At 47.1% G+C, this 70,270-nt stretch overlaps 5 protein-coding genes and 1 pseudogene across 8 annotated transcripts; 4 read left to right on the top strand and 2 right to left on the bottom strand.

Moving 5' to 3' along the window:
* Positions 1-6,169: 6,169 nt before the first annotated feature.
* LOC120705538 lies at positions 6,170-8,690 on the top strand. Of its 3 annotated transcripts, none has more exons than XM_039989928.1 (6): positions 6,170-6,404; positions 6,818-7,021; positions 7,153-7,267; positions 7,882-7,946; positions 8,026-8,112; positions 8,187-8,690. In XM_039989928.1, the coding sequence occupies exons 2-6, from the start codon at positions 6,887-6,889 to the stop codon at positions 8,421-8,423; spliced, it is 639 nt and encodes a 212-aa protein (XP_039845862.1). In that variant the 5' UTR covers positions 6,170-6,404; positions 6,818-6,886; the 3' UTR covers positions 8,424-8,690. The 3 variants fall into 3 exon arrangements, with proteins under 3 accessions (XP_039845862.1, XP_039845863.1, XP_039845861.1); XM_039989929.1 differs by having other exon boundaries at positions 6,853-7,021; XM_039989927.1 differs by having other exon boundaries at positions 6,176-6,404; positions 6,809-7,021.
* A 665-nt stretch (positions 8,691-9,355) lies between these two features.
* On the bottom strand, positions 9,356-13,128 carry LOC120705539 (mitochondrial carrier protein MTM1-like). Of its 2 annotated transcripts, none has more exons than XM_039989930.1 (10): positions 12,666-13,128; positions 12,406-12,447; positions 11,968-12,096; positions 11,823-11,882; positions 11,462-11,632; positions 11,101-11,200; positions 10,799-10,890; positions 10,530-10,679; positions 10,312-10,370; positions 9,356-9,864 (listed from the first exon to the last, which is right to left on the bottom strand). In XM_039989930.1, exons 1-10 carry the CDS (start codon positions 12,810-12,812, stop codon positions 9,732-9,734), a joined length of 1,083 nt encoding a protein of 360 aa, XP_039845864.1. In that variant the 5' UTR covers positions 12,813-13,128; the 3' UTR covers positions 9,356-9,731. The 2 variants fall into 2 exon arrangements, with proteins under 2 accessions (XP_039845864.1, XP_039845865.1); XM_039989931.1 differs by having other exon boundaries at positions 12,272-12,447; positions 12,666-12,772.
* A 7,970-nt stretch (positions 13,129-21,098) lies between these two features.
* On the top strand, positions 21,099-24,603 carry LOC120705540 (plastid division protein PDV1-like). Its single transcript, XM_039989932.1, has 2 exons — positions 21,099-21,542; positions 23,862-24,603. Exons 1-2 carry the CDS (start codon positions 21,252-21,254, stop codon positions 24,351-24,353), a joined length of 783 nt encoding a protein of 260 aa, XP_039845866.1. The 5' UTR covers positions 21,099-21,251; the 3' UTR covers positions 24,354-24,603.
* Positions 24,604-36,776: 12,173 nt separating this feature from the next.
* LOC120709402 lies at positions 36,777-38,844 on the top strand (annotated as a pseudogene).
* Positions 38,845-41,655: 2,811 nt separating this feature from the next.
* LOC120705542 (pathogenesis-related genes transcriptional activator PTI6-like) lies at positions 41,656-43,418 on the bottom strand. Its single transcript, XM_039989933.1, has one exon. It carries the CDS (start codon positions 43,135-43,137, stop codon positions 42,025-42,027), a length of 1,113 nt encoding a protein of 370 aa, XP_039845867.1. The 5' UTR covers positions 43,138-43,418; the 3' UTR covers positions 41,656-42,024.
* An 18,144-nt stretch (positions 43,419-61,562) lies between these two features.
* LOC120709403 lies at positions 61,563-63,686 on the top strand. The gene is made up of 2 exons (XM_039995040.1): positions 61,563-61,710; positions 62,869-63,686. Exons 1-2 carry the CDS (start codon positions 61,563-61,565, stop codon positions 63,684-63,686), a joined length of 966 nt encoding a protein of 321 aa, XP_039850974.1.
* The last annotated feature ends 6,584 nt before the right edge of the window (positions 63,687-70,270 follow it).

Consider the following 70,270-nt stretch of genomic DNA (forward strand, 5'->3'; position numbering starts at 1 on the left):
TCCCCCAATATAATTAAACCAAGCAAAGTTTGTGCCCGGCCGGTTGAATAATCAGATCTTTTGTTTATGTGCCAAATTAATAAAAGTAACTATTCGATTGGGCAGCACAAAAGCTTTGATTTATTTACATGTCAAAAATTATATTTACACTGGGTGCTTGTTGATTATATATACAATCAGTACAAACAATTAATAAAACGAATACATCCATTTATTAGGAGAAAAGCAGGCTACTTTGTCGATCGGCCCTTACTTGAAGCTTTGACCTATGTCCTACGGGGTGGTTAATGAAACTAGATTTATTCGTTTACTTTGGGAGATGTGGTTGATGACTCTTTCCCTTTTATTGCTTTTTTTTGCGCTAAATAATGTGCACACAGGTGGAACTTTACAAACTGAGCAATAATTAAAAAATGGACCAGTGTGGGAGGGAATAAATTAGAAAGCCCACTGCAATAGATTTCCATTCTCAAGTTAATTATTCCAGTGTTCATTACATGATGCAAACGCCTAATGATAAGTTTGTAAACCGTAAAAAGGCTATAAAACCTACTATACCATGCATCATCCACGCCTAATTAACGATAGGCTTTTGCATGGACTGCAGGACCAAAGCCAAAATAGTAAGAATCAGTACAGAGAACATTCCTCAAATTGCATCGTACTTAACAATGTCATCATGAGGTTATTAGATTCTTGCTTCCCTCACAAGTACCCTAATAAGATGCATAGTGTGGTGGGCGGCCGTACGTGTAATTAACCATGCACTATTATCTTGTGCTAAATTAAACCAGGAAAAGGAATTTGCAATGAGTGAGTAGTTAGGTGTAGGAGCATGCATGCCTCCATGGCCCCAACCATCCGAAATAAAACACGCAGCGCATCTACATGGAATGGCGGCAAATAGGAACGGAGATCGACGATCCTCTCACATTCTATATATATGTGCTTCTTTTATGCTCGTAATCATATCGATCGACAGTGTAGATTATATATGTATGATGTTGCCCTGACATTATTGTTCTCCGATCCTGCCCGAGATCAGATCACTACAGAGATTAGCTATTAAGGAGCACACTTGCTAATTAGTACGTACTCCTTCCGTTTCAAATTATATAATTTGTTTGATTTTTTACCTCAGATTTGACCACTCGTCTTATTCAAAAAAATTTGAGCAAATATAGTTAAATTTAAGTCATTCTTGAAGAACTTGTGTGAATAAATCAAACCACAACAAAAAACGTGATATTTTGCATAAATTTTTGAATAAGATGAGTGGTCAAAAATAGAGTTAAAACATCAAACGAATTATAATTTAGAATAGAGGGAGCAATGCGTAAGATACATGCAGAAGACCCTGCTGGCTGCCTTGATTCGTGCTGCCAACAATTCGACATGATCACTACGCTAGGAAAAAGTAGTGCTGAGTGCTGACAAAAAAAGAATAGCTGTGAGCTACCGCCACACACCTACAGGCAGCACAGTAGGACGTCCCCGGAGCTGCTCGCCGGCGGCGAGCAATCTGCCAGTTCAATTCCTCCCGGCTCCGATCCATCTATATCTGGCTGCATCATGTTGTTGATGAATTTCAACTTTTCGATGCACAAGAGATAGAAATGTTTTAAATTTGACATACCTGCAGTGGTATCTGCAGAATTATAGTATGGATATGTATCTTGCTCGTACAGATAAAGTAATAAACCCTGCATGGCTGTAACCATCAGACTTGATGATGCTTAATTTATATTTTGTGGACACAGTATGAAGCTTCCATCATGCTGATAGCGAAGCGAATTTCGACTGATAAACTTTTATAACCATACCTTCCAACATCGGAGAAAATGCCCATGATCTTGCACATCATTTAGCCCACTATAGCTACTTCCATCCATACATCAGAGACCTTTATTTATGTGTATGTGTGTATCTCAGAGAGGCCTATCCTGTTAATTTCTGAAAGATCGAGTTGAGCATGGGAAGAGGCCCCATACATGCTTGAGCTTAGCCTTTCTGAATAATCTACTACGGGCAGCTAGGCCTTGTGTATAATATATAGTGCTCCTGCTGCGCACCATATTTTCTTGGTGCGGAGTTTGGCGAAAAGTTTACGCGGCACAGTCAGGAGAAAAACAATTATGCCATTAATTCTGACATAATTAAGTACGTACCGATCTTGTTCGTGTGCACCTGCATGACAAAAAGCGCAATTAAGCTGCACTTGTCAACATGTACTCCTACTATATTAGCATCATACTCTTAATTTCCATTTGTGGAGAATCACACATGGAAGTGTAACACAAAGCTACAAAAGTAGCAAGGTGCAAGCACCTAGCTAGGCACCTTTTAAGCTTTTAACCCAGCTCCAGCTCAAGGATGTTTTTATAAGGCTTAGGCATTGTACTTGTAGTATGTCTCTAGCTATATATATGTGGTAGCTAATTACACTAAAAGTGGCCTAGAACCCTAGCTAGTTAGCTAGACCCTATATATATTCCAAAGATAGTGTAACATGCATGGGAGAATGAAAGTGATTAAGATAAGAGCTAGGGTACTAGCTGATTAATTGGCAACTTTGGCACCAGAGGAGAACTTCCAAAAGTAGTAAATAAAAGAAGACAATTTGCAATTGATTTAGGGCTTTGGCCTACCAAATTGAGTTAGTGCAAGTAGGGGTGGTAATGGGCCATGGCCCTAGTTGCCTCTTCACAGCCCAATAAAGCTCTTAAAATTTTTAGTTTAAAATTACATAAGATTAGAATCCGGCCCTTTTAGGACCCGGCCCTTAGATTTTCTAATTCAAAATGTTGGGCCTTTTACCATCCCTAAGTGCAATTGTAGCACAAAAAGAAATGCGGATTTGTAGGCAATCAAATATATGCCCTCCGAGGAATCAACAACGAGGATAGTGGAGATTAAGTTGTGTACCTACATAACCACCAACTGACACGGTGACACCACTGATTACATGGACACAAATGGGAGGCTTTTAGATTGAAAAGATTGTCTTTTGTTGAATAATAATAATATTCCAAGAGAATTCTCTCTCAACAAAAAGACGTATAAATATCGTGCAAATAACGCATGGCAACCAACACCCGTCGATTTTCATGGATGGATGGCGATACTTGTGACCTCTCTTCAGTATAAGAAAATGAATTATTGAGATTTCAGTAGTTGCCCACTCACTAAAGCTAAAGCTTTTATGTCCTTTATTTATTTATTTATTTATTTGAATCAGGAGCTAAGGTCGTTCTTCTCCTCCTCCTCCTTCCCTCTTCTTTTCTTTTTTTCTCCTTTGATTGAAAAAAAAAGAATGCAGTGGCCCAGAAGCTTTTATGCAGCGGACTCTTCTTGGGCCGGGTGGGGCGGCTCATTTGCGTGCTGCCAATTCCCATTGGGTATCCTACCCTTATCCAAATCCATACCCGTTGTATTTGGGTAGGGTATAGGTTATCCATCTCAACTTGAATATGTGTAGAATATATATGGGTAATACCCATTTTACCCACGTACCCGTTAGTTAGTTCTTTTCTATTCTCTTATTCTCTTATATTCCGTAGCTTCACTCTTGACATGGGGCCAACGTGTACGTGTAGCTACACTGTTTTGCACAGAGTAGCTGCCAGTTATACTAAGTCATCTCCAATAAATTTTAATCAATTTTGATAAAATTTTATAATGTGAACGCGAGATTTTTTTTAGGGTCCGGCTCTTGACGTGGGGCTCACGTGTAGGTCTAGCCACATTGCTTTGCACAGAGTAGCTGTCGGTCATTTTGAGTCATTTCTAACAAATTTTAGTTGATTTTGATAAAATGTTATAATGTGAACGCGAGGTTTTATTTTTAGGGTCCAGCTCTTGATGTGGAGCCCACATGTAGGTCTAGCCACACTGCTTTGCACAGAGTAGCTGCAGATCATACTGAGTCATATCCAATAAATTTCAGTCAATTTCGATAAAATTTTATAGTGTGAACGCGAGGTTTTATTTTTAGGGTCCGACTCTTGATGTGAGATCTCATTACAACCAATAGGCTTATTGTCTACCCATTGGATTATTCATATATGTCGGTGCCCTGACCCGGCGGTCCGGACCCAACCAGTGATGCTGCTGCGTGTTCCTCGTCCCAGATGTTAATGCAAGAGGCAATATAGTAACACACGGGTTTATCCTGGTTCCGGCCGTGGGGCCGTACGTCCAGCAAAGGGGTGTGCGAGAGCACTGTACTATCTTGCACCGGGGGTGCCAGTAGTAGGGGGTACAAGCAAGGCGAGAGAGGGAGGGAAGCTCCCAAGTCTCCGCTAGAGGAGGAGTTGATTGAGACGAGTGCCAATATCGGGGTTCAGAGGAGCGTATGTACTTTTCTAGTAGTGTGAAGCGTTCTGTTCTACCGAATGGGCCGACCCCCTTTAAGGGAAAGCCTGCCTCCTCCTTTTATAGACACAAGGAGGGACGGTGCACATGCACAGGGGATCGTGGAAGTCGTCATCTTCTCCCCGAATCGCGGGGGTGCAGTGGTCGAGCACTGTGGGAAGTACACTGTGGGGTATGACACCGGGCGTGGCTGTCGTCCTGGGCATCGTCCTTGGTCTTGCGGAGATCGCAACGGCGTCCTGGCGGCTCCAACGGGTGGCGTGGCGGCGTTCCGAAGGTCCTGCAGGCCAGGGTCTTGTCCTGGTCAAGGCCGGAGCCGCTTCCGAGGGTCGTGCCCATGCTGTTCGGGGGCTCCGCGGAAGGGAAAGTACGAAGGAGGCATGGGGAGTTGGAAGCATAGTAGCTGGAGTAGTGCCGAGCACGTCTTGCACTGCGTCGCAGGTTCCCACAGTGTCGCCACAGCGCCGGGGAGCAGTGACCGGAGTTGGCGGACAGGACTCCGGTCACTGCCACTGTGGGGAATGGCGGCCTGACGTCGTCTGACTCGAGCGCTGTGGAGGAGTGGTTGGCATTTAATGCCTTCGTACGGCGGGCGGGTGAGCGGAAGAGCCGTTTGTCCTTTCTGCCGAGGGGTGGCCTTGCCCAGCGGCATAAGAGCACGCCTCAATCACTCGCACTTAATACGGGTGGGTGAGGGAGCTTCCAGCGAAAGGTTTGTGCCCGCGCCCGCGTCCGCATGACACGTGGCGGTTCCGGACCCATCTGCGGGAGTTCGGATGGCATGTGGAGGTCCCGGACCCATCTGCGGGGGTCCGAATGGCATGTGGAGGTCCCGGACCCATCTGCGGGGTTTCGGGTCCGTGGCCATAGGTGATGAGTATTTCCACCTCTGGGACTCGTGGTGACACCGGACCCGTCCCCAAGCGGGAAGCGGGTCCGGGACCGTTGGTCCGGTGAGATGGAGTCGGACCCCAGGGGTCCAGCTGCTCAGCTCCTTAGGGCGTAGACGATCCGCTTTCTCGAGGGCAGGCTCGCTTCCCTCGAGCGAGGCGGAAACGATCCGCCTTCTCGAGGGCAGGCTCGCTTCCCTCGAGCGAGGCGGAAACGATCCGCCTTCTCGAGGGCAGTCTCGCTTCCCTCGAGCGAGGCGGAAACGATCCGCCTTCTCGAGGGCAGACTTGCTACCCTCGAGCGAGGCGGAGGCGCAGGGCGCGGTCGAGGGCTTCGGCGGGGGAGCCCTCGAGCGAGGCGGAGATCACCCCGCGGGTTCGAGTGGGGTGCGGACGGGCCGCACTGAGTACGTGGGCCGCGTGTTGGGTTTCTTCGAGTCATTTCCTTTCTTCCAGCTTGGAAGGAGGCTGTAGGGCTTCGTGGGCCCGGTTGCCCAGCATGTGTTTGCGTTTTTAGGCTGATTTTAGTCCCCTGATTAGGGTGTTCCTAATCATAGTACCCGACAATATCCATTAGATAATTATCCACTCATTTGGGTATGGATAAATTGGGGATGGGTAACTTGTGGGTGTGGGTATGGGTATGGGTATGGGTAACCCACCCCCTACCCAACGGCAACGTAGCCTGCCATCTGACGGCCCACCAATTCAACCCCCTAACAGCCCAAAAGAAGCCCATCATCCCAACTCGTCACACCTCTAGGCATATACGGGCCATCTTTTATTCCCATCACGGGCTCACGGCCCGAGTCGTCAGCTGGCCTCCCGGCCCACACTCCATCACGGGCTCTGGGTGGGCCTGCCCGAGCACTCGCCGCCTTTCCTCTGCCCGAGGCCCCGAGCGGCTGCCCACCTCTCGGCTCTACCCTCGACTCGCTGCGTGCGCCTCAACCCTAGGTGGCGACTAGCGAGCGGGCGAGCAGCTGGGGCGGCCGCGCGAGGGGTCGAGGGTGGCAGTTGGCGACCCGCGGCCATCTCTCCTAGACCGGACGGGCAGGCGGCAGCACATCTGCGTCTGGAGGCTGGTGCGGTCAGGCGGAGGCTCCTGTAGGCTCGTTCCAGACTGCGTGCAAGCACAAGGTCAGTTAATCAGATTGGATTCCCAATCCGGCGAGATGGTCCCCCCATTTTTCGCTCGAATTGAACAGATTAGGTTATCAGACTATTTACGCCCATTTTGTAGATTTGAATGACTCGATGAAGTGGTTCAAATTTTGAAGTCGTTTCAGTTTCTTGCTCATACACCTTCTCAGCTATGAAAATCATCAAGACAGAGTTGAGAAACATGATGAGGGATGATTGATTGAATCACCGGATGATATGCTATATTGAGCGAGATGTTTTTTTTTTGCTAGCGTTTGTGGTACAATTAGACTTGGAATTGAGGATATACTCTAAATCTTGCAATTCAAATACTTTTAGACTATCGCTATAATAATTATCGGTGTGTGCACTAGTTTGACTGCTTTTAGCGCTTTGATTAGTGGCCCTAGGCGTGAGATTCCGCCAGCTCCACCACTGATTGCAGGAGTGAATAGGGGGAACAGGAGGAGGACGAGAGAATGGTGAAGGGGAGGCTGAAGCCGACGCCAGTCAACGCCCCGGCCGAGGTGGTCTTCGACCCATCGGCCTCCAGCGCCCGGAAGCCCCGGCGCCCCGGGGCGCCGTCCGCCAGCAACGAGTGGCGCAGCTTCATGGTTTGTCTCTCGTGCCTTCTCTCTGAAATATCCTTGTTTTATTGGTTCTGGTTCTGCAATTCCTCCACGTTGACTGTAGGAACATAGCAATTTCTGTTTCAGGCATCCTAATATTCACTTCTCCTCTTTAGGGATCGAGTCTCTCGGATATGTATCGGAAGCCAGTTTTGGAGAAATCTGCGGACACATCTGATGATGAGCCTGACATTGATATTGAGAAGCTGTTGAAAGATGTTGAGCTCTTTGGTAATTACTTGTTTATACCACACACAGAAATTGTCATGTGTTTCTTACTCATATCTTATTTATACCATCCTGTCATCTAATGTTTGGATACCAATAGCATGCCTTCCCAACTATGTTAGGTTACGGTGACAAGAATTTGTAAACCAAACTGTTGCATTGCTCAAGGAAACCCTGAAGCAGCAAACCAGTGCATCTAAATTAATTTGCCGTCTATTTTTCTCAAACCTAGGTTGGGTGAGTCTAGCAGCTTATTCTGGAGTTGGCACTGAACTACAGTCTTTTGTTGAACAATATGATTGTTTGTGTCATATGTGCCTGTAAACTAAAAAAATTGCTGCATCAGTGCATCTTGTTACTCCTATTATCTGGTTTTGAAGGACTCCAACTTGTTCATGCAATTCTTTTCAATTTTGAGTCCTGGTGTAGTGGCACCAGATTTGATGTTCCTTTTCATTCTGGAGGAAAGAAGATAATGCCGTTTCTTGTTTTGATTTCAGTTTAGTTTATCTCTATATACTTGTTCCATGTATTGTTTTATATCTTCCATAAATACTTAAATTTAGATCTCAAGGATTTACTGATGTACAATCATTCTTTTGATGCTTCATTTTTAGGCGCATCTTCATTTAAGGAGCGGAAGAAAATCGAGAACCGTAAAGTGGTCGAATTGGGTGGAAAGGTAATCTCTTTTTCTTTACGTCTAGGCATTTTGGCTGGAAACTTTTTCATTATCTGTGTGTTTATGTTATCCGTAATAGGCCATTAAGAAACACCGCACACCATTAAGTGTAGCGAAGCCAGCTCTTAAGAATCAGAAGAAAAGAGAGTTGAAGAAAATTGAAGAGGTATTCCACTGCTTATCTGTTGCACTTTTTATTTAGGACGTACACAAGTAGTGAACCTTGAGAGTTCTATGCAGGAAAAGCTACTTGGGATTTTTAGGAAGCGAGACAAGAATAGCAAAGTTCAGAAGACCAGACCAGAGGACCGAGTTCTCAGGGCCACGGAAGGACACTTCAAGAATGGTATACTCGACGTGAAGCATCTTCTGTCAGCACCAAAACCATCAGGCAGGGATGCGCCGGAGCCAAAGATGAGAAAGGGCAAGCACAAGGGGAAGGGAAAACAGAAGGGAGGCAGGAGAAAGAGGCATTGAGGAAAACACTTTTGTGACCAGTTTTGTATTAAGATAGATGAATGAAACTTTAGATGACACCTTGTAATCGTTCTGGCATTAAGATATTTGTACCTTGTTTTGCTGGAATCTTGGAAGCAATATTTAAACCGATGTAATCCTCGAGGCTACAATTCGTCAAAGTCGCGTTTGCTTCTGCTTTTTATCCTTGTGCCCGTGTACCTGATACCTGATGTCTGGAAACTGTTATTTTGGGTTACTACAATTTGCTTATCTGGCTGCCATGTACCTAGGACTGTATATTTGTGTTGCCATGTTTATACGATGATACTGTCCATTGAAAAGAATGTTTAGTCAGCAATGCTGACGGAAGACACCATACATTATTTAGTTAACTCAGGCTGATAGTCGTCAGTGTTTCTGTATATAGCATCGTTCCCAACTCTTACAGCTTGGATCTGAAACAAGGGAACTCCTCCACACTGAAAAATAAATCAAGGACATGGCAGGAATGAGTACTTTTTTTTCTATTTAGTTGTGATCATAGGAGTATGTCCTTGTATGCCGTACTTTATTTATACTATAGGACTTGCCCAGCGTTGTAAGAATCAAAATAGGTTGCACTCTGAAACCCGAGGATCAAGGATTAACAGCTCTTTCCCCCAAGTTTCCAAAGTTTTTTTTTTAGGAAAAAAGTTTACAAAGCTTAAGAAGAACATCTTTAGCCGACTAGCATTTTCTGCTGGAGCTGAATTGATTCAGTAGTGTAGTGTCGGTCTTGCGTTGTGGACTTGGACAGTACTACACGGGCATCGTTGATCAACTGCACTTGCGTTCGTGGTTGTATACTTGTATTGTATGCGAGGACGCAGATTGGTGTGCGGATCTGAGGATTTTGAAGCCCTATCATTAATTAACAAATAACAATCTGATCGATTCACTGTACTCATATATTGGAGTCGCATTTTGATTGGCCGTGCTGATCGTGAAATGTGCTGAACCACATGGCAATGGGTACATATATGACCTGATTGCCCTATGGCACGACCTGATGTTTATGAAGAAACAGTTCTAGTGTAAATTGATATACAGGTGGAGTGGCATGTACTAATAAACTGGGAAACATTTTGGGCATTCTGCCCCTTTATTTGGAGGGCAACATTCCTATCTCTTCTTCCTGAGAAAGGAAATCAGGCAATCGTAAAACAGACTCGAGTCTTTAACGGAGTACAAGGTGCGATCAAGTTCCCGTGTAGGTGAAGAAAAGAATCGTATGTCAAAAGCTTCAGCTGGTGTGCAGGTCTAAGCACGGCGACCTCTTGAAGTTCATCATAGCTCTGCACGTTTTCTGTGCAAGATGTGCTTCACAACCTCATAAGAGGAGACGACAATGCCCACCGAAGGCGCTGCGCGTCCCATACGTGGGCCTGCACCCCTGAACAGACCGTTGATACCTTCCTTCCTGCAACAAGTGTCAGTACTAAAGTGTTATTTGCACTTGATTGTAAAGAAATCATGCACCAGGCTGGAGTTTTACAATGATGACAATGACACAAAGGATTTCGACATATTCAGCTCTGTACCATAAAAAATAATACAGAGGCAGTAACAGTAGCGGCTTGCGTCCCACAATTGGGACTTTCTAATGTGATTTGACAACCAAGATCGTAGTCATCAATTTTCTATTATAAACAGACTCTTGTTCATCTTATACAGTGAATGAACCCAAGTGAAGCTTGCTTTGGAATTGGAACACGGACATACAACGGTTTTCCCTTTGAGTAAGGACTGGCACAGATGCAAAATCTTTGCTTTTGTACCACAAACCAGAACCAGCCAAGATGAGGCCAACATATATAGGTGACAATTGAATATGTATCACTGCTAAAAGAGAAGGTTAGATGAGTACCTCCAAACCTCAAGCAATATGCGCCTTGTGTTCATGTTTAATAACCTTTCAGGATCCTTCTGTCAGGAGAAAGCAGAATTCAGGGAGTCATTAGTTTTTTTTCGACGAACAGGGAGTCATTAGTTATTGTCACTACCTGATTCAAAGTCCAAGAAAAACTTAAGGTTGGATCTTTTCCAGAAAAAGTAAAAGAAACTAGCTTAAAGCCCCACACTTGCCTCTATTTGTCTGCGTGTCTTGGCAACATCAAGAGGGCAGGTAGCACCAGCGGAAATAACCCCAGCAATAAAGCCTGCAGAAAAGTTTGCCCCCAATATAACTGCCGCATTGCTTTTTTCACCAACTAATCCTGTCAAGTGTCTTCTAGTCTGTCCAAGAAGCATTTGGAAGATGAAAAAACAAGGTTGTCTCAACAGGTCTTATTAAATTGAAACTTCCTTTTAAGCCAAAGTATGACATAGAAAGCATCACTTAAGCAGTATCTTACTGGTTCAAGAACTGTCCAACATATAGCTGAGAAGGGGACATCACGTGCTAGTTGTGCTCCTAGACCAGTCCATAGGAGGTGGTATCCCCGAACTATTTTCAATTTTCAAGTACAAATTTTAGTATTCAGAACAAAATGAGAACATAATTCTGCAATTCCAAGATTCATGTCATTTGTTCGAACATTGCAGATAATGGTTCAGAAGTTGTAAAAAATTGTTTAAGTGTCTTGAAATCTATGACAATATAAAATTATGATTTGTCAATTGCAAGCTAAAAAGAGTGAAGTAGCATAGTACATACAGTTTTCAGGGCTACTGATGCTTTGTCTCGATGAAAGCACACCAAGCAAAGTCTTCCACATTCCAGGGGGTTTCCCTCCAACATTTGATTCTTTAAAGGCCTAAATTAGAAAACAAGGAAATTTTGTGTGTGAAAAATGGAGGTAGCAATATGTTACAACCAGATAATTTTGAATTTTTTAAGGAACAAGTCCAATTTTGCCCCCGAACAATCCATGGAGCCCAGAAAGTAAATGTTCAACAGTCCAAGTCATATTATAAGCAGAGTACACTTAACTGAAAGGTTTGAGTTCTTTTCTTTGCGGTGTCATTTTGATTTAAATGCAAATACACAACCTTGCATAGAAGTTCAAGATGCTGACCTGCATACGTGTCCTTGCTAATTCAATAGGCGAACAAGTTATGCATGCCAGCGATCGTGCAATAGAGCCAGAAATGAGGGGAGCATATGGTCTTAGTTTTGGACAATTACGATCCGAGTATTCTTCAATCCAATTGCGCAATAAATCATAAGAAGGTAGATATATTCCAACCTGAAGGAGCAAAGATAAATGAAAACAAAATTAAGGCATGTCTATTGGAAGCACATATGAATTCTGAAAAATATGTGGCCTGCAAGACCAATGTTTATAGCGAAGTAGATCTATATGCCTTATTTGCCTTATTTGCAAGACCAATGTTTATAGTGCAGGGTAAAAACAATGATCAGCTGAAAGGATTTACCGTCGGCACAGCCAATGCTAGGCTTGCACCAGTACCTCTCCATAATCTAAATAATCCTTCCTGCAGATGTTTATGAATCATTACAACAGATGATTATAGAAAAGAGGAACCACAATGAAGAGAGAGATGCTCAACAGGCACTTGCCTGTCTAGTGACTTTAGAGAACACGTCCATAGTTCCCCTGTACTGGAAGCATTCAGGGCTGCAAGATGGGCCAAAACCATTGATCCCACCAGTGCTGCATGATGGATAGCACCTAAAATCTGACCATATCTGAGCAATGTATTTTAGAGAAAATAAATATTTTGCAAGTGCACAGTTCACCTGACAGATGATTTTTCTGGAGAACACATTATCTTGAACTACTAGAATCTGATAGAAAACTGACGAACCAATTTATAATTACAATCTTCCTAGTTACGAAAAATAGTTTGATTTCCTAAAGTACTTTAAGAAGTTTTTCACTTTTTTTTTCCCGAAGTAAGGCGCGAGCCGCGAGGTAGAAATTTCGCCATTTTGGCATTGCAGTTTCATCCATCAAATTGCGAGACCACTATGTGCGGATGAGAAGTGGGTGCTTACAGGATTATAGACAACTCCAGCAGCTTGCGCTTGCAACCTCGTCTGCAATACAAAATGGGGACCGGATCAACTCTATAAAAAAAACATCCCTACACATTCGAAGGTCTAGGAGTGACGATCTCTCGACAGCACGTCCCAATTCACAAATTCAGCGATGATTCTTAACGCTGCGGCGATTACAGAATCCACGCAACGCAAGTCGCAACCACGGGCGCCCGAGCGGGGCCTGCGGTGGCACCAGACCAGACGACAGTACGCACCTTGGCGACGTCGAGGGGGTTGACGAGGACGGCGGACACGACGGCCGCGCCGGCCGCCGCGAGGGAGCGCTCGGCGAAGCCCATGTCTCTCTCGGTCGCGGGCGGCGGCGGCGGCGGAGGGGGCCCCGACCCCGAGGCTTGCTCCATGGCCGCGGAGACGGTGCGGGACCAGGGGCGGAACCGTAATTTAGCTGCGGGGAGAGCGAAGGAAGGGCGCAGAAATCGCGCGGCCGCGGAGGAATTCGCGAGGAGGGAAAGGGAAGAAGAGCAGAGCAGGTGGACGTGGCAGGGCTCGGCTCCTCTCCTCGCGGGCACTTTCCAAGGAAACGAAGCGACTAGTGCGCCGTCCCCTGGCGCGCCACGCCGCCGGCGACGTGTTTGCTAGCTACTCTGCCGCGCTGCCCTGCCTGCCTGCGTGTTGAGAGGTGGTCTCCAATGGGGTGGGGGTCGAGAGACGAAGTCAATGTAATGGTCACGAAATCAGTCAGACAAACCCCGAGCCCGAGGTTAACAACATGACTTTGCTTGGAACCTGAACTGCAGGAATATGCCTGGCAGACAGAGATCAGCAAGGCAGCTAGCCTACCCATCACCATAGACACAGAGACGAGGCTTTCACCAATCCAAGCAACAGAACAGAACAGACCTCTGCCTGTGAAATTCATATGGTTGTTTCCAGGAGTCTTTCAGATTCAGACGCTAAGCTGAAACCGAATAATCGACACCTGCGGATGCCCTTCTTATTGCAACGGGGTAACGGCCAGCCCAGGGGCAGTACATCGTTCTTTCTCTGCTCGAATCGTGCCGACATGGCACTGTTCGATCAACATCTGACAGGTTTAGTCAAAAGTAGTCTTCTACATGGGTTCAACAAAATGATTGACAGACCTAACGCTGCGGTTACATTCGTAATCGTATCAAGCACACCATCGCCGTCGATAATGTTCCTCGCTAGTATTTCTTCAGGGCTTCGGATCGCTCTTTGGAGCTTCAGTGCTGGTGCTGGAGCTTGGTTCGGCAAGAGAAAACTTCTTTACTCTCTGCATTTTGACAAAGGAGAAAGAGGATGAATATTGAGAAGCTCATCATCAGGGGCATCTTATGAGAACAGTAAGGACAGCCAGCTTTGCAAATCATTGGGAATACAAAGCAACCAAAAAACAAAATGAACTGGAGTGGCAACAAAGCAGATAACAGAAGGAAAAAAAAAGTATAACCTTGCAATGCGCTTCCTACATGAATACAAATAGTCATGGCTTATTGATGAACCCAGCTAAAATCGCAGTAGCTAGTTGCATAATGTTTTTCAGACAACAAACATATCTGGAGGCTCCAGCTACATTTCGCTTTAGTAAATTCAACATGCATCAAGGAAAATAACAAGAAAGCAGGCATGCCAAGGACATCATCATTCATCAGATACCACTCTAATCAACCACCTTTAGCATTACCACACATCATAATAAACTCTGAGAAGATCCTGGACACTACTCTGTGCTATATATTGCTATTCCAATGGGGGTAACTCAAGAACTAAACTATGAAGTATGAACTAAATAGATATAAGTGACTTGAGCTCTTTTGGCAATGCACATTTAACCTACCTTTGATTAGCATTTACCAAACTTGACCTCCATGATCGAACCGCAGATCAAATGCATTCATTACGCAAAAGTTTGTAAACATCTCACGTATAACGTAAAAAAACGCCTTCATTGGACAAGGGATGGTGATCATCTAAATCTTCAATTAGCCTGTGAGAATGCTCGCTTTGCTTGGAATGGCACTTGACCGCTCGTTATAAGATTATTTGATCAAAAAAGTTGACTTGTAAATTTGTAATGGCAGAAGAAAAGTTAATACTTGACAGGTCTATTCAGAAAAGTTGCTTAATACAGTCCAAGCTCTAACTATAGTATATAGCAGACAGAAAACAACAATACACGCCTGCAGATGGTGATATGGACACATTCAAATTGTTCTACATAAAGAAACACCTCTCAAACTCTTAGCTAGCATGCCAAGGTAAAACCTGTCGAATACCGAAATAGGCCCTTAAACTAATTCACTAATTCTTGACAATTCCTATACCAATCATTCCCTTCCAAATAGGCCCAAGATTGTAAGCATTCCATCGAATACCGAAAGTTTGCTTGCCCACATTGCAATTTTCAAGCACGTTCTCACCGAAAATAGTCTTCCAAAAAGAAACTTTAAAGAAAACAGAGACGAAACGCAGTTGAGCTTTAGGTTGTGTTGAGGACAATTCTTCCAGGAACCGGGGGGAGGGGGGGAGCGAAAATAGGTGAGCACCACCTTCTGTGTGATGCAGTCGCGGAGGGCGTCGACGAGGGCGAGGCACCTGTCGCGGTCGTAGCGGACCGCGGCCACGCAGTTGAGCAGCGCCAGCGACTCCTGCGCGCAGACCGGCTGCGGCGTCGTCGTCGTCTTCTCCATGCCGATCCGGACAGCCGCCCAATGTTGTGGGGGGAGCGGAGAGGGGTGGGTTCTGGAGAGGGATTGCCGCGCCGCCGCTGTCGCCTAGGCGTGCCGCTCTCCCGTGCTCCGGTGTTTTTACAGCGGGCGAGCGCCGGCGGCGGCTTGGGCGAGAAGAAAGAAAACCAGCGGCGGGCGGTGGGCGGCGGGCGGCGGCCGCTGCTGGGATGGGAACTGGAAGGAAAGCTCTCGACGCGAGTTTCTGGGCCTGGCCCATCCGGTCAATCTGGGCCAGAATAGCCTTATATGGGCTTTCGCTCTGGTTTGGCCTTTCCGCCGCGCTGGTTTCTGACTCCAGTCATCCTCTGCTGGGCCAGACCGAAATATGTTAACAAAATAGTTTTATGCTGCTAACGGTGTGTGTAGTTGGTGAAAAAGTTTGGGTTTTTAGTACTGTAGCACATTTCATTTTTACTTTCACATTTTTACTTGTGAAAGTGATCTAGGCCCCTAAGTAGGTTTTGGTGGTTAATGACAAAACACATGTGTATTTAATTGTGTAATTGAGTATGTGTGCAGGTGGAGAATTTGTATAAATGGATCAAGTGACGATATACGACCCTCAAAAGGAAATGTAAAAAACGGAGTTCAAGTTTACTCAAGAAATTAGTTTTTAAATTTGAAATTTGAGTATAGGAACACCGTACTATCAAGAGGGACTTGGTTCAAGGGTTTCGATTTAAATCTTGTGCTCAAGAGAACCTTTACAAACACTTGTGAGCCACAAAACAACTCAAATGAGCAAAAACCAAAGTTTTTCCCTGCCTTACCCGGATACTCCGGGTATAGGGCCGGATACTCCGGACCCCATTGCCCGGAGTGTCCGGGAGCTGCTCTCGGTCTAAAAACCTAGAGTTGCCCGGAGTCTCCGGGCATATACCCGGAGTCTCCAGGTACCCTTTCGCCCAATGGCTATTTTTGGGCTGAAGACTATAAATACCCCTTCCATACCCCTTCAGACCTCTCTCTTGCCACTTTGACGAGCTGAACTCAAAGCTAAGCCAAGAAAGAGCTCTCTCACTCCCCTTTCTCCATTCTTGAGTGATTCCCTTGAGAGATTTGAGTGAGAAGCAATCAAGAGCAAGGATTAGTGCTAGTGAGCCTCATTTCCATCTCTTGAGCACTTGGTTTTGGTCAAGCCCGCGGATTCAAGTTTGTTACTCTTAGAGCCTTGTGCTCCTAGACGGCTAGGCGTACTTGTGATTGCTCAATCAAGATTGTGAGCTGCACAAGAAGTTTGTAAGCTCCATTCCTCGTTGAGGAATCCATAGTAAGTAACCTTGGGCTTGAGAGGTGATCTCGCTCTTGGAAGAGGAGCATAGGGGTTCTTGAGCACCGTCTCTCGAATCCTTCCTCAACGGAGATGTAGCATCTTCGGGTGTGAACTTCGGGAAACAAATCCTTGTCTCCTTTGTGTTAGTTAACTTGATTTCATTGCTATTTACTTGTGAGACTTATTTTCTAGGGTTTGAGCTCGATCTACTCACTCACGAGTTTCTAGTGAATTCTATTTGTTGGATATCAACCTTAAGGAATCCCTGGTACTCTTAATTTAGCCCGATCTACTTTTCTACTCAGATTTTTGCAGTTTTCCTTTCAGGTTGTTCATACCCGGAGACTCCGGATATAACTCCGGATACTCCGGACCACCAAACTCGAAGTATCCGGGTTCATACCCGGAGTATCCGGGCTGGTCTGTGTCTGACATTTTTGTTGAGTGTTTTAAATTGCAGATTGCCTATTCACCCCCCTCTAGGCATCTTAAGATTCTTTCAACTTGACAAATAATATTTAATTATAAATTAATTAGGATTAAAAAATTTATCTCGTGATAATTAGTTAGACTGTATAATTGGTTATTTTTTTAACTACATTTAATGCTCCATACATGTGTCCGGAGATTCGATATGACGGATATCGTAGAAAATGTTTTAGGAACTAAACATGGCCTAAAGGTGGAAGAAAATATCTAAAAACTAAGAGATTTCTCTCCTCCGGTCATCCTCTACTAGTTTTCTTATAGTTTTCTTTAAGCTTTTGGTTTTTACTACTTTTTGGCAAAACATTAATTAAAGTGATTATTTTTTTTTGCGAAAAGGAAGGTGTATTAAGCAACAGTGCAGTACAACCCCACAGTTACAAGCAAGACCCCAGAGAAAAAGAAAATTACAAGTGAGACCCTAGAACTACTGTTCTTCTTCCCCATCTCCAGGAGCAAGCTCGTCATCTTCGGCACCTCCTTCCAGATCAGCATCCCAAAGCACATCGAGACACAAACGTTGTTGAACGGCCGCAGTAGAAGCATACGACCAGGCACAGCCTCTCGTACACGAAGAAATCAGGTGCTAGAACATCGGCCATCTTCGATGCCCTTGTAGACCAAATCATCCGCCGCCGCCAACCACGAAGCTGACGGCCGGAAAATGCAGCCGCAGTCGTCACTGACGACCCGGCAACCCATCCCACTGCAGAGAAAAATGATTCCCCCCTTTCGCAAAGAAAGAGAAATCAAATCTCATCCCTCCATCACCGGAGATGGGAGCTCCAACGAAGAACGCTACCCGGCCACCGGATCCGAAGGAAAGAAGAAAAAAAGCAAGGGAAGGCACACCTCGCGGGCCGACCGGAAAGCACGCCGCCGCCGTAGTGTGCAGCCCCGCCCGATATAAACCGGCTTAAGTGCGCTAACCATCATCAAAACGACAATCAGGGTTAACACGCACTTAAAACGGAGCAATCCGGCAGTGCTGTCGGGTAAAATCCCGATAAAACCACTTAAACCTGGATCGATCAAAGCAGCATAACTCACACGAAGGCGAGTCCAGAGATTACAACAATATACCATATATTACAACACAGAGTTTAACTTAACAGTAGAATTACAAACCAAGTTCCAAATTTAACAAAGTATTTTTCAAAGCCAACATATAAGAAGTTCCACAGAGTCCTTTATTTTAGCGGAAAGTAAACACGAGAGCTAACGACGAAAGGGGTGTCACGATGAAGCCCGGTTCGTGACATCACTCGCTCTTATCATCGTTGGCCGGGGACGGGTCCCACTCCACGGACCAACCAGGTGGGAGAGTGCAAGGCCAGGTTAAACTGGCAATCATGTCCTCAAAAGTATTTCCTGAAACAAAATGAGCCACAAGCAAGGCTGAGTATTCTAATACTCAGCAAGGCTTATCCGACTGAGGGTATACTTAGCACTTTAACTAGACATGCAAGGCTTTTGGCTTGAGGGGTTTGTTTTGCCGAAAAGCAGTACAGAGTAGATCCTTAATCTTAGGTTTTAGCTTTCTGGTTCTAGTTCAATTAACCACTCTAGGTGAGCATCTATCCAATAGCATACATGGTGGAAACAATTATTTTTCATCAATCAACCATATTCATCATCATCATCTTTCACTTCTTACTCTATGTAGCAGAAGGGTTAAGCAGTCCCAAACCGTGAGAAGCGAACGATTCGAATCGAATTTGTTAACCTAGCCAGGCAGACCTAAACACACGTCACGTGGTTACTCACAGAGTCACACGTGCAACTTTTCCCTTCAATTCCCGCTTCACGGAACAGGCCCACCGCCCTCAAGTACAGCAGTACGACGACTCTGTACTCGCCATTAGCTAGATGTGAACGAGTTCAAGACGGTGGGGAGTATATTCCGGCTGCGGTTCAATCCAGTACTTGAGCTTACCGATTACCATATTCTCGGCATGTGATTAGTACGTTCAAACGCTTAACCACCACTACCACACACTGCGGCCTTATCACTTTTCACTAAGCAGACGGGGCATCCAGAGTATCAAAGTTTGCTGTTTTGAGTTTATGGCGTTTTTGCATTTGGCCCCCTGGACTTTTGGCTTCTTCTCCGGGGAGACCCCTGGCCGCAAAACAGAGGAGCAAGGGCGGCGCCATTTCCTGCACACAGGGTCGCCGGCGGCGGGGGATTCGTAGGGGAAAAGAGAGAGGGGAACACGAGCTACCTTTGGAGGGGCTTGGAGCTCGCAGACGTGGGCTGTGGTGGCCTTGCCGCGGAGAGGGGCGGCCGGCGGCGGACTGGTCCGCGGCGGCGGTGTTCCCGGCGGGGAAAGGAGGGGGTGGCCGGGTGTAGGAGGTTCTGGGCGGCGAGGTGGAGCTATCTAGGGGGTCGGTTGAGCGCGAAGAAGGGCGGAAGGGTGAGCTCCGCGGTGACCTAGGGAGGGGCGGCGCTAATGGTGGCGGCGCTGGCCGTTCTCAGCAAAGGGGCGCGCGAAACTCGGCTCACGGGCTCAGGAGTGACGAAGAGAAGGTCGGAGACGTCTCTGAGCATAGAGGGGAGGGTCTGGGCGAGTCAGGCGAGGGGGAGGGCGAGGTGTGGTCGACCGGGTCGTCACGGCGTCGCCGTGGCGGTTCGGCGGCCATCCTCGGCGAGCGCGCCGTGGATTGCGACGCGTGGCGAGGACGAGAAGCTACGGGAGAAGCCGAGGGTGGAGCGGACTGGGGGTGCGGCGAGGGAGCGGCGCGTGGCCGGGAAACGGCGTGCGGCCGTCGGCTCTGCTCGGTCGGGCAGGAACAGGGGAGGGGAGAGGGAAAAAATGAGAGAGAGAGAGAAAGAGAGTTGATTGATTCAAAAATCAATTTTTTCTCAAAAATTCCTTTTGAAACTTAGAAAACTTCGAATACGAAAGTTGTAGAGAAATAAAAAAAACTTACCACTTTTATTTCAGGAAAATGTTTAACCGAGCAAAGGTTTAAAAGTTATTTTAAATTTCCGGAAACTATAATTCAAACAACTTATCATTTCATGTGATTTTTATCCTTTGTACCCCTAGAGTTCAACTGGACAATTACAAATCTTTTCATGGTGAACATGTCTATTCATTTTCATAAGCCTACTTGCTTTGGTTTGAAAGTTATTTGAGGTTCCTGACCTATGCACAAAAACACATATACACGCATACATACTCATGCATTTGTTTCGATGTTTCTTGGTTAAGGTACAAGATTTGGTGCTAATGACCCTGGTTTAGCTAATGAAACACCTGGGGTGTTACACGTAGGGAACACCTACCTCGACGGGGAAGAAGACCATCCCCTGCCGGATTTTATTCGCCGCCGGAGCCGCACCGCAGCCGCCGCTCCCGACACCACAAGCTCCAGCATCGACGACGATGGCGAGCACCCTAACTACCGTAGATCTACACACTACCTAGTAAGTATAGACAGTCGGCGGTCGATTCCCACGCTCCGGCGCCGGAAAGGACACCGGAGAAGAAGGAGGCCGCCGGAATCGGCCACGGAAGCGGCGTCGCCTCTCTCTTTACTGTAGCACTCGAGAAAGGGAGAGAAGGCACTCATTAATTAAAATGATTATAATGGGAGGCCTAAAGCATTCTAGGGGAAGATTGGTGACTTCAATCCAATGAAGATATCCATTAAACACTTTGGAAGAACCAACCTCCAAAATAAAGAGAAACAATAAAGGTAAGCTTATGGAGGAAAGAAGCCAAAAAAAGGTAATAAGAACAGGGGCGTACCTAGGGGGGCAGGGGCCTGCCCCGTATGGTTCCCAATTTTGCATTATAAATTTGAAATTTGATTAAATTTTTATATAAATTAATATAGTTGGTCCCCCTAATAATAAAAATAAATAAATTCTTGGCTCCGCCCATGAATAAGAAGAACTGTGGAATTGGATTTCTTTGGCTAATACATTTGAGTGTCGAGGGAGCTAGAAAGACTCAAATAACATTTATGTAAGTACAAGCTATTGTTAGAATTGGTATGATTTCTTTTTTCCGTTTCGAATTGATAGATTTTTTTTTCGGTTGGCGAACTGGCAGGATTACTAGCGTGGACTCGGTGGTTAGTTGAGCTGACATTTTCAACCTGAGGTAACAGTAAGTCAGTAACCCGCGGAGTTTTACTCGACTAAAAAAAAGGCGCTGCCGCCACGAAAGCAACCTCAAGACCGCGCCGCAAAGTTTGCTGCTCTCCCTCCAAGCCGTTCCGAAAACCTCCACGGCGACCGCGAGCCTCCTCCTCCTCCTCCGCCGCCGCCCACCCCCTCTCCCCGGATGTTCTAGAACCTTCTGGGCCTAGGGTTCCGGATGGGGCCCGAGGAGGTGGAGGCCGTGCTGGAGACCATCTGGGACCTCCACGACAAAGTCAGCGACGCCATCCACGCCCTCTCCCGCGCCCACTTCCTGCGCGCCGTCCGCCGCCGCGCCGCCGCGGGAGACAGGCCCGCCGGCCTCGTCTACGTCAAGGGAGGGGGCCTCGCCGCGGTCGGCGGCGGCGACGAGGCGCCGCCGCTGGCAGCCTTGGCCGAGGAGGCCAGGAGCCTCCACGCCATCCGCGCCGCGCTCGAGGACCTCGAGGACCAGTTCGAGTGCTTCCTCGTGAGTCTCCTGCCTTCCCCACTTCCTAGACCACCCGTTTGATCTCTGATTTACGCGAGTGATATCAGGCCTGAGTGATATGCAGTCTGCAAATTTGTTCTCGTGCGGGTTTTCCGGAGTGGGGAATTTTTCTTGTGCATGTTTGAATCAGGATTCTGGAAATGCCGGTGTATCCAGGCCATGATCGGACGTAGGTAGAGTTACAGTGTGAAGACTGTTAAGGATGCTACTGCATATCATTTGTGGTGCCAACTTTGCATTATTTCAGAGTGAAATTACAGTGGACGATTTGCAATCAGTCAGATCTGCAAGTAGTTGGGCAGTTCATTTCTTACAAAATAGGTAGCTGTGCAACTTGTCTGAATTGTGAAGATTTTGAAACTTTGTAGTACGTCTTTTAGCCAGGCCTTGTTAAACAACGTGCGTGGAATTAGAGGTGGTGTAAGTTCATGTGTCATATTGTGTGGTTTGAGGCCAGTGGGCATTCATATGATTGGGAGCATAAACTCACTGGGATTAGGATATGCATATGGTGATTATGAACAAAAGTCTCTAGTATATCTTTTCAAAAAAAAAAGGTCTCTACTGTGGCAGTGTTATGCCGGAATGTAGTTGATGCACTCTGGGTCTCTAGGGGGCAGATAAGGAAGCTATCTTGTAATCTGACTCTTAAAGCCTGGAGTTGGTTATCAGTTACTCGTATCTAGTAGTCTTATTGGAATGCTTAAAGCCTGGAGTTGGTTATCAGCTATCTAGCAATCTGATTGAAAATATTAAAGCAGATGAGAGTGTAGCTCAGTGGCAGTGCATCCAGTAGAGGTGCCACACACCCAGGGCTCAAACCCTGGGTGCCGCATTTGTGCCTACCTGGCTACCTCCCTTTGCAATGGATGCAGATGGGTCCCAGGCTGCCAAAGAAGCAGACGCTGGTGAGGTTCCTGCTCCGGTCAGGTTTCGGTGGCCCCTTTCTTAAAGCAAAGTCAGTGGGGACGTCTTCCCCTGCTGATCGAGTTTTTTGATTGAAAATATTAAAGCTGGAGTCAGTTATCTGCTACAGTCTATCTAATAAGATAGTTCACATGGCATTTGAATGTTGATAATTTTCGCTGGTGTTGTTATTGTCTACCGCTGTTAACATTATGTGAAGTCACTCCTCGCCCTCGATCCTCATATACGGGTGTCTCTAATTTTTGCTTTGTTGCTGTTATTTACTGTTTGCTATCACTATGTGAAGTCACTGGTACTCACTTTCATCTCAACAAACGAAACCTGCACCATACACTCTGGCGCCTTATTCGTCCACATCGCCTCTTTTGTTTAACCGTTGGATCCACCAGGAACACATCTCCCACCGTCCATTCCATTCCTCTGCCATCTCTGTTGCCCTTCCAAAAACCTTGCATGGCCCCTCAACTTCGTCTGAAGTAAGCCTCCGAACCAGCCACCTCTGCTAGCTCCGGCTGCCAGGGCTCGAGGAGAGGACGCCCTTCTTCTTGCTTCTCCCATGCTGTCCTGTGCTCCAGCTCGGTCGATGTCCCAGCGACCCTGACTCTGATTCCAATGCCCACTGCATCTCTCAATCAGCACCCAGGCGGCCAGGCACCCCAAATTAATCCAGCTCAGCTCCAACAGGATGCGCGATACTGCGTAGGTGCCAAGGGCCCGCTGCCATTCTCCGCAAATCCACACACACATGACTACATGAGTGGCATCGCGGTACTGATTTTGCATTGACACTGCCAACTTATATAGTTGGACAGATTAATACTTTACATACTCCAAAAATATTCACTAGAGCAATGCTCATCTTCTCTGCCTCTCCTGTCTCATGTGATTGTTGTTGCTGCAGATTTGCAAAATCTAAACAGGTTGTATCACAAAGTATGCAAAAGATAAAATGTGTACCATTGCTGTTGAGATAAACACAGGTAAAAAAGATGAACACAGATAACCCAGAAATAATATTGGTACTTACCTGAATCAAGACACATACTGGTAGGCTATCCATTTGTATTGTCCACCTCTACGGTTTTATTGCGCTTGTGCTTCTAGTTAGTCATAAGTTACCTTAGCAATTTGAATTGCAGTTTTTTATATCAAATATCAGATGTTTCTGTAATTTTTTTTCTTCTGAAATACGAACTTCCGAGTTGTACCAACAAACTTTTCTTTATTTTCTTATATGTTACATTTTAATATTTGTGGATGCAATCATCATGATCATCTAAGTTGAGCTATGCTTGTCAGTAGTTCCAGGGCTATCGTATCATGACTGATACTCTAATTTCAGTTATAACCAAGCGTTGTGCTCTTTCACAGGCTGTGCAGTCGCAGCAACAAGCTGAAAGAGATTTTGCCTTAGCAAGGTTGGAGCAAAGTCGCATCATGCTTGCAATCAGACTAAAAGAGCACCATGGGAATAATCACAAAGTCATAGATGAGGCATCTGACTTTGTCCGCAATGCCTACCAGGATGTTTGGCCTTCTCTGTCAGCAAACAAGCCTGAGAAGTGTGCTGACAGTTCCAATGACATGGCAAAAGGTCCAAATTTCTTTGTGCGGATGGTCTCTTCTGGCCTTGCTATAGCCGGGAGCAGTTGCAGCATAAAAAATCTGGGTGGTGCGTTAGGGAACGGTGCAGCTTTCGCTATTGGCATCGTTACACTGCTGCAGCTGCGTTGGCTAGCTTCTGGGGCACATAGTCTACCAGTTGGTAACTATCCCTACAGGAGGATCAAAGACTCACGGTTGGGGACATCTCGTGGTGGTAGTACAGTGGCTCATCTTGATGTGTCACTAGCCAAAGGTTAAGGGATCCGTTGCTTGTAAATGATTTGCTCGGACACATCGCAGTAGAAGGTTGTTCTCGCGTGGTGCCCTCTAGGTAATCATCGAATTGTGGGTCTAGGATCAGATCAGTTTGGGTGAGTTGTTCTCTGCTGTTCGTTCAATTGATTGTAATTGTGAACCCTGTATCCCCTTAGGCAGCAGAACCTTTTATTGATGTTGTTATGTTTGCTCAGCTTGGAGTTGGTTGATTGCCTCTACATATGTGCAAATCCGACTGTCTGGAATTCGTTTGTTTCCTGGTCGATGTTGTTAGTGTAGATGTCCTGAGCGATCTTTTGTTGAATCCATTACACTGTTATGTCGTCTCTTCATGAGTTTGCTGTGTTGAACCAAAGGGTTCTTTGTGTCTTGTCCCAGGCCATGTCAGCCTTGTATTGTTCACTTCACTGCTGCTGATCTAAAGATACACTTTTTTGTACCCTGTAATGTAGATGCAGACATGCCAAATCTCTCTATCGAGTCGTTTGTCATGCTATATAGGTGTTTTGGTTATTCCGCTCTTTGCTACCCTGGCAAAACTGAGCGGGCTTTCATTTCATACTCGTGCCTGCCCAGTGACGATGAATTCACAGACATGGGCTGGGCCGTCTAGAAGCGGCCATGGAGGATGACAACGACGCAGGCACATTACATATATCTTTGTGGTTGTTGACCCACAACAACAAATTGCATCGTGTTGCATAAAATCGTGGCAATGATGATGATGATGGTGTTCTTGAGCGCAATGCCGTCCTCGACTCAACAAGTTGGTTGAGGAAAAGGAAAGAAACGGAGCGGCAGCAGCGAGGTGACCATGAAGGGCTATCCTCTGAAACGGGCCCAAATTTAGCAGCGAGTAGCAACAACCGTATCTTTCAAAAAGAGTAGCAACAACCGTAGCAGAGCAGCAGCAACCATGCCTGCCCTGCCCCCGGGTATGTATGCATATATGGATCTTGCGCCTGCTCTCACTCTCCTGCGCGGATACCATGCTAGCTGCCATCGCGACCTCCTTGACTTTGCCAAAAAAAGGAGCCATCACCGAGCACAAGCGAGCGTTGCTCTTCTCCCATGGTTGGTTGGTCCCGTACGTGGACACACACAAGCCAACACTGCGCTCTCTGCTTTTGCAGGCAGCCCAGCCCGGCGTGTGCCTCGTGGTCCCGCCTCGCCGCGCCGCGCCGCTCGCTTGGACGGAGAGCATGCGGGGTTGCCAGAGCCCAGAGGGCGGCCGGGCCACTCAACTCAACGGCGGCCGGCGGGGGCTGGCCGTGGTCCAGCGCAGCGCAGTGGTGGCTTGGCTTGTCATTGTTATGAAGCAGCAGAGGAGAGCCTGCTTGCTTTGGCTACCCTGGCCGACCCTAACCGTCCTTTGTGCCAAGCGCTTTGATGAGTGCCAGGGGAACCAAAAAAAAAAAAGTCGTGGTCCTGGGTGTTGCTTCTCAGGCCACCCGCAGCGAATGAGGACTCGGGGATAACACTTGCCTGGCTCCATCATCTCGTTTACAGTTCGCAAAAAAGTTTGGATTTTGGTACTGTAGTACATTTCGTTGTTACTCGACAAATAATATTCAATTATAGACTAATTAAATTTAAAAAATTCACCTCGTATTAAACAGGGCCCTAACTTAGCCATCAAACTTTTGTTAAGATTATATGCTTTTGATATAATCTTGCAGTGCTCATCAAACTTTTGTTTTGAAAAATGCTGATTGGATATTTGGAGCAGGCAGGCTAATATCTGCCGTTGCAAAGGCTCGCCCAGTGGGTCGTTGACCGTCCGCCGGCGGTGGATAGATACCGCGAGCGGAGCACGGCCAGAATCCGAATCCTCTGCCCGTGCCGTCGCTGTCGCCATCAACATCGGTCGCCGCGAGATACGATGGCCCCCCACACCCGCCGGCGTCCGGCCAACGGCCAACGGACACGATCCCCCGGCTTTCTCCTGTCGCGCCGCGCCGCACGGGACGCAACGCCTCGCCACCAGCCCACCACCTCCTGCAGTCCTCTGCCGATCTGCCGCGCGCCTGACGTGGCCTTGTGCGTACCGTGCCGTGCCACCGCTAGCTCCACGCCGACGCAGGCCGGACGCCGCGATAACGCCTTCCCCTGCCACGAACCTCACCAAGGTTCTTAGTACTTCTTACCGTACTGTACACCTGCTCTCATCACCTGAGTAGATTACGAGTGAGCGATTCAAGAATCAAGACACCAAAAACAAGCGCAGAAGCTGTGCTCGACTGCTCGCTGTACATGGCCGTGTTCACAGCTGCCCTGGCCAAAGCCGCGGTGAAATTGTCTTTCCAGTGCTGATGCCTGAAGCTCGCAGAGGCAGTCAGCCAGAGCGGAGAAACGCAGCCATGACGAAGAAGGGCACTGGAGTCCTGTTCCTCGCTGTAAAATTCAGAATTTACTCGAGCTTCAACTTGCCGTTTCCTTTCACCGCTGGATTTCTCAGCGCTCTGCTGGGCCGGTACCATCCTGAGTTGACACTGTTGTAAGGTTCATTCAAACAGCACCCCTATGCCGTGCTGGGCCGGCACCGCTGGAGCTGTGTTTAGTTGCAAAATCTCTCTCCAAATTTCACTATTTATCTATCACATCAATTTTTTTTCCTCATGTATGAAAAATTAAATGTGGATAAATAAAAAAACTAATTGCATAGTTTTGATGTACGTTGCGAGACGAATTTTTTGAGCTTAATTAGTCTATAATAGAACAATATTTACCACAAACAAACGAAAAATACTACAATATATTACAGTATCCGATGTGACTATTTTTACTACTTTTCACCGATCTGAACACACCCTGGATTTCTTTCACTCGATCACGCCGGTTGCTTTTGGCTAGGCACACCCTACATCTACATTCACCTCGGGTCCATTCCAAAATCTACAGCTGAGATTTTCTACAGATACTGCAAGGAGGTCGACCGTACCGCTACCGTGTGATGGATGGAATGGAATGCGTAGTCCAGTACCCTTGCATTGCAGTTCTCTTGCTCGCAATCGCAATGGTCTCGTGGCCCATTGACTATTGCGGAGCGTAAAGTTTTTGAAATGTAATTTTCTTATATTTAAAGTACTAAATATAGATTAATCACATAATTAATTACAGAACTCGTCTGTAAACTACGAGACGAATTTAATGAGCCTAATTAATTTGTTATTAGCACATGGTACTGTTGCAATTACTATAGTAATTTAGTGTCTGATCATGACCTAATTAGACTCATTAAATTCTTCTCATAATTTACAAGCAAACTATTGTCTGATCATGACCTAATTAGGCTCATTAAATTCTTCTCATAATTTACAAGCAAACTATACCATTAGTTGCTTGTTTCGTCTATATTTAATACTCCATGCACTAAAATTCTCGTTCAATATGATAAATTTGAAATTTTAAATTTTGCAAAAACAAACCCCTAGCTTGCTGCCCCCAGCCCCGGGCCTCCTGCTGCTGCTGCTGCTGCAGCAGTGCCGACACATCTCCATCTCCCAACGCACGACAGAAAGGACGAACCCTGTTCGCATATCCTCACCGGTCCGTCGGACGACACCAATAATTTGCTTGCTCCCATGGTTAAAAAGGTATGAAAGGAAATCCTGTTTTTCTGCATTGCATCGATTTGCCTGGCCAGAGTGGCAGAAAAAATAGTTGGAGAGAAAAAGCATGGTAAAAAAACAGAGCACCCTTCTTCCCTCTAGCAGGGTTAATAATCCCGACCCGTCCTGTCAAACTGCCGCCCTCCGGTAGCGGTTTACCGGACCGGTTTGACCGGAAACCGGTAGAAACTGGTTAAATTCAAATTCAAATTCAAAATCGCATGTGTAATAGGTTTGGACCGGTATACCGGCCGGTTTGACCGGTTTGGAACGGTTTATCGGCCGGTTTGACCGGTTTACCAAGTGGGTCTTAATGTGCCGTCTCATTTTTTCCTTTTTTGGTTTAACTTTAAATGCCCGAAAAGTATGTTAAACGAATGGATTTTTTGAGAAAATTTGACACCATTAGATTCGTCGCACCTTGAAGTATTTTTAAATTTTTTTTATTTTTTTGAATTTAAATTTAAATTTTGAATTTAGGCCGGTTTGGTACCAGCCCAAACCAGAACCGGGCCGGACCGGTTTTGTAAACCCTGCCCTCTAGTAGTCTAGTGTGTGACCACATCACATGAAGGGGTTTCAGCCTTTCAGGCATGCACACAACACAACAGTGAACAGCCAATTGAAGCAGACACCCCTTCCCCAAAAGCCAAAAGCGGAGCACCAATGTATGCTCGCCGCAAGCTTATCTTATCTCCATGCTTCCCGTGCTAGCTGTTCCTTCAGTGGGTCTAGGAATGCAAAATTCGAGAGCCACTCATTCATGTGATTTGTGATAGAGGCCTAGCTGAGTGGCTAGTGCGCAAGAGATCCACTGTGAAAGCCTGAAAGGGACAGATGCGAGGAGCGGTGGTAGGAGGTGAGAGACCCAAGGAATCTAGCTTTACAAGGAATGTTGTAATCTTGTGCTTGCAGTTATTGGAAAGCTACCCTACCAAGGGCCGAAACAGCAACCTGCCAAATAACAAAGAGGGTGTGGGGGAGAGGAGAGGGCTCGAAAGAGCCAAGCGAGCTTCATATGCTTGGCTGCTAGCCTGCTTCTGTCCCTGATCCTGCTTGCTAATTACCTGGTTTTCCACGCAGCTCTTCTGAATCTGAACTTAGCTGCTCGCCTGCTCCCTCAAAATATGGCACAGAAGACATTTTAGCTGATTCCTTCGAACATGTATCTGCAGGATTTGATTTGAACACCATCTCTTCTAGCACAAGTTGACATTTTTACTAAGGGCTATGACTTCAAAATGTCTTGCTGAAACTGGAAATAGCATGGAATCAATTGGAGGTTTGGGCAAAAAATCAGACAGCAACAGAGAATAAAGCGAGGTTCAGCCAACAGAGTACCGAAAAAGAATCCTGTTCGAATCCAAGATCGAGGACCACAAACCGGTGAGCTAGTACAAGGCTGTGACTCCCCTTGTTTTAAACCTGAAACGGTGGTCTGTAACGTTCCAATTCCAGAGCTTTCGACTTTGAAGCTGCCGTCGGACCGGTCAAACAATCTCTTCTGCCGCGGTGAGGAAGCTGGATACGTTATGGTTTTGGAGCCTTGCGGTTTGTTTTAAAAGAGATTAGAATGATGAATCAGGCTGGGGACTTACATTCTCTAAGCTACCATGATACTCATATTCCTTGGACAGGCTGGAGAAAGTTTTTATTTTTTTAAAAAAAACACAGGGGTAGTATCTTCAAGCTAAGCTTCTGTTTGGTTACATCACAAGCTACAAACATTGAAGTTCAACGGGTTTTTATTGACAGAACAGAGACATGAGAGAATAGTAACATTTGTCAAAGATCTGGCTCTGATTGTCAGATTTTAATACAGGAAATTGCACATTCAACCATAGCTGGTAAAGATGTCTACGTACGCTTCATTTTTCTTTATCCGACAATGACCGTAGTCTAGCCTTTTTATGTGTACATGCATAGCTTTGCTGAAGTTAGATGTGAAGGTCCTGAGATTTTTCCTGAAAAGTCACAGAGATAAGATAAGCCTCTTTGGGCATGCGTCTTCTAGCAAGCGCTGGGGCTTTTCAGGCCGATGCGCACGGCAGACCGGATTTGCTAGCACTGTGTGCTGATGTGTTCGTCTCTTTTTTGTGGCAACGCAAGAGAGCTTTCTCCAGCACCTTACATGTGAGGAAAAGCTCGACCGTTTTGTTCTCCCATCACCATCACAAGACATAGCTTGTTCCTAGCCAATAACCTGAAAAATCAGCACCATAGCCTATCAGGGACTCGTAGTATCAACTTGTGTGTGTGTGTGTGTGTGTGTGTGTGAGAGAGAGTGAGTGAGAGAGAGAGAGAGAGAGAGATGGGCATGGGCCCTTTGTATGGTTTTAGGAGGGCTACAGGACCACCACCAATTTGCCGGAATTTACGTGGTCCATCCATGTCTTGCATACCAGAAGATATTTCGGCACCAGATTAGGACACTGTCCAGAGCTTTTCAGACATGGCTGCATTACTGAAACTACTATGTTTTATGTTCTTCCTTCATTGGCCACCTCACAATTTGCCACGTGTTCTGTTCTGTGGTATGAAAATGAGCGTTCAAATGGACGCGGGAAGGCAATTTAAGCAGGATTTCGCTTCCTAGTAGAAAACCTGTCAGTCGAAGTCGAGATGGGAAATGATCGAGAAAACGAGGCTCCACTGACCGGACCTCACACATGCACCACTACTAGTCAAACGATCGAGATGGGTCTGTCTCCTGGCGATTATGAGCCGGAATGCATGATGAGGCCGCCTGCTATTTGATGTTATCTCTCTGCGGAAAGCGATGCGGGATAATACAAAAGAAGTTTCCTTTCAAGTGCATGCTTGATCTTGATGTGAGCGAGTCCCCAACCTTTGCTGGGATTTCAGAGCTTTGGGCTCGGCAGGCATGATTGGGTTTCAAGTGCCGCACCACAAATTTCTGCGACGCCATCGATTGCATTGCATCCTGGAAACGAAGAAGATGCTTACGAAAGGTGAGTACCAAAATGAATTGGGGGCTTCGGGTCAGAAAAAATTGCCAGTCCAAATGGGATCAGACAGGTGAAAGTGAAGCGCCGTGAGTGGCCAGAGGACACGACATCGGACATCGGAGGACGCCGCGGTCGCAGTCGCAGGTCGCGCCGGCGAGCTCGGAACCTGCTCCGTGAATGGATGGCCTCGAGTTCCGGTTCCAGAAATCAGGGGCAGCTGGATCGATGCCGCGCGCCCCAGAGCATGCAGCGCAGCACGGGTGAGCACGAAGAAGGGTCGGGGACATTGGGAGAAGGTGCCGGGGTGCGCGACAAATCGGCAGCTGCGGAGCGTTGGAGCCAAGGCAGCGCTGTCACTGTCCCCTCCTCCCTTGTTTAACCGCGGCCGGCTCGGCTGCTTTGCTTGGTCGTGCCGCATCCGGCAGCCAGGCCACCCATCCACGCGCGCAGGGGCACGACGCGCACAGGCACAGCTCCGATCCGCCGGCACCCTGCAGCGCCGCGACGCGCCGTACCAGGTCCTACATGCATGATGCATACAGGATGCACGGATGCATCTGCCTGCCCAATGGGAGAATTCCTAGGCTGTGTTTAGATCCCTGGAAAAGTGGGACAAAAAATCACATCACACACTGTAGCATTTTTTGTTTGTTTGTGGTAAATATTGTCTTACCATGACTTAACTAGACTCAAAAAATTCGTCTCGCAATGTACATCAAAACTATGCAATTAGTTTTTTTATTTACCTACATTTAGTACTCCATGCATAGATTATTTGCTATATTTAATGTTTCGATATGGAGATGTGATGGAAAATTTGGATTTTAGGGGTGTTTTTGGGCATCTAAACACACCCCTAGTTTAGTTTTATCCTCCCAATGCATTGCATGTGCCCAAAGACGAGATTCAAATCAAACGCGAGGACGTACGGTACGACTGCTTCCGGACCCTGGACTACTGTGTGGACTCTGGAGTACCCGTTTAGTTCAAAAAAAAAATCTACAGTACTCGTCACATCAAATCATATACATGAAATATTAAAAATATATTTTAAAAAATAATTTATTACATAATTTAACTGTAAACGACGAGACGAATCTTTTAAGTCTAATTAGTCCATAATTGAACTTTAATGTCAAATAACAACGAAAATACTATAGTACCAAAATTCAAAAATTTCCCCAAACTAAACAAGCTTGTTGTCTTTCTCTTTTTGGGTGTAATCTTTATTACTATAAAATAGTACTCCCTCTGTTTCAAAATATATTTTGTTTAAATTTTTATCTTCAAATTTATCCACTCGTCTTACTTAAAAAATTCATGCAAAATATCGATTCCTTTTGTTGTAGTTTAATTTATTAATAATTTTTCAAGAATGGCATAAATTTGACTACATTTGTGTAAATTTTTTAAATAAGACAAGTGATTAAATTTGAGATTAAAAAATCAAACAAAATATAATTTGGATTGAGGGAGTGGCAGTTTAGCTGCCTGCTTAAATACAGTTGCATACTCCATTAAGGTAGGCTTCTTGTGTGTGAAGCTGAAGTAGTTTGCAGGCTCGACAACTGAACAATAATCATGGCGTATGCTGACCCTTTTTGAGGCCGATGCCGCAACTCACTCTGTTATGCTGGCAACAGTAACAATATTTTTCTCTCACACCAAATCAGCACGAGCCACTGGACAACAGTATTTTTTTTCTGGCAGCAAATCAGCACCAACCACCAGCCAACGCAAGCCAAACAGAAAGGTTCCGTTCATGATCGCCCAATGGGGACAGACAGACTCTGACGAGGAATAGCATGCAAAACCTCGCCTAAGGGCAGTCCCAATCCAGACTCTACCATGAAGTCTAAACCTCCTATTTATTGTGTTTTGCTGATGGGGCAGTATATTTATGGAAGGGAGAGGGAGAGAAATCAAGACTCCAAGTCTTATTTAGACTTCAAGTCTTCACGCAAATTAAGAATGAATGTGAGAGAGACAAATGTGCCATATAAACCAAAGTAACACACTTTGCATTCAGAAGTATAGTTTTTTGTGATGGAGTTTTTGAGGTTTAGACTTTATGAGTGGAGTCTGCATTGGGACTGCCCTAATCACACCCAAATGTGGCGTCCAGACGAGCTCAGTTAGGCATGCCGTAGCATATCTTTAGCGTGCGAAGGATAGACTTACCGAAAGCGAGACATGGAAACCAACCTGATGAATGGGGGGACAGGCGTCAGCTTATCTTGCTACTATAGTAAAACCATCCTGTTCGTTCCTGTCTTCCTGATGGTAAAACGCATGATAGCTGCTAGCTACAATAGTTTTTTTTTCCTGAACGAAACTGCTACTGCCTACAATAGTCTACGTACTAGTTTAGTTTCTCAAAAAGGAAAACAATACGTAGTCTAAGTAGTGCCTTTTTCCCTAGTTCCAATCTAGTGGTGGCTAAGTAGGGTAGAAGTAAACATGTTGACACGTTCATTCATTGGCTCTACGTCGCTCGTGCACCCAAGAAAAGCTGATACGGGGCCACCAGGTGCGTGCCCAAGAAAGGCAGGCCATGTTTGGATGAGGGGTGAAAATGTTTTGACGAGAGAGAAACGATGCTTTGACCACTAATTAGGGGTATTAAATAAAGTCTAATTACAAAATTACCTCCACAACTATGGTACTGTAGCAGGTGCTCTAGTTAATGAGGCCTTTGACCGAATGATTAGAGGATGATTGAGCACGGTTACTGTAGCATCACTGTAGCCATAATGATGAAACTTGGCTCATTAGATTCGTCTCGAAAATTTACATCTATTTCTAAAAAGTTTTTGCAAATAGACTTTATTTAATACTCCATGCGGATGTTCGTCTTTTTATGCAATCTTGATTTGATGGGTAACCAAACATGGCCGCAGTTTGTTTCCGGCAGGAGCTGGAGCATCCACATCACGCAAACAGTACGTAGCACCGAATATGGAACATACCTACAAATAATTTTCAGGTACTCCAATAATAGATAATAGATTATTATTATGTCTGCGGTTTTTTTTGCCGAACAATATTCTGCAGTAGTTGCAGCAAAATCCAATGTGCAGGGCGACAGAAAGAAGAAGAAAAGAAAAAGGGCAGGGCTCTCGACGGCGCGCGAGGGAAAGGACAGGCGACGGCGATCTCCGTGGCGGACAGCGATGAGCGCACACACGGGACGCAGCGTCGTACCGTACGAGTCGACCCAACACGAGGACGCGGCCCCTCCCTCGACTCGACCGGGGTCGTGGCCTAGCTTGATCCGCACTCACGGCAGCAGGCACCAACGTCGTACGTGCATCCGTGTCGTGTCATGTGTGCGCCCGCCCACCCCCAGCAGCAGTGTCTGTTGGCTCCTTCTGTGGTGGGGTGGTGTCGTCGTCGTGGTGGAGTTCCAACGCAGCGCCGTCGCTTGCTTGGCACGCAACGCAACCTCCTCCTGGCTCCTGCTGCTCTGCTAGTGTGCTAGGCGAAGGGCACTACGAGAGCAGAGCAGGGGAATTCCGGGCCGGGCAGGGCAGGCATCGGGAGGCACACCCTCCTCCCTCTTGATAGGTCCATAGCAGGCAGCCAGGCGTAGGGTAAGAGACACGAGACTGACCACCCAGGACCGAGTGCTCCAACGTCCTTCGTTCCCTGGCAACAGCCAACATGCCGTCGTACACTGGCATGGCATGCGGCGGCCACAGTGAGCTAGGAGTACTGTTGAAGAAGCACCACAGCTCCACTGGAACTGCAGGGACGGACGGACGGACGGACTCGAAACAAATCCGAGAGGACGCGACGGGGCAGTCTGCCTGCGTGGGGGCCCGCATGTCAGCCGAGGCGGCGCGACGCGACTGCTCGGTCTCCGGCGCGGACCGGTCCGGCCTTGAGAGCGGCCAGTACCTAAAGATTGTCCGCTGGGAGGAGACGGCGACGTCCTAACGGTAGACGTAGCCATCGCACTCGCACCAGCAAGGAACCACCAGGTGCCGACGTGGCACGTTTGCTGGCCAGAGTACACGCAAGGGGACTCCTCATAGACTGGCATGGCTCGCTCTCGGCGCCACGCATCGGCATGTCCAAGCCGCTAAAAACGTCGTCTTTTTTTCTTTCTTTTGACGGGATGGAGGCAGGCCTGGGAACGGATCGTGTGAATCCAACGGCCGGAAGGGCCTCCAAAATCGTGGGTCTGCATTTATAAATTTTTTACGGGCCGAAAACACACAGAATCGAGTTTGGATTGGATCGGCCCGTGAAAGAGCTGGGCTGTAGACATACCCGAGTCAATGATCAAGGATCGCCCCGAGGATCCTAAACGGATCGTGCCCTTCGCCGTATACTACGCGGGCCGAGGGAGGATGGGTCGGGCGGCGACGGGAGACGGGAGGATCCTGAACGGATCCTTGCGCTGCGCGTGCGGCGTCGTCCCTCTCGGCGGGTCTCCGCCGCCGTCCCCGACAAGGTCGCGGGACCTCCTCCGCCACGCTTCTCCTCACCTCCGTCGTCGGCACCTACCACCGTGGCTGCTCCCGCATCACCCACTGCCGCGGCTGAGGAAAGGATAGGTGGCGCCGCCGGATCCGTCCAAAGGTCCAGCCTTTCGCCGCTCCTCCGCCGTCCGCCAACTCTAGGTGATGACGCCTGCCCGTCACCGTCCCCCTCTGGCCCCCCATTTCTCCACGTATTGGTGTTGCGGTGCGTTTGATTTGGGGATTCACTGCTCTGTGTATCGGGTTAGGGGCGTGGGCTAGTTTAGTGCTGATACGGGGTCGTATGCCTCTTGATCCACTCGATTCCGGCGATTTAATTTGCTCGATTGGATTGGAGGTCCGTCTGCTGCTCTGCCGGCGGTGGCCGTGGTGTTGTACTGCTGTTGGTGACCGGCGGCGTGCTGCTATTGTTGATCGAGCTGCAGAAAAATTCAATACCAACAACGAGCTAGTGGCTTTGGGACCAGCTGAAATCAGAGAGTCGTAATGCCAAGCTGGGCATTGGGCACTATAAGTTCCTCTAATGATTCCGCCTAGCAGTCCTTGCAGATCGATCAAAACTTTATAAGAGGAGCTGAATTTCAGGTTTCTTTGATTTAACTTGGGTAATAATATGCAATTCAAGCAATTGTAATCCGTGCTTTTACCAACAATAGAAAAGACAGAACAACAGTGGATTGAGATAGTTACTATCTGCCATCCAGGTTGGTAATTAAAAGACCATTCAGGGAGCAGGTTTCTTCAGTGATGTCAGTTTGATTCGAGACCAGGTTGCTTTGGGTCCGGTAAGTTGGCGTTTTCATTAGTAATCATTGAAAGGACTTCAGTCATGAAGGGTCGATCCGCAGCTTGCTCCTGAACGCACAACAAGCTGACATGAATGCATCTTAGCGCCAAACTCTCAGGACATCTACCGTGTAATGATTTATCAATGAGATCATGGCATCTGCCCTCGTTCCACAACTCCCATGCCTGCAAAGTTCAGTTACAGCCACCAAGTTAGAAGCTCTCCGTTCACAAAACTTAGAAAACATTATGTGCTTGTTATAAATCCATTTCTTATTGTTTAATATTTCTGTCCAGTAGCTATTTCTGTGAGCATATAACCTGAGTTCTTATTGTTTAATATTTCTGTCCAGTAGCTATTAAGTGCCAAATTTAGTTCCACTTGGAAATAATTAATTTGTACTTGGGTACCACGAATTTATGCTTTTATTACATACTACCAATGACCTGCAGAATTTTTTCTTCATAGCCACTACCTGTTGTTTCATATTACTCATTGCTAGCTGTATAATAATATCCAGCAATGCTATCTCTTTTACAGTGTCTGGTATTATGGAAAGAGTTTCATCAGCAACCGCAGCAGCAGAGGTTGAGGATGCTATATCCACAGATCAGTCAGGCAGGTCAGGGAAAAAGAGAGCTAAAGTTTGGGCATATGTTGACACGGAATTCATTGATGGAGTGGAGAAGGCTGTCTGCAAGTATTGTAAGCTTCAGTTATCTTCTGTGTCAGGGAAAGGAACAACTCATTTGAACAGGCACATTGGATACCATTGCCATCATATCCCTCAAGAGGACAGGGATAGATTCTTGGCATCTTTGAAGAACACGCCCGGTACAGAGAATTCTGTATTCGATCATGTGGTATTCAGAGGACTCATTGCAAAGTATTTTCTCCATGGTGAGGTTGCATTTCGAAAAGCAGATGATCCTACTTGGAAAGAGATGATAAACTATTGTCAACCTTCATTCCATTGCGTCGGTTGACAAACAGTTTGTGCAGATTGTATGATGTTGTATGAAGAAGAGAAATTGCAGCTACAAGATAAGATCACAAAGTTGAAGTCTCATGTCAGTTTAACAGCTGATTTGTGGTCGTCTAACCAAAACTTGGGGTATCTTGGAGTTACAGCCCATTACATTGATGAAGAGTTTGAGCTCCAGAAGAAGATCATTGCATTTAAGCAGATCTCTTACCCCCATAACTCATTTCCTGTGCAAGATGGGATCACTGCTTGCTTAATGGAGTGGGGTTTGGTTGACCGCATGTTCTCAGTGACTCTAGACAATGCAAGTGTGAACAATAGAGCAATCAGAGACTTGCGTGCTGCTCTAGGTCCGCAGATGTTCTTTGAAGGTGAACATCTACATCTCAGATGTGCTGCTCATGTTCTCAATATAATGGTTCAAGCAGGACTGCAAGTCATTCCAAATGCAATTAAAAGGATAAGGGACATTATCAAGGTTGCCACCTCTACACCTTCACAAATGCAAACATTCAACTCAGTCGTTCAGACCTTAGGTCTCAGAGGCAAGTCAGGGCAAGTGCTAGATGTTCCCCACCGTTGGAATTCGACATATGATATGTTGCATAAAGCTTTGAAGTACAAAGCAGCCCTCAACAGATTTGCAGCAGAGCAGTTTCAAGATTGTCCTAGTGAACTAGACTGGCAGGACGATGCATGGCTTCATGAATTTCTAGAGCAGTTCAGTGATGCTACAAAAGCATTTTCTGCGGATAGGCTCCCAACAGCTCACATGTTTTTGAAGATGATGATGGCAATCCGAGATGAACTGCTTGATGAGGCGTGGAATGCCAATTCATTGCTCAATGAGTTGGCGGAAGCTATGTATCTCAAGTTTGAGAAGTATTGGGCTGCACCTAGTATCATACTTCTTATAGCTACTACACTAGATCCATCGATGAAAGCTGACTTTGTCAAGTTCTATTTCATGACCGTTGAGAGTGCACAAGTGGAAGAGAAGATGAGAGAACTCAGGCGATATTTGAATCAATACTATCTAGAGTATGAGAGGATTATGAGGAACAGTGGCGGTCCTGTCTTTACTTCACATGAAGAGGAAGTACTAAGTCAGGGCAATTCGAGTTCTTCTTCTGGACTTCATGGCAAACCGCGTGTGGAACTTGCATTTGCACAGTTTTCATCACAAAACTCAAGGACTCGCTCAGAAAGAACTGAGCTGGACATTTATTTGTATGATCCTAGAGTAGTTGTGAGAGCAGGAGAGAACTTTAATGTTCTGGCATGGTGGGAAAAAAAACGCAGATGCTTATCCTATCTTGGCTCTGATGGCTAGAGACTTCTTGGCAATTCCTGTAAGCACAGTGTCCTCAGAATCTGCTTTTAGTTGTGCTGGAAGGATACTTGATAAAAAACGGACTTCTCTCTCTCCAGAAACTCTTGAAGCATTAGTATGTGTGAAAGACTGGTTGTTTGGCTTGAATGATACAGATGAAGGTAAATGTCGTATTTGAGATACATTTTGCAAAGCTTGTTATGTTTATAATAGTGGTTTAATATGTTTCTTATTCATTGCAGGTCAACCATTGACTGGACAATCTATGTTTGAATCAGATGAAGAAGAAGAAGCTGATTGACAGGTTAGTGCCCTAGCTGTTGGTTCATGAGAGAAGTTGAAATTGATTTGTAGTTGTACATCTGCATGTTCAGCTCGAGATCCTACTTTCAGCTGTATGTTGCTAAGTTAGCAGGCTATCTAGTTCCACAACATGATTAAAATTCTTGTGAAATCTTGCGGTTCCACAATCCTTGAGTTCTATCCCCTTTTTTATACTGAATGGATGACATTATGAGTATTTGTACCCTGTAGTTGCAGCTCCTGTGAAAATAAATTGTTGTCATGAGTCGATAATATTGAGATACAAATTTCATAAGCTCGGTCATTCTAGTTTTAGGTTTGAGGGCACCTTTTTGTTACACATTTTGATTGACCAATCATTCAGGTTTTAGTTTCAAGGCACCTTTTTGTCATCTCCCAACATGGCAGGGGCCTATTTCTAGTTGATATTTGTGGTCTTTATTTTACAATAAGTATGGGGCAAATTGCAACTTAGTGTACTTGGTTGTTTGTTCATTTCTGCTAAGCTTTTTTTTTTGAAAAGCTAACTAGATGGGTCCTGGGTGTAAGAGCAATACAACTCTTTTTTACTTTTGTGGGTCGTGCGCTGATTTTTAAGGTATTTTAACATAGTTATACAACATATGTTTCCCCAAGGATTGTAACATGCTGGGTAATTGATATACAAATAGATCATACTGTGAAGTTTGAACATAGGTGGTGGTATAGAAAAAAAATTTGCTGTAACAGGATTGCCATTTTTTCTAATTCACTTAGTAGTTATTTGGTTCCTTTAGTTGATTTAGAACTTGTATTAAGCTTTTAACAAGTACTGACAATGTATTTGCAGGCGCATGCAAGAACAAAAGCATTCAGGACACATTCAGTACGGTTTCAGATGTCAGAAGGCTCTTTTCTTTTGAGGAATGGAATTCAGATGGCTACGCAGCAACAGCTACCAACGACACCAACCATGCGGCGGCGCCCTGCCCGTGAAGACATTCAATGTCAACGAAGCCTCCTTCAGCTTCAATTGGGTACTGCTGTGCATGGCAGACCATCCTCTTTTTTTTTTTGAAAGATAAACCCAGTAGAGATGGTCAGATCACTATTTACTTTGTGTTATAATTCATACTATTTGCTATATACCTATATATAATATTTCACTACATGAAAATGAAATCAAGCACCAATAATGCATACGAGTAGGAGTTAAGTTTATACAAGCAGAAGCAGGCAAGCAGCCACCCCGCGCGGCTTCGGGCGGAGGGAGCAGATTAAATTAAACTTTGCTATTTGGATCGCGGCCCAAGGGCTGAGTTAGGATCACGAGTAGGAGTATGATTTTAAATAGAAGGGCTCAAACTGGAGTAGGATTATAAATAGAAGGGCACAAATTAGATCAGGATCGGCACCTGCCCAAAGGAAAAGGGCCGAGCTTGGATTAGGAGCGGGCCACGACTCGTTACCAGGGCTAGATGGAGGGGGGCGACCTTTCCGCACGTGTCAGGGGGCCTCGCCTCGGCCCGGCGCGGCGACGTCCCGATCACGCCCGGGGCCGGGCGACGGCGACCCAAGATAGATGCCAGACATGTACCCCCTCCCCCAGCGACCGAGAGAGCAGATCGGCTGGTCCTAAAGCTGCTCGCTCGCTCTCTGCAAGTATTGTGGCCGCACGGTGCCCTTTGTAGGCAGCCTTGAAGCACCCGAGCCAGATGCTCGCCGGCCGGCCGGCCGGCGTATCAGCTCTCCGGCCGGGCAAAGCCCAAAAGAGGGCGGTGTGGTGTTGGAAAGAGACGGGGGAAAGAAAGAAAGAGAATTCCCCATCTCCTTCCTAAAAGCCAAAGCCCAAAGGAGCCTACCCCCTTGGGTCCTCGTCTTCCTCCCGGCCTCCCCTCTCTCTCGTCTCTCCCTCCAAAAGAATAGTAGACACAAAGGAGGAGGCACGCCATCTTTTCATGTATCCTTCCGGCTCCCCGTGCAAGCCTCTACAACTTGCAGCATAATTCCATTTCTGCTCATTCATGCTAGGTACCCTCTTCTTGCTCTCAATCCTACGTGGCGGTGTCATTACGCTCACCTGAAATGCTAGGCATAGTACAAACAAAGGTTTGGTCAGGGGTACTTGCCCGATTTTTTGCTGTTCCCTTTGAAATTTGAACTGCTCCTAGCTCAGTACACACCAACAACGCGGTGTCATGTCCTGGCCGTGAAAGCAAAGGGGGGGGGGGAAGAAAGAGTCCAAGGGGAAAGAGTGGGATTTGCAGGGCCGGCCACGCCCGCAGCCCGCACGATGCCAATGGCATGGCAGAGGCAGCCACGCCCACGCTGCGACCCTGCTCTGCCCACGAGGAAAGAGGGCGGCAAGTTTAACAACCCAAAGCAAGGCTTTTTCCTAATCCCACCCCCTTTTGTCAGCCGTCGCCGGAGGTGGCCGCCGCCTTCGCCGGTCCCCAGCCGCGGCCGGCCGCCCAACGGAACTCTCCGTCCACCGCCCAACCACGCGAGAAACGGGAACCACCAAACGGAAACGGGGTAAATGTGCTGCTGGCCGCTGTGCCTGTGCTGCGGCCACTCCAGCAGCATTTACTGCCGAGTACGGCCGCGCCTCGGAACGGAGGCGAGGCGGAGCAAATCGCGGGCCGTATCGGGAAGAGACCCACGCGCCGTCCGCCGCCCGCCGGCCCCGCCCGCGTCGCGACGTCACGTTTACTACTGCTGCCGCCCCGCCGACGGCGACGGCCACCAAGCCACAGCCGAGAGGATGCCTCGCTTGCGAGAATCAAATCGAAATCGGGGAGACAGGTTCTGATCAAGGCACGGCGTGGCATGAAAGTATGAAACGAATCGCTAATTACTCATAGCTTAATTTCTCTCTAATTACTGATGATAACTTGATGGTGGTCACAGTCCAAGGACACAGGACCATCCATGGCGGAAGATCCCATTCCCATCCCACCACCACACCTCTCTCTTTCTCTCTCTCTCTCGCAACTCGCCCCGTCCAAGGCCTCTTCTTCCTCCTCGGCGGGGGTGGCAGTGGCAGCAGCTACGCCGCCCTGCCGAACAAGCTTCTCTCTTCTCACGCCCCTAAAAGAAATACTAAAAAGAAAGAAAAACGACGGAATGCAAACAAAATTGGCCGGATTAGCAGCAGCTGCTGCGCTAAGCCCGGTGTTTACAGTTGGTGCTGCGCTAGCTAGACGACGGGCAGCGGGTCGATTTGGAACAGGTCGGTGATGTCTTGGAACAAGTCGTCCACCTGCTGCCACCTCGCCGGCGACGGCGGCTCCGACGAGGACTCGCTGCTTGTGGTGGTGGTGGCGGAGGAGAAGAACGGCAGGGACAGGGGCTCCTCGGGGATGTCGGCGAGGAAGTCGAGCGACGGCTCCGGGAAGTCGGCAAGGAGGTCGAAGTCGGTGTACATGGGAGGGAACTCGCCGGCGAAGCCGTCGGCGCTGGAGAAGGGGCAGCGGAACACCACGCCGCTGGACTCGTCGGTCTGCGGGGCGCGGGACGCCGGCAGTGGTGCTGGCGCCGCGGAAGCCGGAGCCGGCGCCGGCTTCTTGCTGCAGGTGTCGTTGGCGACCCCGGACGCCGAGAATGAGCGGAGCACGGAGGTCGGGGACGCCGCAGCCGCGTGGGACTCCTCGCCGGAGTCGTAGGAGGTGGCCGACGAGGACGCGTTCTTGGACGCCGCCGCCTGAGGCGGCTGGGGGAGGCGCTCGGCGACCTCCGCCAGGACGGCGAGGGCGGCGGCGTCGTCGACCTGCTCGAAGTTGGTGGTGGCGTCGGGCCCGCGCAGCTGGATGGCCGCCGAGTCGTAGACTTTGGCGGCCTCCTCGGCGGTGTCGAAGGTGCCGAGCCACACCCGCACCCGCCGCCACGGGTCTCGGATCTCCGCCGCGTACTTGCCCCAGGGCCGCCGCCGCACGCCGCGGAACCGCGGCTCCGCGGCGCCGGCGCCGGCGCCGTCGGCCTTCCTCTTCCGGCCGGGGAGCACCAGCTTCACCCTCGCCGCGGCCGGGGCCGCCGGGGACGCCGCGGGCCGGGCGGGCGGCGCCTCCTTCACCGCCCGCTCCAGGCGGATCTCCTGCACGTAGCGCTTCACCCTCCGGCGCGCGGCGGCCCCTGCGTCGTCGTCGTCGCCGGACGAGTCCGTGGCGTCGTAGTCGTCGCAGAAGACCCTGACGGTCCTCGGCCCCGGCGCGGCGCTCTCCTTGGCCGGCGCCGCCTCCACCGCCCGGGAGGTGACCTCGACGTGCTCCGTGCGCCTCACCGCCACGAACATCTCCTCCTCCAAGGCCCACATCACTCCACTCGCATTTGATGACTGCGCCACCGTGCTCCGGCTAAAACCCCTCAAGAAACCTCCCGAGATAAAACCTCCCCAAAGGCAGGGGAAGGATGGAAAGCCCGGCGGCCGGCCAAACGGCCCTCCACCAGCAGCGCAAGACGCCAACCGTCCCCCCGCAAAACCCCGCAGAGACGGCTCGCGACTTTTGGAGGTGGAGACGAGGCGATGAGGTGAGCGGAGGGAGGAAGAAGGCGGAGGTGGGGGTGTCGCTGGCCGTGCCCGGGTCTGTTTGGTGGTTGTGGTAGGCTTCACAGCAGCGCCGAGACCGCCCCACTTTTATAGCATCGCCCCGCCCATTCCCGGGCGGATTTTTGTTTGTTTATTCCCTCCCTGTATTTTCCAGCCGCGCTTTCCAAGTCTGCCCTTTTCCGCAAAATTTCCTCAAAAAGAACTCATTTCGAATTTTGAAAGGGGGGCTCGAGTAAAAATGGCGAAAAGTGAATGCCCATGGCCTGGCTTGGCCCGTCCGCCCGGCTGGCTGGCTGGTGGTTTTACAGCAGTGAAACAGATCTAACAACCTGGCCCAGTACATTTTCGCGCGGGCAGTAATTCCACCGGACCCACCTGTAAGTGACATCCGGCATTTCCGCAGAGGTTGCCAACGGCCCCGGCGAGGATCCCCGCCGGGCCCACCTGCAAGCGACCACGGAGGCCGCGGAGATTCTAGCCGTCGGCCGACGTGTGAGCGGCTCAGCGCCGCAGTCCGCCGCATCCGCTGTAGGGCCACTGGATGGGCGACGCGTGCGCACGGCCCCACGTGTCAGGGGCGTCACGTGAGCCGGAGCGGCCGGGGTGGGGCGGGGTTACGCTGCGGTCAAATCTTGGGGAGCAGGTAAAGGCCGCGCGGCGAGGTACGGTAATTTCGGGATTACCGTGGGGGCGTGATGTCATACCAAATTTTAGTTGGAGATGGAGATATTTCTGCCGGTTTTTCTCTGCTGTTAGCAGATCCTATCCTTGAGGTCGGTCCCGCGGCCACGAAACATCAAGCGGCTACTTGCGTGCCAAGGCAAAGCGGACGCGTACCGTCCTCCCGCTCCGCCGCTCCAGGCTCCGGCCACCGATTATCCCCCCCTCCGAGTGTTTGAATTTCAAATTCGGAGATTTCTTTTTTGGAAGTCTATGCTGCTGTCTAGCACATATTTGCCTGGAAATGAGAATGCGTGCGAAGATTTGCTTTTACATATTATAGCCACAAAAATGCTGGCGCGATAGATTGTCCTACGCGAAACTATTTGTGGTGACTAATTATTATTAACAGCTTTGCACTGGTATATACAATCTTGAAATGGTCATGAATTTATTGTTCAAGATTTTGTCTATAGACTCACGCGATGATAGGACCAGTGCAACTAAATTTAGAAAACCCAATGAAATGAGCAGTTTTTCTAATTTGCATCTATAGAAGGTAACCAATTGATAATACACCTTGTCAACAACCAAGTACATCAATAGCTAGTGTAATCATTTGCAATGTGAAAAGATTCAGCACTTGCAAAAACACGTGTAAAATGCAAGGAGATAATGATTTGTGATTTTCATATTTATCATTACAGTTGCGCCCAACTTGCATTGGGAGTTGGCGATCACTAAAAAAATTGTACGCAGAAGAAATTATGCTCGTAATACAAATCTTACCTCTTTGCCCAATCTCCCGCGTTGTCCCAAAATTTTGCACAATGCTATTCTGTCTCATTCTCAAGAAACACAAATAAGTATGTTCGTGCCTTAGCAAACATAAAACTCTAATATTTGTCGACTTTCAATGTCGAGGAAAAAGGGAATCAAGAGAACGATCCAAAACCTTTGGTATATTCTGTAGTTGTATTAGTAGGATGTGATGAGTTAGCCCATGAAAGCTAAATTACCACTAATAGGGAAATTGGGGGGGGGATGCATCTACCCCCATATTGTTCTCCATACATATTTTGCAATGGCAGAATAGTAGATTGATTGCATATACACAATTTTGGTACATTGGATACTATGTTATTGAGTTGGCACAATATATGACATACAATTATTTTGAACCAACCACATTGCCACATCGAATTTGTTTGATGGTTAGTTTTGTCGCCATCAATTAAACTCACGTATATGGACACATAAACAACAAAAATGACTCACCTATAGTATCGTCTAGGAGTACAGCAAAACAATTGGATTATTGTGAGCACTTTTGGTTTTGGTCCATGATCGTTTGGTCGAATCTAATGAATTAGCCTATGAACATAATTCTGGTTAATAAGGAATTGGATAAAATATTTCCATCAGCTCCCATAAAGTTTCCACACAAATTTTTCTACAGAAAAAAAGATAGGTTGATTACCTACATTATTTTGATCCACTGGATATTATCTACTGAGTTGGGATGGTAGCTAGATAGCATTTAGTCAATTGGAACAGCCACATTGTCACATGGGATTTGTTCGGTGTATAGTTTTGTTGTCGTAGACTAGACTCGTGTCTTGGCTCCGTCTAAGTGATAGAACGAGTTCAGGTATGTGGAGATTCAAAATAATAGAATTATCACCGACCCTTTAGTTTTTGGTTCATGGATGTGTTAGTAGGATGCACAAGTTAGCTTGCGTAAGCAAAATTGTTGTTAAAACATAAAATTCCGATCGCAGTCTAGGTATATAGTTTTGGTGCAGGTAGACTACAACCAGTGCAGAACTGGCACACTAGACGACAAATTGCGTTGCAAACTGACTACATTTTCACATGTATATTGTTTTGATGGTTAGTTTTCGTCGTCATCGGGCATCTGACACCTTTGTGATTGAGATCCTTGTCAGGACACATTTTGCTACAAAGGTACTAAGAGTGTATGGTATTGTTGCAAGTTCGGAATCCCTTGCTACACTATGTTTTTTCCTTTTCACGTTGTAAAATCTAAACACACAAACCTCCTGCTCCGGCACTTTAGAATCGTCAAGAACATCTACTGTGGCACTTTAGAATCGTCGAGAATAAAGACTCAAATTGAAGCCAAATTTTAAAGTTTTTTGTTTGAAAAAAGGGCAAGAGCGCTGCCGGATCATATTTGAAAGATAAGAATACATGATTGGGTGGAACTCCGAAGAGTGTAACACGGGTGATCCTACATAAAACCTTTGCACACCAGAGTACGTACGCCTCCCCGGCTCCAAAACCAGTTTGTGACGACCCTCAGAGTCTACCGGGCTAGGAGGCTAAGCAAACAGCAAAAAGGATCAACTGGAGTAATCTTTGTTTTTTTTCCCGCATTTCCGCCGCAAGCATGATCGGAATTTACTGTGGCAGTCACCGCCCCTAGTCGGGCATGGCACTGGCAGCACATGAGAGGTCACGTGTTCGCCTCTGCCTGGGCCTGGCCCTGGCCCTGGCTCTGGCTGCCCCCTCCCTGCCATTTCAAAGGTCGCCTCCACTCCTCCCTGCTCGACGGCACCGTGCGCGGTGGTGGAGAGGAGGAGAAGATGAGATGAGACCGACACGGTGATGAGCGCGCGTCGCGAATCGTGCCGGGTCAGATTCGTGTTCGTACCAGCGGCGGGCACCGGGTGCTCAACTAATCAAGGCAGCGCGCAAACCATGTGGATCGGCGACACGCTAGCCGCTGTTCCCCATGTAATTAACCCACGCAAAACAGCCTCGTCCCGCGGGCCGGCCGCCGCCGCGGTAAATATCCTTCGCTCCTCCGGTGGCCCGTGGCCGGGCCCGCCCGTCAGCCAGCCTGGCCCTGGGTTTTTGGTCCAGCCGGGCCGGCCGGCCAGTCAGTCAGAACAGCAGCAGGAGCCAGCGGTACGTGACAGGTGCACTGCATCACCCCCGGGGGCCGATCGGTAAAAACAGCGCCTCACTCGCTGGCCGCAGGGCATCATCGCAGGCCAGCCGGCCGGCTGTAAAAAAACTGGGCAAGGTGCTGCCGCGTTGCATGGCATCAGCATCACTGTGTGTCCGGGCACGGTCTGATGCTGCCGCTCCCTCGCCCTCGCCCATGTTACCTGCTGTAACCCAGCAGGGCAGGTGCAGGCACTGTGGCGTGGTACGGCAGGGCAGCGTGCTGCTTTGCTTTCACCTCGGTGGGGGTAAAAAACCCCATCTGCCCCTCTTTGGTCGCTGCCTGTGACGCTGACGTGGACGAAACACCCGTCCCCGCCCGCGCCTGCAGGCCACGGTTTTTCACCCGGGCCGGCCGCCGCTGGTTAATCTTTTTATTTTCCTCCCGCTTTGGTTAACCACCGATTTCCTCAAACGACGAGCTGGTCCTCCTGCTGCTGCAGCAGCATTGGTTAACGGCAATGCGGTGGGAGATTGGCTGGTAGTATGTGTTTTCGTTTCGTTAAAAATTTGCGCGTCAAAGGCACAGGACGTTTGAGCCAATTACGGCCGGCGGAAGATGAGTAACTCCTCGGCTTTTCAACTACTAAGACAAAAGAGGCACACTAGTACATTTTTTTTTCTAAAAGAAAAGTATCTCGGTGAAACGCGTGGATTCCTTTTTGAGCAGTCTCACATGGTGAATAGTCTTTCCTTTTACACCGTTTCCATGTGGTTCAGTTGTGTACGTGTGCACTTCTATGTTTGGGCACATACCACACTTGCATAATTAACATGTAACAAGGTTTAGAGTGGTCGTTGTCGTCACAACGAAACCAAAGTGATGATCTTGTATTCCATTTCATAGTTATTCATTTTTTTTAAAAAAAACAAAAAAATAGTGGAAGCTAGTAGTGCTCAAACTACTGTGCAAGTATCAATATCGTTGTCTCTTTGAACAGAGGGAACAGAGGCACAGCTGGGGGCCAGGGGATCCTTTCATTTGGACGGACGGTGTGGATGGTCCGCGCGCGTCCAGGACGTGAGGACCGGACCAAGCGCGAGGAGCCGCATCGCGTAGCAGCAAAGCTCTGGCCAGGCGCGCGCGTGATGATCGATGACCCACAAGCAGCAAGCAAAGGCAGGCAACTTGCTGCCGTACGTGCAGCAACTGTTTCCTGCATGGAGATCTAGCTAGGAGGCCCATCGTCCATGGATAATAGTCAAACTAACTCGTGGCCATGGTTGGAGAGATGAACACATGCACGCAACATGCTCTCTCCGACCTCCGTTCCAAATTATACTAGGTCGTTTAAGTTTTTTTTGACTCCAAATTTGACCACTCGTTTTATTCAACAAATTGTGCAAAACAACAATTCCTTTGTTGTGTCTTACTTTATCAATACAAGTTTTTCAAGAGTAACTTAAATTTGACTATATTTGCACAATTCTTTTTGAATAAGATGAATAGTCAAATTTGAGATTAAAAAGTCAAATGACATATAATTTGAAACAGAGTGAGTAGTAGCTAATCCAATGCAGGGCAGTGGCCTCGCTCTCGCTCGGCGATGGATCGATAGTCCTGCATGTCCTGCCTCTCAACACACACACACACACACACACACATATATATATATATATATATATATATAAAGTGAGTAAGGTTTCCACCTAATTTTTTGGTTTAGTTGTTTGGTTTGGTCGGCCTATGTTATTGACGGGTGGACCATAGTCCATCCCGTATGTAAGTCGGACCAACCCCCTCCGTCTACGACTCGATCACGTAGATCCGTACAAACTAATATACGGGCATTAATACGTATCCGATACTTATACCAACTTTGTCCGTAGCAACGCACGGGCCTAATTGTCTAGTATATATACTTATATATAGTGGGTAGGCAAGATATATAGGCGGCAGCTTTAATTTATTAGTCGATATGCATACGCATGGGCAGGCTGGTAGGTTAGGTCGCTTACGTTAATAAGGCGATTATTAATATATAAACCGTTAATAATAAGCAGCGGCGAGCGGCACATACATATCGTATCGTTGGTCGCGCACGGACAAGCAATATGGTAGCGGCCAAATGGATGGGGCTGGCCGTCGTGGAGGTGGAGCTAGCTCTAGCTAGCATCGTGTTCATCGATGTAGCCAATGGACGGGGCGAGGCAGCGGCGGGCGAGACAGCGATCGGCCGCGACGGGCCGGAGAGACCCGTCCGCGTCAAGCCGTCAACCCCATATATATACATACTATACTACGTACATATGCCTCCTGGCGGCATGTATGCCCGGCCCGTCCGCCACGGCGTACGTCCTACTTGCATACACACGCAAAGCTACAATAATACATACACGCGGCAGCATGCTGGCTTGCAGTAGTCTCTCGATCGGTTAGGACGACGGGCATGTGTACCCGGGCCGACCGGACCCGGCGTGCCGTTGGTTTCGTAGTCGGTCCAGCGATACGGCCAGCAGCGTGCAACAAGACACGTACGCGCCCGCCGGCCGGCGCCCCGGTACACAGTTTTTGTAATTGCACTATATATATTGTGTATTGCCTTTAGAAAAAAAGTTCAAAGTCAAAACCAAATTTGATCGTCACTTCCACTCCAAAACTAACCGCATGCTTCTAAACTCTATGATTCTTCTTCGGAGATATTTCCGTTTGTAAGCATCGTACGTGAAAAAATTCCAAAACTCACTAAATATTTTTACCATAACCTCCACATATGATATCGTGAGTTGTTCACAAATCTCACAATTTTTAGACTTCACTTGGATTTTTTAGAATTTTAAAATCATTCAGACACACGGTCGTTGTCGTTTTTCCTGGTCAAGTTGTTCAAAATTTCTTTGGATTTTATGGGTATGGCCTTAAATTGGGCTAAATAACATGAATATCATTTTTCACTCATTTTGATCTACTATTTGAACCGCTTGCAGTGTAAATTTGATTTGATTCAAAAAATTGCTTGAAATGTAATTAATTAGTTAAATATAGTAAAGAAATACAAACATGTTCCAAATTTTAACACGGATTACAACATGTTGCTTGTGGATTGGGGAAAAAAATTTGAAGGGCAGGGGATGATTTTTTGTTGTCCGCTTGAAGGCACACGCCGTGAGGCACACGACAAAGCCTAACGCCGCTGTCCCCTCGTAACGGCCGTCATACACGGAGAAAAAAATTATTGCTTTGTCGTGTGCCCACGGCAAACTATTACTTCGCCGTGTGTCAAATAGAAAGCACACGGCGAAACTTGACTTCGCCGTGTGCCACTAAAAAGCACACGGCGAACCATTATTTCACCGTGTGTCAAAAAAATACACGGCGAACTATCGGGCACACGGCGACTTTCGATTTTTCCGGTAATGGAGCGATGTGATACACGGAGGTAGTACTCGTCGTCGTCGCCGCCGCCGCCGCGTAGTGACGGCGAATAACGGGCCACGAATTTGTCCGGCTGGCGCCCTGCGGCGCATTGCATGCATGTACTCCTAACCAGCAGCGTGCCCTGCAGCCGTACGTGCGCGTGCGAGAGTAGCGGCCGGCGGGCTGGACAAAGGTGAGCATCAGCTAGCTATACTAGGCCCCGCGGAACACGGCGGCCGCTCGGCTTTTCACTACTGCGGCTGCTGCCTGCTGGAGTGGAGTGGTGGCCGATTTGTGTGTGTGTGTATATATATATATATATATATATATATATATATATATATATATATATATATATATATATATATATATATATATATATATATATATATATATATATATATATATATATATATATATATATATATATATATATATATATGAGCCTTTTACCTACATGCCATTATAAAAGATGCATGCTACTTCTATGCCATCGAAATTTTAAAATGTTCCTCCATACCATTGAACAAAGTTCCTTTTACCTGGGTGCCATTGCCGTCAAATTCACCCCTAACATCAGTTAACTTGCTGCGGAAAAGACCATTTTGCCCTTGCTTGTAGAATGCAGCAATTTTACTATTTTTCACTCTAGTGGCACAGGAACACAGGTTATAACCAATAATGTGATGAGGGTGTAATTTTCATGTGCAAACATATAACCTGTGTTTCTGTACAATGTCACTAGAGTGAAAAATAGTAAAATTGCTGCATTCTACAAGCAAGGGCAAAATGGTCTTTTCCGCAGCAAGTTAACTGATGTTAGGGGTGAATTTGACGGCAATGGCACCCAGGTAAAAGGAACTTTGTTCAATGGTATGGAGGAACATTTTAAAATTTCGATGGCATAGAGGTAACATGCATCTTTTATAATGGCATGTAGGTAAAATGCTCTATATATATATATATAGTATGCGCCAACTTGCACCGTTGCACGCACGTCGTCGTCTTCCTGCCGTGCCCGTCGTGCGTCGGCGACTCGTCGTCCCCTGTTAAGAGGGCGCGGCTAGCCTATGGGGCTATAGCTGATGGTGCACCCGTGCGCTCGCGAGGCGGCCAAGCTAGCTTTATTTGCATATGTAGGTCTTGTTTAGATCTGATCCCGTAAATTCTGTAAACACAAAAAAAAACGTCACATCGAATGTTTCGACACATGCATAATGAAGTCTATTTACAAAACTTTTTATATGGATGGACTGTAAATCGCGAGACGAATCTAATGAGCCTATTTAATCCATGATTTGCAACATTGATGCTACAGTAATCATCCACTAATTATTGATTAATCATGAATTAATTAGCATCATTAGATTCGTCTCGCGATTTACAACCCATCTGTACAAAAAATTTTACAAATAGATTTTATTTAATATTTCAAAATAGTAAGATTCCTTTGAAAATTTTTTTTCAACAAAACTAAAGACGGCCATAGAGAGGGGCCTTGCTAGCTTGCATTGGCCTCCAACAGGGAGAGTGACGACGACGACAGGGTCAATGGGTCACCGCCCCCCAGATGTTCCTCGATCCTCCACCTGCCGCCGCCGTGCCACATGGGATGGCCATCCTCTGCTTAGTTAGTTTAATTTAAACCATACTAGTACTACTATATACTAGCTCATCAGTCCTCGGCTGCATTGCTTGGTGCCCTATATCGATCACTTTGCCTTTTTGCTAGCTGCTACAAGATCTTTTCACCCTTCAGCTAACAAATAAAGCTAGCCACAAAGCACACGTACGCACGTTCGGTTGCGGCGCCTGACTGGAAAATTTTATGTGCTCCGCGCGTATCTCCCTTCTTGTCTCGGCCCTCCTGTTCACGGACGGAAACCCCTCCCTGTAAGTACACTCTACTATATATGTGCGTATCTGCGTGCCAACGTATTGGACGCGCGTGAGCCAGCCCGTGACTAAATAGTAACGCATGTATACTCTGGCTAGCAGCAAGCTACGTAATAGTAAATAGCTACTATATATGATCTCTGTATTTTATACTACACAAACAGTACGTATCAGTTTTTCTTTGTCGTCGTGCTACTAACTTTTTTTTTTAAAAAAAGAAAAGATCAGTGTGCTCGTTCATAATTGGCGAGCATGTATTTAACCACTACCGGGCTGGCCTTGTTTGCCCAGTGTCGAATACACTCGGCAAAAGCCCTTTTGCACTCGGCAAACCGCACTCGGTAAAAAAAGTGACGGCGAAGGCACCTTTGCCGAGTGTCTTTTTTCGGGCACTCGGCAAAGTCTTTGTCGAGTGTCAAAAAGCACTCGGCAAATTTTTCGAAACCAGATTTGAAAAACAGCGTTTAAAAATAGCAAAACATTTTATTTTCACCCGGTAATCACACCAATCATCCAATGTCACAAGTCACAAGTCTCGCTATTATTTCGCGTTAAATCGCGTGCTACGCGGCTGCCTTGATTCGAACCCGTGACCTCTTGCTTCGTGTGTAGCCTCCTCTACCACTCCAACCCTGTATTACATATGTCTAGATTCTGTTTTGATTCTCCACATATTATACTAATTCGAGATTAAATTGCTTGTTTGAGGCTCTAAACGTATTCAAATAAAAAACTTTTGAACTACAAAGTTCCATAACTTTTCGAGATCTACAACTTTGATGTTGTAAGTTTTTTGATCCGAGGTCATTTGCAAAATTTGAATTTCAAATTTGAGAAATTCAAACACATATTTGAAATCCTAAATCCATTCAAATAAAAAAGTTGTGAACTACAAAGTTTCTTAACTTTTCGAGATCTACAACTTTGCTGTTGTGAGTTTCTTCATCCGAGGTCATTTGAAATACTCCAAAAATTCTAATTCAAAATTCATCCGAGACGCTTTGCCGAGTGTATTTTTATGGCACTCGGCAAAGCCTCTTTTTGCCGAGTGCCAATAAAATACACTCGGCAAAAAAATTCAGCAAAAAAATTTAAAAATACCAAATGGACTTGAAAAATTACCAAAATTTCACGTTAAGCAATCTATGTTGTCTATTGCCTATACAAAAAGTTTTGAACTCAAACAACAATTCAACCGTCAATTTGACTCCAATTCTTATCGGATCATTTTCAACTCTATGATTTTTCTTCGGAGATGTATCGGTTTGTAAGCATGTACATGACAAAAGTGTGCGAAACCTCCTCATCTTTTTCTCACAACCTACACATATGATATTATGATAACTGCCAAATCTCATAATTTTTAGACTTTGTTTGCTATTTTTAAATTTTTTTAGAAAATTCAAAAATGGGATGTTTGCCGAGTGCCCACCCCTTGGCACTTGGCAAACACCTCTTTGCCGTGTGCCAACCTCTAGGCACTCGGCAAACAACCTTGTTTGCCGAGTGCCTTTTTTTGCCGAGTGTTTTCTCGTTGGCACTTGGCAAATAGATTGTTTGCCGAGTGCCCGAAAAGATGCACTCGGCAAACCCTTTAGCACTCGGCAATGTTCGGGTTTCCGGTAGTGAACTTTCGATCTGTGTGCGTGCTACCATTCCTCCGCACAGAATCTAATTTCTCTCCAGCTCTTCGTAGGAATCCACACACGATCAGTACGTAGTCAATCACTAGACAACATTATTTGCACCAAAAATGTACATGCATGTCACGACCCCTGCCCGGATGGTCCGCCGCTCTGCCTCGGCGTGCAGCGCGCGCATCGCGGCATGCCACATGTCACACATCGCCGCCGGCCATCCTCGTTCCGCGCACCCCGCACATCCTTATCCTCAACCAAGCCCCCGACCTTATCCCCTCTGCACTGCTCTGTTCCCTGCCACGTTCCCCTTCTCCTCCTCTTCTTCCTCGCGCATGAGTCAAGCATAGCTGCCCCCGTCGGCGCTCCGGCCAACTCCGGCTGCCGCTCCTCGATTCCGCGCGCCCACGGCCTCCTCACCTCCCCCTCCACCTCCGCCAGCCTCCTCGAGCTCGCCCTCGCATCTCCCTGGCCGGAATCGAGCCCGCACTGCCCGACCGCCATTGGAGCCCGCCAAGAGCTCCGCCCGCTGCCGACCACGATTCGTCGTCTCCGGTGAACCCCTCCTCGATTCCTCGCATGGGGAGCATCCCCTCGTCGTCCTGGACCCGTTCCCCGCCTAATCCGGCCTTCCCCCTCACCGTGCAGGGCCGCCGGTGAGCGCCTCCGCCCGCCGCCGCCTGTCGCCGTCGCGCCGCCGCCTCGTTGCCATTCTCTGCCTGTGCAGTCGCCGGTGAGGTCCACCGCCATCGCCTCCACCCCGTGCGTGCCTCCCCTAGCCCTCTCCAGCCCCGCCTCGCCACGCCGCCTTACGCCGCCGCCGCCCGCCGTTGCCGCGCGCGACGCGTGCGCGCGCGCACCGCGCGACGCGCGTGCTGTGGCCGCGCCCACGCAGCGGTCAAGGCGTCGGTCTTGCCTTGACCCGGCCTGGGTGGGTCGCTGGCTCGTGGGGCCCACCTGTCGGCCTCTGGGCCGGCTCTGCGGGTGGACCTAGCATTTTGCTAGGGTTTTATTAGGTTTTATATGTCTAAAAATTTGTAAAATGCGTAGAAATTCGTGTATAGCTCAGAAAAATGTGAAATTTATTTTCTGGATTCCTCTAGCTTAGATCTACTCACGAAAAATGTTGTTTTGCATGTTTTCTTGCTGTAGATTTATCTATAATTTTATCTTACAAAAGTGAGTTTAATGCTTAGTTATTTGATTATTGCTTTAAAAATGTCTAACCAAATTTTTTTGGACTCTTTGTGAAGTGTAATTTCCAATGGTGCAGCTTGATCATATGTTTTCCTGCTGTTTGTTAAGGTTTTAGCGTGTTTTCTTATGCTCTATCTGAAAATGGTTTAATATAGAACTTTTTGCTGGAAAATGACAAAATGGTAAAACCAATTTTGTTAGCTTTATATTCATTCCTAGTATCTATGATAATTTTATTGGATTTGTTTAGTTAAGTTTGTATGCCTTTTCTGATTTATCTTTTTTAGAATAGCTGAAATTTAATTTATTTATGATTAACTCTAGGAAAATCCTTTTACTATAAATCCAATTTTCATGAGTTCCTTGTATTGATCTCTGCTTGCTCAATTTATTCCATGATTCATGCTTGCTGTATAAGCTCATTTCTTAATTTTTGCATCGCATTCATGTATTATATTGACCGAACCGTCGGAGGTCGAAACCGTTGAGCCCGCCGAGTCTGTTGAGCCTGAACCAGGAGTCCAGTTCGCGGTCGAGCCCGAAGTTAACCAAGGCAAGTAGCTAAGCATGATTCCTTGCTCCTATTTAATCTGAATTAGTTAGTTATCTCACCGGGTAATGTGGGGTTATATATTGTGTATGTTTTGCATTCTTGTACCTATCTGTGTGCATTATCTTTTCTTGAATTGTTATCCTTATTCTTGGCACTAGTTAGTCAGTTAATCACTTAACTTGACTAGATGCTTAGCCCTGCTTAGAATATTTATATTGCTCGCTAGACAGGAATAGTTTGGAGGATCACATTTACCGGTTACCCTTGATCGCACTGGTTCGGCTTGGTTGTATGGTCTGGTAGTATCGAGGTTCGAGTGGAATGGTAGGTCCTAGAGAATAAATTCATATGGGCATAGTCCGCTTGGACCGATTAAGGACCGTCCGTGGATGACGTTGGTTTTGAGTAACTTTCCGTGCTGCCACATATCCAAATAATGGTACGGATGAGGCCCGGTCCCAGATGCATGGCCAAGGGGCTATGTAGGGAGGCTTAGGGGTGTCCCCGGTGGACCTAAGTTACTCCCCGCGCAAGCTGGGCGTACCCTCAACGGTTGAGCCTCGTTGGGAACAGTTGACGCGAGGACCCCCTTATCCAACTTTGGCCGGTTGGGTGAGCCGCATGGTCCTTGCGTTGTGTGGGTAAAGTAGTACACCCTTGCAAGGTTTTAATCAATTCGAATTGCCGTGCTCTTGGTTATGAGCAAGCTCATTATCCCATTAACTCTTCGTAGAAATCCGGTTGTGATGGAAATGGTTCTTGTTACCTCAATGGTCATTTGTATGTTATACTCTTAACTAACTAAAATTTAATGGGGTTTGGACAATATTAATTAATTCTGATAGGTGATAGTGCAGAGAGTTAATGCTTATGCAATAATTACTTAATCTTAAAGTTTTTACTTGAGCCATTGCATGATCCTTGTTTATTTAATCGCGTAAGTTTTGCGAGTACCTTTTGTACTCAGGTTGTTTTCTAAACCTAGTTGCAGGTGAGCCGGAAGTGGTGTTCGGCCACTTCTACCCCGCTGATCCTAATGCGGGGGAGGAGTAGGTCATTGTGGTTGTGATGATGTCCTTGAGCAAGGCATCATTATCTTAGTATGTCTTTATCGTAATCGAGCTCCGTGAGAGCATGTAAATGCAATAAACTTTAAGTTGTTTAATATCGCTTTCGTGAGCCCAAGGCTTGTAATGGAAGTTAGTTTGAACCCTCCTATGTTAAACCTACGTGGAACTTTGGTAATGTAAAATTGCTCTTGTGGTTCATCGGCACTGTGTATGCGATTGTATAACGGTACGTGTGCTTAATTCTGGGCATGTGGCAAATACGTACCGGGACTACCAGATTTGATGTTATTTTGGACGGATGACGTGTCGGTTATTCGTGTCTCTAGATGTGGGATAACACGTGGCACGCTTTCCGGCCAGCACATGTTAACTTTCATCTGGATAATAATGACTGGCAGTTTGTTTAAAATAATATCAAATTGGGCGGTTCTCACAATGCACAACAAAAATGATACGACCATGATGCATACCGGTCGTCCAGTACGCCCCGGCCGTTTTGTTCCGTTCAAATTCAAACACTAGTGAGAGAAAGCGGAGAATGCAAATGATCACACACACACACACACATGTGTGTGTGTACGTGTACATGACTACATGAATCAATATAAAATGGGTTAATTGGATTCGTGCCATTACAATTCTGCGAGTTCGGAGTTCTGCCATTACTATTCGTCTATTCGGAAACATGCCATTACAAATTCACCTCTACCCGGCTCGTGCCATTTTATACGCTCGAATCATCTTTGGACCCATTTGCAGACCGTATTGTATGTCCCGAGCTGATTCCACGACTCAAAATACCCTGGCGAGCCAAGCCGAGCCGTTCGAGAGTACCCATACCCCAATGATAAGGCCGACCGAGCCGTCTGAGCCGGTCGGTCACGCCACACACAGAAACACTCACCCCTCCACGACAAATCCTAACCCTACAGCGGTGGCGGCGACGGCGGCGCGACGGCAGACGAGGAAGACCTCCAAGGAAGAGTGATGCAGGCCACTTGAGGCAGATGGCTAGCCCCCCTCGTCTGAACCTCCCTTACTTCTCGGGGAGGCGATGGAGGTCGACGGCGTCGACACCAGGTAAGCCAAGATCTGTCTCCCTAAAACCGATGTCGACGTAGGGTGAAATGGTGAAATCATAGGTTATTCAGTAGCGCCTATTGATTGGTTTTGAATTTGTTTTTGGGTTCCTCTTTATAGGCATGAGTTGTTCTCGCTAGAGATTATGGTGGAAGGGTTTCTCACAGTGGATGCATTGGGTAGGAAAGTGTACTGTAAGGGCCGAGTGATTAAGTGGGATGTTGAGATTGGGTCTTTCTCATTTGATTTGCTGATGAAAAATCTTGAAAATGAAGTAAAATGGGCAGCTAACCAGTCGGCCACAGTGTGGTTCTTTCACAAGAAATTTGGTGAGGACACTAGACTAACAGAAGAAATTCATTTGCGTGAGTTGTTTGAAATGTATGAGGCAGAGATGCGTTGCCATGTGATTGTAGCCATCGTTGACAATTCCAAGGTTGCTGAGGTTGTGCTAACAGATGAATTAGAGCCTTTGTGTATGGTGGCACCTGATGAATGGCCACCTGCTAACCAAAATGAGGCGTCTGCATCCAAAGAGGCAGAATCACAAGGTACTACAGCTAAGGGGGCAGATGCTATAGAGACAGACCTATTTGACAATGAGGAGGAATATGTTGGAATAGATGATGAGCACATCTATATGCCTCCTGTGCCACCATCTTCAGGAGTTCACACTGAAAATGGTGGTGCTGAACCAACAGCAGCACAGCCTAGTGCACAGGCACCCGAATCATCTAATGCACATACCCATGCTGGTCCTGAATCTAATGAAAATGGGCCTGCTGCTGAAGGAGGTGTGCCTCTTGAGGCAGAGGTCAATGATGCAGATCCACATGAGCTGAATGTGATTCATGATCCTGAGCAGCCAAATATCGAGCAGGGTGCTTTGTTTCCTGATATTGTGAGCTTCAGGAAAGCAATTAGGCATTATGCTGTTTAGAGGGGTTTTGAGTTTCGTGATCTGAAGCCAGATAAGACCAGATTCATTGCCAAGTGTGCTCATCAGGGATGCCCATGGCGTATACATGCTTCCTATATTTGGGATAAGAAGACAATTGAGGTACAATACATGTTTGAGTTGCTTATGCTTCCATTATGTACATGTTTTTGTTGCTTATGCTTCCATTATTGACATGTTTGAGTTGGTTTTGCAGATTAAAGTCCTTCCTGCAGAGCACAATTGTCCAACTACCAAGCTTAGAGAGAGCAAGTGAAGCGTCCCCTCATAAGAGAAGACTTAAATGTGATACAACGCACCAGTCCCAGGAGGCTGATGCCACATTTATTACATCAGATGGTTCATTACCGTACAACCCTACGCGGTAGTGAGCAGAGGAATGCCACTATCGCGAGGATTACAATCCACACACACGCGACGATATTAAAAACAAAGAGAAAATCATCAAGGTCTTGCGCCATGCGGAAACCCCGGCGGGTGACCCAAGTCCACAGGCAAGGCTGGGTGCAGGACGATAACCCTACTCGGCGTCATCTGGTACAAAGTCTGGATCTTCTTCTGTAAAAAGGAAAATGGGGTGAGTACAAACGTACTCAGCAAGTCCAACCACACCCACGGAGGGGGTTATAACAGAATAATATGCATAGGTAAATCAAGGATAAGGTTACGGCTTAAGTTGCAGAAAAACGACATTTTATGCAGGGTTTTGTTTTATAGAAAACCTTTTAGAAATCAGTTTTTGTTTAACACGGAGTTCAGGTTTTAAAACTGCTACCGGACTCCCCGTCCGTCGTAGCACACGGCACAACTGCCGGAACCAATTCCAAAACAACTCACACCAGCCCATCCCAAAGAAACACTAGTTATGTGACCACACCGTAACTCGCCCAATACCGTGGGCACGGACTATTCGAATAGATTCTTAACTCTGCAGATGTGTGCAACTTTACCCACAAGTAGGATGCCACAACTCGAACACCGTCGTGTCGGTGGAGATCCCAACATAGCCATTACCCACCATAGCTAAGCCTGACTAGCCATCACAGGATGCACCAAGGGGTCATTGACCGTTCACTTAGGTATAACCGGGCATAAGTCACTCGGGGCTTATCCCTTTTCCTTAGTCACCCGTTGCTCTCAGCTCTCCTGATGGCTATCACACCAACTAGTGGGATTTATGCTACGTCGTTGCCCATTCAACGGTCGAGTAGTTTGCACGTTAGTGGAGTTAGGTGAGATGACACATCAACTCGGTCCTTAGACACGACAAGATGGATATCTCCCTTCTTTGCCCTGCCACACAGGCATAAGCACACCAATCGGCAATTTCACACAGAAGTGCCGTCCATCTCGTCCATACTCATCTTTCGAAAATCCACATTTTATCCCTTCCCACACACACACATGTTCTTTATCAAATAAATCGTATTATGAGTAAAGTCCTAAGCATTCTAATATCGATTAACGTCCAAGCAAAAGCAGACATTAATCTAGGTGGTCAAGGAATGGTCATCACAAATCAAGGGGTGGCTATCCAACCGTGTTTTTCATGCAAGCAAAACATATGCAATTTTATAAAACGGGCCATGGGGTTGTGTTTATAAAATCTAGGACCGAAACATGCATCAAAGGATGGGATTGAACTTGCCGTCTTCGAAGCCTTCGGGGAGGTCCTGTCCTTCTGGCTCGGGGTCGCGGAACGGGTCCTCGTTCACTTGCTCACAGTACTGCTCGCTAGCGGGTTCTCCTTCATTCACTCCGTGGTCTACAGCGCACACAACAGGCACACAATCAAAACACAGAAAATAAAGATTTGTCGTCGAGCTCGAAACGGAAACACATAAAATATAGGGCATGGAGTGATATTTTTGAGTGTGCTTCTAATGGCATGGTCAAAACTATATTAAAAGAGATGTGGTAAAGTTTTGGGTAGATCCGAGGTTGTTAGACGCATAAAATGATAGGTCAAAAGGGTGCTTAGGGCCTAAACAGGGGTTCAGGGGCCTAATTGTAATTAAGTTTAAGAAGGCAGGGGCTTGGTTTGTATTTTAGAAGTTTCTTGGGTTAATCTAAAAGAGTCAGGGTTTTATTTGTAATTAAGTTTATATGGTGGGGGTTTGTTTTGGAAATATAACAAAAGGGGGGGTTTTAATTGTAAAAGGGCTTAAAGGGATGAGGTTTCTTTAATGAATAGAGGAAAGGGAGGGGGCTCAAGGCAAAACCGCCTGTCCTCTTCCTCCCCCCGACGCAGAACAGGGGAGGGGGAAAGGGTTCGCCGGCGGCGGCCCGACCGGCAGCTCAGGGCGCGGATGTGGCCTCGGGGTTAGGGGAAAGGAGCCGGGCGGCGCCGGGGACCGATTCCCCATCCGCAGCTCGGCCAGGGCGGTCCAGGGGGACCTGGCCACGGAGGCCGTCGGCCAACGGGCGGCGGAGACCCCGGGCCGACGTCCCAGAGGCGCGGCGGCGAGCAATAGGGAGGGGAAAAACATCACGGGGCTCCGGGAATCCGATTAGCCCGCTCACCTCGGTTAGGGATGGCTCAGGGATGGCTCCCCACAGTGGCGGGCGGAGCTTTGGCGGCAATGGGGATGGCGGCGGAGCTGGAAGCTTTAGGGAAAAGCTAGGGGCGGCGGAGATGGTGGTGAGCAACGCTGGGGTGCCTTTTATAGGCGTGCTACGCCGGTGGAGGAGAAGGGTGCGTCGGTGGCGGCCGGTGAATGGCACAGAGCGTCTTTAATGGCGGCGTGGGCGGCGAGCCGGGATGGGACTCGACGGGCGGGTCGCCGGTGGCGCTGTGCGGGTGTCAACGATGGCAGTGGGCGGGGCGAGCGCTGGTGACGCGACGCCTCGGCGCAGGCGGCACTGCGCGTGCGTCAACGGCGAGCAGGGGGGTGGCGTGCGCGTGCGCGCGCGGGTGAGCCCGGGGCGCCGGGGCGTGCGGAGCAGGGCTGGCCGGGGTGAGCGCGCGCGCGGGGAGGATGCGCGGTGAGCGGCGCGGCACGCGAGCGAGGGAGGGCGCGCGGCTGGGCGTGCACGAGGCCGGAAGCGGGGCGCGGCTCGGTGCACCGAGCGTGGCGAGCGCGTGGCCCAAGGGCAGCTCAGCACGGCGCGGTGCACAGCCGGGGAGGCGTGGGTGCGTGGAGGTGGGCCGGAGTGGGAGCGCGCGCGTGCGCGCGGGGAGTGGGTGGAGCGCGAGCGGGCGGCCGTGGCGTGGCGGCGTCGCGGGCAGGGAGAGCCGGGGCAGGCCGGGGGAGGCCGGAGAGGTGTGCGCGCGGGGGGCAGGGGAGTCGGGCTGAGCGTGCTCGGGAGCAGGCAGGCGCGCGCGTGCGGAAGCAGGGTGCCGGGCCGAGCGGCGCGCGGGGCAGCGGCCGGGAGCGGGGTCCAGGGGCGTGCGGGCCGCGCCCGGGGAAGGAGAGAGGGGGGGCGGCGCTGGAGTGGCCGAGCGGGGAGCGGAGAGAGAGAGAGGGAGGGCCTAGGTCAACCGGAGCAGAGGGGGGGCCGGTCGGTGCTCTGCAGCGCGCGGGAAGGAGGGAGAGAAGGGAGGAGGAGGGAAAAAGAAAAGGGGAGGGAAGGAAAAATGGAGAAAAGAAAAGGAAAAAGGAAAGGAAAAGAAAAAGGGAAAAAGGGGAGAGAAAAAGGAGGGGGCGAGCGTGCGCCAGCGGCGACCACGACCGCGGTCGGCCACGCGCGGCGTTGGTCATGCGTGCGCGGGCCAGGGGAGGTGAGGCACGCCGAGCGGGGTGGCGGGGCGGCCACGAGCGGCCGGAATGGAGGGGCCGGGCCGAGCGTGCTCGGCAGAGGAGGAGAGGGAGAAAGGAGAGAGAAAAAGAGAGGGAGAGAGAGATTCGCGGCAACGATCGCGATGGGTGGTCGCACGTGGGCGACAAGCGACCGTCTGACGTGGGATGGGACGGCGGTGAGAAAAGAGAAAAGGGTTCAGTCGGCGGGAAAAAGAACAGATGGACGCGTCGAATGGAATCAGGTGTTGGAAAAACGGGTGTTCGGGACAGGAAAAAGTTTCCGGGAATTAGGGTTCTAGGTTTTAGGAGGATTTCGAGCTCAACGATGGAAAATAAATATTTTACCACGTGAGATTTATTTGGTGAATTTTTCAGGACGTTACAGCAAGATGGCTACTCAGGGTTGGGTGGCTGATAGGCTGGGTGAGTGGGTGAAGAAAAATCCTAGCAAAGGGGCCAAGGATGCAAAGGAGAAGGTGGAAGGAGATTATGGCATCAAGCTGAAGTATTCAAAGGCATGGTCAGGTCTGAAACTTGCATTAGAACAAGTTCATGGTAAATATGAGGAGAGCTTCCAACTTTTGTTCAACTGGAAAGCACAGATGGATATCAGTTCACCTGGTAGTATCATTGAAATAGATTTAGAAAGGAAGAATAAGAAGATGCGCTTCAGGAGGATTTTTGTTGCATTGAAGCCATGTGTAGATGGATTATTAGCTGGTTGCAGACCATATATAGGTGTAGATGCCACAAAATTGAATGGCAAATACACTGGTCAGTTGGCTTCTGCAACATCTATTGATGGGCACAACTGGTTGTATCACTTAGCTTATGCTGTTTTTGATTTAGAGACAGAGGAAAACTGGACATGGTTTATGGAACACTTACAGAGAGCTGTTGGGACTCCAGAAGGCCTGGTCATTTGTACAGATTCTTGTAAAGGGCTAGACACAACAGTTGGTGCTGTTTTTCCTACAGCAGAGCATAGAGAATGCATGAGGCATTTGTATGGAAACTTCATGAAGTATTACCAAGGTGATGTTTTCACAGAGCACTTGTATCCAGCTACTAGGAGCTACACAGAGTACATGTTCAAGTGGCACATGAAAAGAATCAATGATGTTGCTCCAGATGCTATAGAATATCTTAAGGAGTTCCACAATAGGATTTGGTATAGAAGTGGATTCTCATAAGCAAGCAAGTGTGATTACTTGACAAACAATGTATTTGAGAGTTTCAATGCATAGATAAAACAGTTGAAAGGCCTGTTGCTTCATGAACTAGTTGATGGCCTGAGAGAATTGTTCATGGAGAAGAAATATCTAAGGAGAAAAATTGCACAACAGATGGAAGATGGAATATTGCCCAATGTCATCAAGGAACTCAATGCTATAAGCATGAATCTACAGGTTGTTAAGGTATCCGGAAGTGATGATGACCTAGCAGAGGTGACTCTAATTGACAAGTGGAACAGAACTAGAAGGCATTCTGTGGACATGAAAAACTACAAGTGTTTATGTAGAGAATGGCAAGTGACAGGCAAACCATGCACACATGCCTTGGCATGGATACTGTTCAATAGAGGTCTGAACATTGGTGATTATGTCCACGAGTATTATTCAGTTGCAAAGTTTAGGGCTGCCTATGAAGGGAGAGTTGAAGCATTGCCAGACAGATCACAGTGGCCAGCTGTGGACCTGGGGTACAAAGTGTACCCTTCTTTGCTGGGAAGATCAGCAGGCAGGCCAAGGAAACTTAGGATCAGGGGTTGTCTAGAAAAAAATGCAACAAAAAAGAAGGTGAGATACAGCAGGTGCAAAGAATTTGGTCACTTTGCTAAGACTTGCCAGATGCCAGTTGTTGGAGAGGATGGAGAAACTGCAACTCCAAAAAAGAGGTACAAATGTAACTTAGTTGTCTATTAGTAACATTATATATATGAACTAACTCTTACAAACTTTGCTATGTGCTGATTGTAGAAAGAGACAACATGATGAAGGCCTTGCTGGACCACCTCAGAAGACTAAGAAGAAGAAGTCCCCCAAGAGGAAGAAAACTCCAAAGAAAAAGAGGACCCCAAAGAAAAAGAAGACCCCAGCCAAGAAAAAGCAAAAGCAAGTTGAAGCTGCACCTGCTCCAAGGGTTGTGAGGAGTCTCAAAGCTTGGCTGAACACTTCAGCTAGAGGATCTGAGGCCTAAATCAATAATCAAATCTTTTGTAATAGGATATATTCATGTAATGCACTCTAGAAGGCATTCCTGTCGATCTGCCTTTTGTGTGGCCATTCTGTGAAATTGTAATGCACTCAAGACTTGTTGAGTTGCTGTCAGGTTGTGAACTTGTAAGGTTGTTAACTTCTGAACTTGTAAGGTTGTGAACTTGTAAGGTTTATGTTAGCTTCAGAACTCCCAAGTTGTTATGCTACCTTGTGTGATTGTTATGCCAAGTGATTATGGTCATCGAATTATCATATTATCATCTTGGAATCACCAAATTAATGTCAAAATCGTCCACAATATCATGTGCCATTGACACAAATAATATCACAGCATATTGGGTACAGATTTCAGATGGAACTACAATCATTTTCAGATGCAACATTATAAACCATTGACAGAAACATCACAAAGGTCCATAATTTCAGATCACAGTAGGTCACTTGTTTACACAACATTTGCAAGGCAAGCAGGCCATCTATTTACATACCATCCAAAAGCATTCTAGGCCATCTACTTGCTAATCACAAAAGCTTCCTAGCTGATCTACTAGCTGCTCACATAAGCTTCCTGGCTTGTATATCATAAAATCACCCTAGGTCATCTAGTTGCACCACACCACACAACACTAAGCCACATTGTCACAAGCTTCACTTCCATAACATTATCAGCAGCAACCCAATCACAACACCAACACATGCAACAAGTAGTGCTGACACTCTCATGTACCAGGTCTTCTTCCCCTCACTGAGCTACTGACTGACCTCCCAAATCTGCATCTTCAAGTTCCAAATGTCAGCTAAAGCCCGATCAAATTGCAGCTTCATTTCTTCAAATTGGGGTTTGAGCTCATCAAATTGGTTCTTCAGCTCAAGAAACTGCTCTTTCATCTCAAAAAGATCTTGCATCCTGTCATCTCCAAGGACTGCTAGGTCGCCAGATTGCTTGACTTCCTCCTTCCGAGCATCCAGCATACGCATATACGTCTCATACTGAAACTTAGACCTAATCCATGCACATGTGTTTGGATCTCCCTGTCACGGACAGCCGCAAACCCTAGCATTGTTAATGGCTACAAATTGGGTTGGTTCAAGCACATCGATGCAACAAATTGAACCCAATTCATCTTCACATTGTTCGGGCACTTGAAAAATAACTGATTCATCGTATCCGGCTGCTTGCTCCGGATACAGATCAGGCGGCAACCGCAGTTGGGGCAGTCCTCGAAGCGGAGTCGATTCCCCTAGCTGCCGAGGATAACTAGCGAGGCCGAGCACGATGAGGCCCCCATCGAGCTGCCACCTTGAAAGAGCATCTAGGCCCTGGTGGGTTTTGGAGCATTGATTGACAACACGATTAAAGGACTAACTTGTTTGCATGAGATTATGAATAGGTATTTAATTATGAAATGTGTATTAAAAGAGATGGCTCATGTGTTGCAAGCAAGCGTGTTTATCCCATTGGTATAATGTGTATGTGACAAGCAAAACAAGAAAAGAAAAATAGAGCAAAGTATTCATGATTGATATAAATGCTCTAATATTTGCGAAGGCTTGTTTCGATCTATGATGGGATTCAAAGTGACAAGTAAAGATTTTGTGAATGAGATGTGATATGCTTATGCATAGTCTCAAATATAGAAGATCTTGTCACATGTGATAAATGGATGTTAACTTAAGAAGCAAGCAAGCAAGGCAAAAGAGAATGAGACATAAGTTGATGCATATATGATGTCTCAAATCGGAAAGCTTGCATATAAGATTGAATTGAGAATTCGAATTGACAATGAAGATTTCATGCATGACACAAATCAATATGAGTTCAAGATGGACGGTTAGGATAAAGGTAGAGGACCGAGAGGCGTGTTTCAAGAGGCTACGCAAGCGACGGCTTGGGGGGAGCAAAGAAACCGATACGGGTCAAAGGCCGGAGATCCTAGAGTCATGGAGAGCTCTATGTTGAAGAGTGTCATTATTCAAGAAAAGATGGTGACTTGTGAATTAAGGTGGATTTCATTCCTATGCAATTCAAATATTCAAAGTCACTAGCTCAAAGCGGGTATGCTCAAAAGAAAGAAGATGTTGATGCCCTCACGGTATTGATCGAAGAAAAGTCGGCATGATCATATTATGAAGAAGCTCAAGTAATCGTGGAAATTGTATATTTCATTTATGCACTTGAGTATAGATATGCCGTATTATCAAGAGGGATGCAACATCAGTAGGTTTAGACAATACCAAAAGTGCTCAAACCAGTCCCTAGAAAGTTTAGCCTAAGGAGTGAGAGCTAACTGCAGAATACAGAGAGGGACCGGTCTGACCGGTCTGAGCAGGGTGTGCCTCCAACGGCTAGTTTTCAAAACAGACCGGTCTGACCGGTCTGACCGGTCTAACACTGACTGGGCAACGGCTAGTTTTGTGAGAAGGGGTATTTATACCCCATGACTTCACCCATTCGAGGGTGCTGAGGCTAGAACATTTCAGAACATCTTGAGAGCCTTGTGAGCACTTGAAGAGTCCTCCCCAACCTCTCTTTGTGAGAGTTGCTTGATTCAAGATGAATCCTTAAGTTGGGTTGAGTGAATCCATTCCTTGAGAGCCATTTGAGCAAGAGAGAAACATTTCGAGCTTTGAGCACTTGAGGTTGCGTCGGCCAACTCGATTGAAGCATTTGTTACTCTTGGAGCATCGGCTCCTAGACGGCTAGGCGTCGCCGGCTAGCTCCCAAGGTTGTGGTGAGCAGCGGCAAGTTTGTTGCGACTTAGATCGTGTGCCAAGAGGGCGCATGGTCATATAGTGGAGAAGAGGAGATAGCTTGACCTTGGGGTCACTACGAGGTTCCTCAACGGAGAGTAGGATTCACACGTGGGTGCACGGGGTGAATCCGAACTTCGGTCAAACAAATCACCGTGTCTTCATTGCATCATCTCTATTTCGGTTTGATTTACTTACCTTGCATTTATAGTTTTGAGTTTGAATTGTGCTTCCGCTCGATCTACTTGGGTGTGCTCTACTTGTGTGTAGGGACTTGTTTATTTTGTTAGAAATACTTTGCAAGACACATATCCCAAGTTTCTTATAGGTTCAAGCTCGAGAGGGGACTTGTTCCTGCGGACTAGGCTGTCTGCCTGCATAGACCGGTCTGACCGGTCTGGTAGACCGGTCTGACCGGTCCAGGCAGTCCCAGCAGGGATTAAGCGTCAATTTTTGAAGAAACACCTATTCACCCCCCTCTAGGCTACGACATCGCGTGATCAAGATCCTTTCACACCTTCACTCATGCTGGGCTGGAAGTCGGCGCCGGAGACAAAGACGAGGTCGGTGACGGCGCCGTATGCGAGAGGCGGGGTACGGGAGGGGCGGCAGCGGAAGCGAGAGGAGGCGTACTGATTGGGGCTCGGCTCGCTCTTAACCGACGGGAGGGTATTTTGAGCCGTGGAATCAGCTCGGGACGTATAATACGGTCTGCAAATGGGCCCAAAGACGATTCAAGCGTATAAAATGGCACGAGCCGGGTAGAGGTGAATTTGTAATGGCATGTTTCCGAATAGACGAATAGTAATGGCAGAACTCCGAACTCGCAGAATTGTAATGGCACGAATCTAATTAACCCATATAAAATTGGGAGAAGCCACATCTACTATTCTCAGATTCTCATCCTCCCGCTTGATGAGGGCTCTGCTCACTCCGCTTGACGAGTGTCTGGACCCGGCCTCTTCCTTTCTTCTTCTATTCTTTTTTTTTTAAAGAAAAATTGGGAGCTCTACTGCCAAGATCGATCGATTACTCTGACAAAAAAGGGGGTTCGTTCCACATTAAAGTTCACAAAACCATGCATGTTTTCGCTTAATCGATTAATTTATAATCTCAATAAACGTTCTCTCCTCTTGGTCTTTCGAAAGGAAAAAAAACGTTCTCTTCTTGCATTGGTTTCTCCAAGGCCCCTTTAATCATTTGGATCAATGCCGCGGCCGGGCCATACGGCACCTAGAGCCATGTAAAGTCGTCATGTCTGATTTGCATTGTGGTAGAGTAGTGAGCAACACTACAAGCCACCAGTTGCAACACTACAAGCCACCAGTTGCAACACTACAAGCTTCTTGGGATGCATGTACCACTACATCTTTTTACTTGCCCTTGACATGGGAATGCACAAAACCAATTAAGGCGCACATGATCAGGAGGACTGCAGTGGTGGGTTGGGCTGATCAACTTGGCCTCCTCCCGCCTGTTCTCGAGCTTGATTCCGGACGGTTAAAGAAGTGTCACGGAATGAAGCAGGATCTCGAGTTAATTTAATTGCGTGCCTCGTGGAGAGATGAGCTAGCTTTCGACAGCAACTAAACAATTCGTCGTAGTACTAATGTATAGTTTACTAATGTATAGTTTAATTAGGATCAACAGTAGTACATGGTGATCACAAGGACAAGAATGGGAACAAGCAAAACCGACGTACTACTTCTGTACTGGAGTATGTAGATCTTTTTTTTTTTTGGGAACACTGGAGTATGTAGATCACTATTGCCGCAAGAGAACTATACTCACTCCATCTTGACTTCATGTTATGATCCGCGCATATATAACCACTTCAAGTCCCCAAAATTTATATTATTTACAAATTCACTATCTGTGTATATGTAAATTTTGTGAAATAAAATGGTATCGGCCGGTTTCGATCTATTATATCCATTTGGAATTGCTAGGCAAATATACCCGTGCGTTGATACGGATGAAGTTGGTATAAGTATCGGATACATATAGTTGTACACGTGTTAATTTGTAGGCTCACCTTTAATAACACAAGCGGATCAAATCAAGATGGAAATGTTGCATTTTTTAGAAATAGATATAGATAAGGCCTGTTCTGATCACTTTCAAGTTGGTATAAATATCGGATACATATAGTTGTATACGTGTTAATTTGTAGGCTCACCTTTAATAACACAAGCGGATCAAATCAAGATGGAAATGTTGCATTTTTTAGAAATAGGTATAGATAAGGCCTGTTCTGATCACTTTCATAAAGGCTTTAATATACTTTCTAACACCATGTAGACGAAATATTAATTGTGTAGTTGTTGGTCAATACCTTATCCTAAGAACCGAAATATGTCTAATATATAAATCAAGGTGATTTTTGCATAGTTATGATTTTTTTATTTTGAATTTACATTATAAGAGAAAACCAGTGGTATAAGTCCTGTCTTAGAAGCCCTGCGGTTTTTTAAACTTCCATTAAGATCGAATTCCATTTGTGTTACTGCCGGGGTTGGATTTATGCTTTGTAGAAAAATTGGGAAAATTAAAAGAGAAGCAAATGCGCTAGTAGTGCATGTTAGATAATACAAGTGGTTCATGTAACCTGATGATGCGGGATAGTGTTTGTTAGGAGGTTGTTTAGATAGATAGATCTTATCCTTAGCCTAGATAGGCGGCAACAACCTCAACAGCATCACAACCGCATCGTTGTAATCTCCAAGTCATTATTGACTCCTATATAACACGTACCCGTGGTGAACCGAGTTTGGTAACCATGTTTCCCAAATTTTACAGTGCAATTA

Source organism: Panicum virgatum, chromosome 5K (assembly GCF_016808335.1).
Source record: "Panicum virgatum strain AP13 chromosome 5K, P.virgatum_v5, whole genome shotgun sequence".
Taxonomy (NCBI): domain Eukaryota; kingdom Viridiplantae; phylum Streptophyta; class Magnoliopsida; order Poales; family Poaceae; genus Panicum; species Panicum virgatum.

Bases quoted from the DNA above. Each gene is read 5' to 3' on its own strand.
- LOC120705538 (XM_039989928.1), top strand. From the start codon at position 6,887: ATGGTGAAGGGGAGGCTGAAGCCGACGCCAGTCAACGCCCCGGCCGAG. The intron at 7,022-7,152 runs GTTTGTCTCTCG...TCTCCTCTTTAG, and splicing joins ACGAGTGGCGCAGCTTCATG to GGATCGAGTCTCTCGGATAT. The intron at 8,113-8,186 runs GTATTCCACTGC...AGTTCTATGCAG, and splicing joins AGTTGAAGAAAATTGAAGAG to GAAAAGCTACTTGGGATTTT.
- LOC120705539 (XM_039989930.1), bottom strand. From the start codon at position 12,812: ATGGAGCAAGCCTCGGGGTCGGGGCCCCCTCCGCCGCCGCCGCCGCCC. The intron at 11,883-11,967 runs GCAAGTGCCTGT...AAACATCTGCAG, and splicing joins TCTCTAAAGTCACTAGACAG to GAAGGATTATTTAGATTATG. The intron at 9,865-10,311 runs GTACTCATCTAA...CACTTGTTGCAG, and splicing joins ATATTGCTTGAGGTTTGGAG to GAAGGAAGGTATCAACGGTC.
- LOC120705540 (XM_039989932.1), top strand. From the start codon at position 21,252: ATGGGGCCCGAGGAGGTGGAGGCCGTGCTGGAGACCATCTGGGACCTC. The intron at 21,543-23,861 runs GTGAGTCTCCTG...GCTCTTTCACAG, and splicing joins ACCAGTTCGAGTGCTTCCTC to GCTGTGCAGTCGCAGCAACA.
- LOC120705542 (XM_039989933.1), bottom strand. From the start codon at position 43,137: ATGTGGGCCTTGGAGGAGGAGATGTTCGTGGCGGTGAGGCGCACGGAG.
- LOC120709403 (XM_039995040.1), top strand. From the start codon at position 61,563: ATGGCAGTGGGCGGGGCGAGCGCTGGTGACGCGACGCCTCGGCGCAGG. The intron at 61,711-62,868 runs GTGAGCGCGCGC...TGAATTTTTCAG, and splicing joins GCGGAGCAGGGCTGGCCGGG to GACGTTACAGCAAGATGGCT.